Source organism: Macrobrachium nipponense, chromosome 43, assembly GCF_015104395.2.
Source record: "Macrobrachium nipponense isolate FS-2020 chromosome 43, ASM1510439v2, whole genome shotgun sequence".
In the NCBI taxonomy this organism is placed as follows: domain Eukaryota; kingdom Metazoa; phylum Arthropoda; class Malacostraca; order Decapoda; family Palaemonidae; genus Macrobrachium; species Macrobrachium nipponense.
Window position 1 is genome coordinate 11,394,740 of NC_061104.1, and position 72,089 is coordinate 11,466,828.

Sequence of the window (72,089 nt, forward strand, 5' to 3'; positions counted from 1 at the left end):
GTAATTACGGCTAGCCCAAACTCTCTCTTGACTTGGAACCGTCTGTATAAATCTTATACGCACCATCATGAGTTACATCATGTTCTAAGAATAAACTCTTTGCCATTTTATCAGAAAGGTTCTTCTTGACCATAGTTTTGTTACAAACTTTTGCTTTAGGGATAAGCCATGGGGGGAATCTAGAGGCAACTAACTGAGAAACATTCTGATTCTTTAGAGTATCATTATTCACTTCTTGATGTAGTCTTATCTGGAAGGGGACAGATGACCTTGGTTTAAATTTCCTGTTGTCAAGTTGGCGAATGACCTTATTGGAAGGATTTCCAGAACTGCTCTTTACGCGCATTATGTAGCGCAGACCAGTTCCTCCCGTCGTAAGTCAAGTGGCAGTTGATGGGTATCTACATACAGACTCTCAACAGGAGATGTTCGGAATGCACCAGAGCAAATTCGTAATCCCATGTTATGGACAATATTGAGGTCGTTAAGTTTGCTTTTGCACGCTGAAGAATAAATCTGACATATATCTAGCTTTGATCTACAAAGTGCATCATAAAGTCTTAATAAACATTTTCTTGTCAGCTCCCCATTCATATCCAGAGACTACTTTCAAAAGATTAAAAGATGCTTTAATTTTACATTTAAGGTTATCAATATGTTTGGTCCAGGTGAGTTTTGTTTGAGTCAAAATAAAGTCATTACCCAATAAAAAATTTGACATCGGCAGCATTTATGGTAAAATAGATCCTCCTTCGAGTTTTAAATTAAGGTATAACCTCTTTACGCCTGCTCCTGAAAAGCGGATAGCAACACTCTTAATGGCTGAAAATTTAAAACCATTTAGCCTGGCCCATTTGGAGACAGAATCTATAGCTTTCTGTAAATATCGGCATGCAGATATAGCATCGTAGGCAGTGCAATAAATGGCCAAATCATCCACAAACAATGAAGCTCGAACTGGGCTTGGAACTTTCATCCAAGATGCTATTTATGGCGACAGCAAAGAGGGTCACACTGAGAAACACTTCCTTGTGGAAACACCTTCCTCTTGTTTAAAGGGACGACAGAAAGTTCCCTACTCTCACTTTTATTACTCTCTCGGATAGGAAGGAATGAATGAACCGAATTAAGTTGCCCTTAATACCCATTTTCTGTAGTTGTTTTAGAATTCCATTACGCCAAGTAGTGTCATAAGCTTTCTCTAAATCAAAGAAGACCCCTATTGTCTACACTGATTGACAAAACCCTGCTGAATTTGGTTGGAGAGTCTCTAAGTGGGTCGAGGGTAGATCTATTTTTACGAAACCCAAATTGGAAAGGAGAGAGAAGCTTATTTGATTCTAAGTGCCATACCAAGCGATAATTTATCATTTTTTCCATTAACTTGCAAACACAGCTTGTTAGTGCTATAGGTCTATAACTTGAACTTTGTTGGGGATCTTTATTTGGTTTTTGAACGGGGATTATGATGGAAATTTTCCAGGATCTCGGCATAACTCCAGTCTCCCAAATCTTATTAATGATCTTAAGAAGGTAGCGTTTGGCCTCTTCAGGTAGCTTCCTAAGCTTATATATAAAATAGTATCTTCACCAGGAGAAGTGTCATCTGTTGAAGAGAGTGCTTCATGTAGTTCTTGAAGCGAGAATCTTGCATTGTATGCCCCTCCCGGTTATCACCAGAAAGATTCAGATTGACCTGAGTGTTCCTGATTCTTTGGAAACTGCACTAGAATAGTTTTTTGGGCTAGAAAATGTTGGAGAAATATTGACCCAATGACTCAGCTATATCTGGAAGGGTTTTGGTAACTAGGTTTATTTTCTACTCTCAAAGAGGGAGTTTTGGGTGGCACAAACTTCCCTGCTAGTTTCGTACCATTTTCCATACAAACATCGATGGTGTTTTAGAGTTAATACCATTTATATAATAAATCCAAGAGTCTTTCTTGGCACGACGGAGTATCGGCGTTGTTTTGCCATGGCTCGCTGATATATTCTTTTAGAAGTGGATGTGCCACTTGATTTGTGTTTCTTGTAGCATCTTCTAGTAATTTTTCTTAAGGTGGCACACTTTTTGTCCCACATGGAACTGTTGGTCTCCTTCGGCTTTCCTGTAGTTTGGGAATAGAGGCTTCTGCACTGGCTAATACAGTGTTTGTCCAATACTCATATGCTTCAATATGGTTGTTAAAGGATTCATATGGTTTATCGAGATGGATATCCTTTTTATACTTCTCCCAATCAGCTTCCAATGGCTTCCATTTCTGTGGCATTTCTGTAGGGACATTTCTGGTAAAACTTTAAAAGAATGGGATAGTGATCACTGCCATTTAAAAATCATTTACTGACCAAATAAAATCTAAAGCTATTGCAGAGGAACATATACTCAGATCAATAGCAGAGTAAGAATTAAAAATATATATGATATAAGTCATAGTACCATCATTTAAAAGCACAATATCATTATTATTAATAATGTCTTCTATAATTTTTACCTTCATTATCTGAAGTATGCCCTCCCCATAACGGATTATGGGCATTAAAATCACCAAGAATAAAAAAATGGCTGTGGCAGTTGATCAATTAATGATTGGATATCAGCATTTGTGAAGTTTGATCTAGGAGGCAGGTAGATGGAACACACAGTAATCTGTTTGTCTATGTGATCTTAAGAGCAACAGCCTGTAAATTGTACTGAGGGCTACAGGCAAGCATTCCAGTGATTTGCTCACGATAATAGCTGCTCCTCCTGTGCTCTATCACCCACTGGAGGGTGGATGTGAAGATCTCATAATTAAGTCCAGGATTGAACTTCTCTGGACCTAATTGAGTTTCCTGCAGGCAAATTACTCCAGGATTAGTTTCTCTTATGAGGACCTTTAGATTTTCAGCACGAGAACGCAATCCATTGTAGGATGTTGAATGAAGCCATTACAAATCCAATTTGGAAGCCTTTCTTTTTTCCTCTTTAGGTGGTCTGGAAATAGACGGTTTTTATGACTAACCCTGTGATCTTTATTTCTCCTAGTTTGATTTTCTTTAGGAGGAGGGGTGAACATCTACCGTTGTAATCTGTGCAACCTCTTTAACTTGGTGGTTGTGTTCCATGCAATACTTGCCTCACTTGAGGAAAAGCACACTGTAGCTGTTAAATATCGAAGCATGCTTATTTGGAGTATAAGGGGGAGAACCTGAAGGAGTCCTTCCTCTCTTGGGGTTCCTTAACTGTTTTGATTCCATTAGATCAGGCAGAGATTCTGCCTGTGATAGATTTACTACATTAAAAGTAGGAGATGGAGAGCCTCTTCATCTGGAGGAGACTCTTTTTCAACCACAGGCAGCTTGCCTGCTTTGGTGGTGTGTACTCTTGCTTCCAGTGACTGAGCACCCAAACCCAGATACCGGGCCTCTACCACAGGAGTTGATGCACCTACTGCAGGAGAAGGTGCTCCTACAGGACCCCATTGTTGGTAGTAAGGGGTAGTGGGTTTAGAGCTCTTGCATAGCTCTTTGATTGGCCCAATTGTTGTTTGGCATATCCTATGCTAATGTGTTCAGCATTAGCCTTATTTATTGCTGATAGTTCATCTTTGTATGCTTCACAGTTTTATCATTAGCCTTATTGGTGGTTCAGCTGACAATTACAACAATTTGGTGTTTCAGAACAAATACCATGGTCAGGGCAGAGCAATTTATGCAAACTTTTGCGTTCCTACATACTTTTGATGAATGACCAAACTTGAAACAGTTGAAACATTGAATTGGTTTCGGGAGGAAGGGTCTTATTCGCCCCACTCTTTCATTTTCAATGATTACATGTGATGGAACGTTAGGGTCTTCAAATGTCAAAATTATCATATTAGCAATGGGTGTCTTTTTTTACTTTCCACACATGTTAATGGGCTCATTTCAAGGATCTCACTTTCTGTGAACTCATACAAATCTTTGTCAAAAAATTACACCCTGGCCATAACTAAAATTCAGGTGGGGTCTGATTTCTTTTATCATATCATGACCCCAGAAGGGGATTCATTGCAGATAGCATTTGTGCTTGCGTTTTTGATTTAGCATGTATTAGCACTGTACGTTTTCCGCAAATCTAGATATCTCTCCACTATTTATTCCTCCCACCAGTTTTCACCTTTTTCGGGAGATACCCTGCCAGAACTTATAATAATTGTAATTTAGTTTCCCATCCTTCGCTGGTTTTGCAACTAGCCACATAGGAGGTTTGGGAGTTCTGGATGGATTATTAACCTCTGTTTTTCTCTGATGTATATCTTGAACCCATTCAGATGGTACATAGCTATCTAAATTTTTTGGGTACTTTATCGGTCAAAGCTCCCTCTATAATACACTGAGTTATTTGTACTGTATTTATATTACTACTAGCCTTAAAAGGCATCTTCATATTTATCAAAAAGTAATCCATGCTTCCAACTTTGATGTGACTTCAAGGAAATTCATCCTTATTTCAATTATAGTTCCAAAGGAACGGAAGGTTGTCAAAATAATGTCATAGTCGCACTGCAGTGGTATGCCCACGACATGTAGCACTCGCAAGGTTTTTCACATTAGATAGTTTTCCAACACAATGTTTTGTAGAGCTACCATCGTGCTCTGATTAATTGAAATTTCCTGGGGGTGGTCCAAGTCCTGTCCATAGTCGTCATCTGCGCCAAAGCATCAAAAGGTCCAGGGGTACTCGAATCCTTATATTTATTTGTCATAAAGATTAGAGGGGGTATAAAAAAAAAAAAAAAAAATTTAAATTTAAACTTGAAAACCTTAAAAAAATATCATCAGCCTTTCTTGGAGTTTATTCCGCCACCAATGGCACAAGTGAGAACCGAATCCCAAATGTCCGCATCCCATACCATCCCCATTGGGATGGCATAACATGATTAGAGTGGCTCAAGTGTAGGCAAACCCGCTTGATAGGACAGAGTATTACAAGAATACAATCATCCCCACCCCAATCATGTTATGGGCAAACCGGATAGAATGCCGAGAGTCCTAACCCAGAACCAGACCCCCCTGGAATCCGTGGTCCAGCTCTAAAGAATAGTTCCGCCTGATCTCTCAGGTCCGAACATTATCGGGCAGTTGATGATCCTACCACAGTTCCCACTATTTAGTTTTTGGATATAAACCCAGTCCCAGCTATGATATCTTTTCCTATTTTCATTTGTCTAATAAACTTTTACAAAGGTGGAAAAATCCACAACAATTAATCCAAATTATACGATGATCTATGGGACTTATAGGGGGAGGAAGCAGAAGGATGAAAAAGTTTAGTAAAGGAAAAGAGCTGGACTTATTTAGTTGGATCAACAGCTGGGCACCAAGGCCGAGCGAGAAAGTAGTTCCCACCAGTCATCAGGGCCCAGCTGCTGAACCCTAAGCCCCCCATCCTCGGCAAGGCTTCAGCATCTGGGGGGGGTGTTGGACAATGCCCCTCCCCACCCTCCTGGCCTTGAGGAAGATATCCTAGCGGAGTATTCCTTCATCAAGAATCTTTATCTTCCGCCTAACACCACCCCTCTCCTCCAGCCCATGGACCAGCAAGTGATATCGAACTTTAAGAAGCTGTACACGAAACATCTTTTCAAGAGATGTTTCGACATCACCAATACCACAAACCTCACCTTGCGTGAATTTTGGAAGGAGCATTTCGACATCGTCATATGCATCCAACTCATCAACCAAGCTGGCAGGAGGTTTGTTTCGAGGCGAACCTTGAATTCCTCGAAGAGGAAACTCTGGCCTGATGCCGTATCCACCGAGACTTCAAGGGATTCGACGTGGGCGAAGTGGTGCTGCAGATTCAGAAACAGTTGACGATCCTAAAACTGTTTTGCAACCAGATCTTGACGAGATCGTTGCACTCGGCAAGTCCATGGGGCTGGTCGTCGACGAGGACGACATCAATGACCTTCTCAGGAGCACCAAGAGGAGCTTACGACGGATGACCTGAAGGAGTTGGAGGCCATGCAACATAACGTCGTTCCAGAGGAGTTCTCTAGCAGCGGCGAGGAGGAGGAGGGTGACCCTATAACAACGGCAGAAATTAAGGATGTTCTAGCCGCTTTTCATAAAGTGCAATCGTTTATAGAAAAAAAGACACCCCGAAAAGGCTCACACAGGTCGTATGCTTGCGCAGTTCGATTGACGTTTGCTGAGTCGTTTCAGGAACATTGTGAAAAGTAGGCAGAAGCAATCTTCCTTGGATAGTTATTTTTTAGAGGCCTTTAGCATTAACAGGAGTAAGCAAAAAGGAAGAACCAAGTGATAAAAAACAGAAAGTTGAAAGTGTAAAATGGTGATGAAGTTGAAATTTGTAAAAAAAAAAAAAAAAAAAAATAAAAAAAAAAAATAAAAAAAAAATAAAAAACCTACGTAAAGTATAAAAAAGTAAAAAAAAAAATTTAAAAAAATTTTAAAAATAAAAAAAAAAGAACAAAAATTTTTTTTTTAATTTTAGTTTTTTGTAAAGTTAAGTGTTACAGTTTTGTTAATGTGTTTCGTAAATTTTAGTTTAGTTTTCCTTACATTTTTTTATGTGTTTCGTAAAGTTAAGTGTATGTAAGTACGTACGTATCTACCGTTTGTCCTCCTCCTCTGCCGCCACTTTCGGAGATAGCCTCACTCAAAAGGTAAGCTTCCACATTTTACTACATACGTACAGTATTTCTTGTATACCATGTACACTAATACACTTTATTTACAGGTAATTAGCATTACGTTATTAAGTTAGGTATTGAATGGTCCAATTTGTTGTAGTATTTCATTGTTTATAAGTCAATTTAGCTTTTTGGTTATGAAATGAAACTAGGGTGTTTTTGGAAGGCTTGGAACGGATTAGCCATTTTACATGTAAAATATGACAATTTGTCGAAAATTGCATTTTTCCTAACTATACAAACCTGAGGATCCTTTAACAATAGGAAGGTAACTAGCGGCAGCTGGGACGGTCGTAAGCTTCGAACAAGGGGAGAACGGTTGTTAACTGCTTGTCCGACCGTGCGCGCGCCGCGCGCCCAGGGCGGTGAAGAATCACTTTTGCTTTAGGCCCATGCAAAAAGTTGCAGAGTGAGGGGTGGTATGAGGTGGGACTATATGTAAAGGACCTCAGGTTTGTATAGTCGGTTTAGGTGCAATTTTCGACAAATTGTCATTTGTTCCGATACGTAATACAAACCCTCGGTCCTTTAACAATAGGAAGACTCACTTCTTGGTGGGTGGAATCTGAGTCTTTTTGGTGAACAGACTGGTGTTCGTCCAACCTTGGAATGCCTCCCTGGTCGTAAGAGCAACAAAGGGAGGGTATCCAAACCTCTGTCCGATTGATCGGGGTGTGCACCGCAGGATCAATGGTCAGACCTCTGAGCCAAGTACTAAGAGAGAGGCAAGCGTATCTCGTTGTACAGCAAGTAAGAACTTGCTCCATTACAAGAGCCAACATAAAGTTATGGGTTTGTCTCAAGTAGGCATCCACTCATTCCCCTTGTTGTGGAGGGAGTGGAGGATATTTGCTTCTATCCCTAACAAAGGGATAGATTGGGGCTCGGTCGATGTAGCTTACCTGCATCGAATTCCTTCAAGCATGGTGACGACCGTGACCCTCTGCCCACAGGTAGAGAGAGAGAAAGATGGAGAAGAGAAGCCAGTCGCACTCTCATTCAACCATTCATTCCTTACAGTCACACCAGGAATCGATGCTGTTCTGCCTGCTCGGGTGCTGGGTAAGCTTACACAACGTGTTGAGCAGCCACCACAGGTCCCAAGGAAAAAGTATCCAAGGACTTGTGGGCAATATCCCGAAGGTAGAAGGACGTGAAGGTAGTCTGGTTGGCCCAGACACCTGCCTTCAGGACCTGCGCCACGGAGAAGTTCTTACGGAACGCCAAAGAGGGTCCAATACCTCTGACTTCGTGGGCTCTCGGTCGGAGCGTACGGATGTCGTCACTACCATCAGGCCTCGTACGCTCTCCTGATCACCTCACGCAGCCAGAAAGAAAGCGTGTTCTTGGATCTTCTTTCTTGGTAACCCCAGTGCTAACGAAGAGGCGTCGACACTCAGGCCTGAGGTGTCGAGTTTTTCTTCAGATAGCGCCGTAGCGCCCTCACAGGACAAAGCAGCATCTCATCCGTATCGTTGTCAGTGAAGTCCATTAGGGAGGGGATCGTGAAAGACTCGAACCTGTCGTCAGGGATCGACGGATTCTGAGTCTTAGCTACGAAATTCGGGACGAAATCGAGCGTCACAGATCCCCAGCCCCTGGGAATGTTTAACATTGAAGGACAGACCATGAAGTTCCCCTACTCTCTTCGCCGATGCCAGGGCCAGCAAGAAGAGGGTCTTGAGGGTCAGATCCCTGTCTGACGACTCTCGGAGTGGCTCGAATGGTCTTCGAGTCAAACTCCTAAGGACGAGAGTCACATCCCACTCAGGGGGCCTGAGTTCCCTGGGTGGGCAAGACCTTCGAAGCTCCTCATTAGCAAGGAGATCTCGAACGAGTTCGAGATGTCCAGTCCCCTCAGTTTTAGGACGAGCGCCAGTGCTTGCTCTATATCCTTTAACTGTGGGTACTGAGAGGAGCTTCTCCTCGGCGAAGAAACACGAGGAAATCCTCTACCTGCTGAGAGTGCTGGGCTGAGAGGAGATAGACCCCGTCTACGACACCAACCACAGAAGACGGCCCACTTCCCCTGGTACACAGCTGCAGAGGACTGTCGGACATGTCCAGCCATCTCTGTTGCTGCGCTGCGAGAAAAGCCTCTCGTTCGCAAGAGATGGTGGATAACAGCCAGCCGTGAAGTTGTAGGGACTGGACTGCCCGGTGGTACCGCTCTACGTGTGGCTGGGCTAGAAGGTTGTGCCAGTGGGGCATCTCTCTCGGTTCTTCCGCAAGAAGAGCCAGCAGGTCCGGAGATACCAAACGGCTGAGGACGTTTGGGAGCCACCAGGATCATCCTGAGATTGGGAGTGACCAGCGCTCGGCTGATCACTTTCCGCATCAGACAAAAGGGAGGAAAGGCGTAGACGAAGAGGTTGTCCCAGGGGTGTTGAAGAGCGTCCTCTGCAGCTGCCCATGGGTCCGGCACGGCTGAGCAAAAAACTTGAAGTTTTTTTGTTTGTGCCGGGTGGCGAACAGGTCTATGACCGGACGCCCCCACAGGTTGAAGAGCCTTTCCGCCACTTCTGGGTGTAGGGACCACTCGGTCCCTATTACCTGATCCCGCCCGGCTGAGCTTGTCTGCTACTACATTCCTCTTGCCTGGAATGTAGCGTGCTGACGCTCTAGTTGAGTGAGCCGTGGCCCACTCGTGCACCTGCACAGTCAACTGTGTAGCGGGAGAGACACTAGGCCCCCCTGCTTGTTGACGTATGCCACTACTGTGGTGTTGTCGCACATCAACACACCGAGTGTCCCATCAAGCGGTTCTTGGAACTCTTGGGAGAGCGTAAAACGCCGCCTTGAGTTCTAGGACATTGATGTGAAGGTGCTTGTCGTGATGGTCACACACACCTGCAGCCAGCAACTCCTCCAGGTGTGCGCCCCATCCCTCGGTCGATGCGTCTGAGAACAGCAGCATCTCCGGGGGGGGAGTGCGTAGAGGCACCCCTCTTAAAGAGGTTCCTGTCGTCGAGCCACCAGGCTAGGTCCTGCCTCACCTTCTCCGTGATGGACACGGGGAAGTAAGGTGGATCCTTACCTGTGACCCAACTCTCCCTTAGTCTCCACTGGAGAAACCGCAAGGTGAAGACGTTCCGTGAGGAACTAAACTTCTCCGAGTGACGACAGGTGGCCGATCACGACTTGCCATTGCTGAGCTGCCTGTTCCTGCCGAGACAGGAACCGGCCGGCTGCCTCCCTGAATTTGCTGATCCTCAAGTCTGCGGTCGACTTGAGCTTCTACCGTATCGATCAGCATACCCAGGTACTTCATCTTTCTGCTTGGGTTCGAGATCGGACTTCTCGTAGTTTATCACGATCCCCAGATCGCGACAAAACTTTAGAAGTCGATCCTGTCCTGCAGCAACTGCGAGCGGGAGCTCGCCAGGACCAGCCAATCGTCGAGATACCTCAGAAGACGTTATCCCGTGCGAATGGGCCCAAGGCAGACACCAGCGTGAACACTCTCGTGAACACCTGTGGGCGGTTGAGAGACCGAAGCAAAGTGCCCTGAATTGGTACACCGTCCCGTCGAAGATAAAGCGGAGGTACTTTCTGGAGGACTGATGGATGGGTATTTGAAAATACGCATCCTTCAGGTCCACTGAAAGCATGAAGTCGTTCTCCCTGATGGAGTCCAGCACGGAACGTGCCGTCTCCATCTTGAACCGAGTCTGGCGAACAAATCGGTTCAGGGGAGAGAGATCTATCACCGGGCGCCAGCCCCCCGATGCCTTTTCCACTAAGAAAAGGCGGCTGTAAAAGCCCGGTGACCGATCTACTACAACTTCTACAGCTCGTTTGGTCAGCATGGTCTTGATCTCCTGCCGAAGAGCGTCGTCCTTTGAGGATCCTAGGAACATATGTCTGAAGATGGACCGGGTTGGAGGTGAGGGGTGGCCGAGATTCGAAGGGTAGTAGATATCCCTCCCGAAGGACGTCTACTATCCAGGTCTCGGCACCGTAGCGCTGCCAAGTTGCCCAATGGCTCGCTAGGCACCCCCCCACTTCCGGCAGCTGGTGAGGGGGAACGCCAGTCCCTAGCGTTTCCCACCTCGCTTTGACTTCTTCCCAGCACCTCCTCGGGGAAAGGAGGGCTGGGAGGAGGGCTGGTTACGGCCTCCTTTACCAGAAGTGAAGCAGGAAGAGTCTTTCCTCGGGGCGGCTTCGATGGAGCAGCCGTCTTAGCAGCCGAGGAAGCGCTAGCTAAACTCTTAGGCTTAGCCGCAGTTGTACGAGGTTGCCCAGAAACCTTCGTAACTGCCTGGTGAACCAGACGGTCACTGTCATCAGTGCGCCGTCTTTCCACCGCAGCGTCCACCATCTCTCCGGGAAAGAGAGCGGAGGAACTCTTCATTGGTCCGTTACGGAGTCCATTTACCGCCTCAGCCCGCCCGGCCCCCTTGGCTACTCGTGTAAGGACAGCGTCCCTACGACGGAGAACCAAGTTGGCCCACAGGTTTGCCGTCTGATGGGCGAGGTAGGAGATGGCCCTACCTCCAGACTGGCACAGTCTCCTGAAGTCGGGGTCGTCTTCGAGGGCAGCGCGGAGTCGGCCGCGACCTTGGATACTGTGAGGGACCACAGATCCAACCAAGAGACTGCCTGGAAAGCCGCCATAGCGGTAGCTTCCAGGCCCAGTGCCTCCTGCTGCGAGAACCACAAGTTCTCCGACAGGAGCTGCTGCAGGGACACACTGGAGTTAGCCTAGCTAGCTCCGGGTTAACCTGTTTGGGCGGTATTGGATCCACTGATGGCACGTAGAACTTCCGCTGTCGCTGCAGAGGAGGAGGAAGGTAGCTTGGTTAAGACCGTCCTGACTTAAGTGAGTCCTCTCGTCCTGAGACGAAATTCTCCACCTGGTCAAGGACTGAGTCTGCAAGCTCTGATCGCGGCAGTCCCACCGTCAATTTGGGTTCCCTCTTCGGGCCCCAAAATGACTCGAGCCAGGACGTGGGCTCAGATGGTGGTAGCGGCGATCCTTCCCCCAAGGTCGTTGTGCTGACGAATCAGCGCAATAACCTGGGCAAAGTTCCTCTGGATCTCGGGAGTCACAGCGTCCTGAGGAGTAGGACCGTCCAGTCCCTCCAACAGGAGCAGCTCTCGAGACCCTCCTCCTTCAGAAGGAGGAACAGCAACAGACCCCTGACTGGTCGCCTCCAGTCACTTGCGCGTACGATCTGGCTGGTCCTAAGACCATGCCTGGTGCGTGCGGCATCGTGACGGGATCGTGAGCGGCGCACCTCTCACGATCACTCCTAGCTACCTCGCTCTTCCCGGTGTAGCCCGAGGAAGTTGAAGGTATAGGAGAGACAGACCTGACGCTCCCCCCCGCCCCCGCTCGCTGGCAGGACCAGCGTACGTGGGGGGCTGCAGCCGATCACCAACCCGCAGTGGGGATCGATCTGCAGGCCTGGGCCGTGCCGCTCACCTGTGGCGAGCGGCTCGACTGAGCACGTCGACCCCGGTCCCGTGCGTCAGACGAGCTGCTGCTGGCCACCGTCTCCGTCCGGTCCCTGTGGGAGCGGCGGTCAGGTGATCTACAGAGCTCGCTTTCGCGGTGAGACCGGTGAGCGTCCTCACGGCACGTCAAACCGCTGGTACCAGCCGAAGCTGGTGCCGTTGGTCGAGGGGACCTCTTCCCAGCCTCAACCCGTGGCCGGTCAGAGGACCGTCATGTCAACCCGAGGTACCGGCTGGTCGCTACGAGAGCGGCCGCTGGCCTGGCGAGAGTCACTTGCGTGACTTTCGACAGTCTTCTGCTCCGTGCCTCGGTCATGACGGTGAGCAAGCTCAGGCGTCTTGACTTTGGCTGCACGGTCGCCCGAAGGAGACCGTACACTCGGAACTTCTCGCGAACGAGAAGTCGAGCCGGTACCTGGCTTAGCAGCAGTGCTACCAAGACCAGGCGCGGATGTACCAGCAGTAGCCAGCACATCCTTGGTCCCCGTCTTCTTCTTCTTCTCAGAAGAGGAGACGGGCCCTGTTCCCGAGGGAACAGGAGGACCAGCAGAAGCACCCCCCCGTCACACCAGAGCGAGACGGGCCCTTCGAAGGTCCCGCAGGAGCCTCTTAGGGGGGGGGAGGAGGCAGCCTTATTCTTCTTGGCGGCTTGGAAGCCTTAGAAGTCGAAGGGGGAGAGGCGGCAACAGACGACGAAGAAGACGATGAAGACGACGACGACACCTTCCTCTTCTTCTTCCTCTTCTTCGTCAGCTCTCTCAGGACGGACGTCAGGTCTTCCATCCACGGAAAAGTCGGGCCAATTGCCGAAGCAACACGCCCCGACTGATCCTGTCCGGAAAGACCTGAGACCGGGGCAGCACCTCCATGACGAGACGCGACGTGGGCAGGGGCAGGCACGGCAGGAACATCAACAGCAGGACCAGCACCATCAGACCAGCACCAGCAGGACCAGCACAACAGGACCAGCAGCAGCAGGAACCAGCAGCAGCCAGGACCAGCACCAGCAGGACCAGCACCAGCAGCATCAGCATGAGCGTCACGCACCGCGCGCTTCGTAGGAGCGGTGCGAGCGGCTGGGCCAGCAACACTAGCTGCAGGTACGGCAGGTACGGCAGCATAGTCCGGTGTCACAGGCATCTCCAATTCAGCCAAGTTTATCATCGGGACGGGCGGCAGATCCAGGGGCGAACTTTTCGGACAGCGAAAGTCGGGAGTCGGCAGCACATAGAATCCAGGTGGCGGCGGCACGCCCCTCTTAGGTACGGCAGCAATCGGCTTTTGGATTGATGCCGTGGGAGTCACCGACGCAATGTGTTGCGTGTAAACCACATGAGGAGGGGCGGCGTACGCTGGTGTGGACACTGTATTCGTAGTCGTTGTGACTACACCATGAGTTACAACTGCCGACCCCGCCAGTCGTTGAATTAAGCCCTGGATACTGGGAGCGCCCTGCAGTCCCAATGACGCCCACACCTGTCCAAGGTCGTCACTCACAGAAGGCACACCTGAGGGAGGAACAGTCGGGTCAGTTAGAGGGGCACCTTCACGCCTGGGGGAGGACGAACCCCACCCAGAGCGGACGGAAGACCCCGAATACAATTGGACATCCGGGTATCGGGCGCCCTCCTCCAACACTCGACGGATCGAGTGAGGAGAAGACGCCTCTTCCTACCCTCGTACAGCACCCACTGCGCCTCGGACCAATTCACACAAACATTACATGGTTCGGTTCGGGAACTCTCTCGCCCCCGACACCGATAACATAATTCATGTGGATCAATGTCAGGATAGAGCGGAATCCGCCGCCATTTACGCCCTCCAGCCCGGGACACAACTCTACGGGCAGCTGGTGGGCGCGGCGAAAGGCTCTTCAAGATCCATAATTAAATTCACTTCACTCAATGAAAAATGAAAAAAAAGAGAGTACTTACAATTTCATTCAAGACCACAAAACAAACCATCAGAAGAAATTGTAAACATCCAAAGCACACGACGAAATAGCGGGCAGAGCGATGACGAGCACGTCCTGTCACACCACGGCCGAAAGCAAAAGTGATTCTTCACCGCCCGGGCGCGCGGCGCGCGCACGATCGGACAAGCAGTTAACTACCGTTCTCCCCTTGTTCGAAGCTTACGACCGTCCCAGCTGCCGCTAGTTACCTTCCTATTGTTAAAGGACCGAGGGTTTGTATTACGTATCGGAACAAATGGTCCAATATACGAAAACCTCATGATACGAAGGGCGCCTCATAACGGATTAATTTCGTATCTCGAGGTACCACTGTACTTACGAGCAGACGACGTGAGGAAAAATGACTCCTCGTTGCTAATCAAGTGGAGCGTCACACAAACGCCGATGCATTTACAAACTCTTTCTATGAATTCTAGTTGTCATAGTAATGCAGTAATGATAAAATTGCTGTAATATGTATATATAGGTATACTACAAATAGATACACTAATTTCACTTATTTCCCCGATTTTGTGTAAATCTTATACCTAGTTTGGAGGGTAAACACATACCAATTGACAACACTGATAAACAATTGAAGAGCGCAAAACAGCGCAAAGAATAAGTGCTGGTAAGAGGTCGGGGTTACAATTGCTGTGATGAAAGTGCCCCAGCGTCTATGGGTACAAGTGGTGTGCGGATTTAGCACAGGAAATGGGAAGTTTGTTGACACAGGCAACTCCACAAACATTGAGATGGCATCAATCTTCTAAACTTTTTTACTAATTTCAAGTAAAAATTTCAAAAGCGTTTTGGGGTTGTGGGCACTGTGCTGGCCACCCTTTTCATTACCCTCTGTTTAAATCTTAAAATATGGCCTTAATTTCTAACTTTGGAGAAAATACTTATTTCGAAAGGAGTGTAGAGGTCTTGAGCTCCTCCTCTCACCACCAGCAACTCGTGATTACCTAATGACCATCTCCGGTGTCAGGACGTGTCCAAAATACTTTTTCGGAGGGTGGCCTAGCCGTGGTAGTCGGTGAGTTGGCCAGTTCATGCGGTTGTTAACCCTACCATTATTTTCGGGGGGCCCACTGTAATTAACCCCCAGAGGCCAGTATTCAACACGGCAAAATAATTTGACGCCCCAATCCCTAGTGGCTGTAGTAGTATTCGTGAGAATGTTCCTTGCAGTTCGTGTGGAGTTATCACCTACAATTACCGAAGCCGTTATGGTGCAGATACTGGTTAGCCTAATCTAAGGTTGCAGGTAACCATAGGGCTAATGCCTATGAGGTGCACTGAAGGCACTAGTAGCTAGCCTAGTAGTATACCTAAGTACCTACCTAGTAATAGGTAATCAGTCCAGGGTACACAGATACCTAACCTAGTAGGTATAGGTAGCTATCGTGTACCAAAGCAAGGACTACTTAGAGCTACCGTCATTAAGCCTGGATAGGCTATCCTTCAAGAGGAGTATTTAGGTAGCTGAGACCTAAGGTACTGGTCTGGCCTAAGCTAAACCTGACAGTCGGGTCATGACTTGGGCTACCTAGTACGTAGTACCTACTTAGCCTAGGTAGTACCTAACATGTTGACGGCATTCGGAGTAACGAAATTAGCCTACTACTACTAGCTACTACCTACTACCTAGTCTTAGGTACCTACCTACTATTTCATTATCATTACGTTGGGTGAACATGTCTACTATTCACGGGACAAGTACTTACAATTCATTCAAAAATTATAACGAAGTATCAGCGATATACCTAAGCTTCAACACTATATAGAGGCACTTCAGTTCAATGTAAGCCAGTCAAACAGCACGGGAAGGAAGGAAAGAAGAAGAAGACCTAACGGGCGTCTGTAAACAATGAAGGGCGCTGGTGCTTTTATTTTAAAGTCCATGCAATATAGTTACGTTAATTTCAGTCAAAAAATGCATAATTTTCAAGGCAATATTTATAAGAACTCGGTCTATTTGCTTGTCTCTTTATTGAGATCAACAATGGACTCAGTCTGGAAGTACACAAATGAGAGGTATTGAAATAAGTGCTATTTTAAGTAATAGTACCTACTGAATAAATAATAAATATAGTCTGATAACACATAAAAGTTTCTATGTCAATATCAGTTTCTTACAATAATAATATGCTTTAAACAATTTTTAGGTTACAAATGGAAGTTTCTTATTTAGGGAACTATAACTCCACAACACTAGATGGCAGTAACCATTCAAGTCCATAATCATATAATATTTATCAGCACATTTACTGGATATGGACGATTCCACCAATTTTCAATTCAGTGCTAAAGCTGTATTGTTTCATCATTCGATTTCCCTATGGATCAGATTTTACACAAAAACATTTTAGAGGGGCCAATAAAGTTCCAGTCCTTAAGGTATATTGTTTAATTTCTCATACATAGATACATACACACTCATATGTATTGCATAATATGTATTGCTAATATATATATATATATATATATATATATATAGATATATAATTATATATATGATATATATATGATACGTATATATATATATATATATATATATATATATATATATATATGTGTGTGTGTGTGTGTGTGTGTGGTGTGTGTTGTGTGTGTGTGTGTGTGTGTGTGTGGTGTAGTGTAAAGAGCCTTAAATTCTCTTAACTTGTGGTCAGGTCTCGCTCCCAGCCATAATTTCATATTTCTTGCACTTAGATCTTAAGACTTAGTATTGACAAGCGTATAAAAAAAAAACTCGAAGACTTCGACAAGTAAGATGACATTGTAGATTACTCTCTGGTAAAATTACCAGAAGATTCTACATAGGTAAATAGGAATATATATATATATATATATATATATATATAGATATATAAATATTTATATATATAATATATATATATATATATATTTATATATTATATATATATATAATATATATATGATATTCATTCTCAATGTATTACATATTTGATTCGCTTACTTAAATGCCCTTATCTACGTATATTCTTTTCTTTATATTCTACATATTCTATAGTTTCGATTTCTGGATATTCTATGTTCTTCCTCCTATTCTTTATATAGTAATTTATTCATTGATAACCAATGTTGGCTCACCACTGTATATATGCTAGTTAATTCTAAATAAGCCGATGTAACTTTGTGTTCATTTTGTGCTTTTCTTCTATATCTGTTGTACCTACATATAGGTATATAGGTACTACGTTTCAGAATTCTAGAAGATGCCTTTGAAATAAGGCCTTCTTTCTATATAACAGACATTCTCCGCCCACTCGTGGTCTACTTGCTGAAACCATTATATAGTTTATTATTGAAGTAATTTTTTATGATTTATCAGTTTCCTTCTAAACCTAAATTTTGTTACGACAGACTTGTTTGCAACGCGGCAAAGCCCACTTTAAAATATCCTTTGTGTTTCCGTATAGAACAAACTATGAAAATGAAAATAAAATTAATGTGCTCTTCAAAGGTGGAACTAATAATATATAAAGGGTAAGATATGTGGAAAAAGGATTACAGAAGAAAATGATGATTCTGTTATGCAATATTATGCATACGATAAAGCAAGAAGAAGAAAGTGTCCCGTGCTTCGTCTGCAGTGTTTTCATTGGCCGTTCTTCGTGCAGTTAACGACATATATTTTAACAAAATGTTCCAGTTAATGCCATCAGCACCCCAGTCGCGAAGGCCAGAACGTGGCGGGATTAAGGGAGCTGTATTAAGTGTGTACTATGATCCTTTTAAATGGTGAGTTGTGTAGATTAGCGCTTTTATTGGTAACCAACCGCACGCCTGAGTGGCTGCTACCAGTAGATTTGCCGTCACCTCCCTACTTAGACTGCTACAAGCACATGTAAAACTCGGTACCTAGCTATAAAACATACCTTGCAAGTTAAGCATGATGTGCATAGGGGGAAACACCACAGTGAATCCATCGTCATCGCGTGCATCAGCCTTTATTCACTCGATATTTAATTGGTGAAACAAGAATAGCCTACAATTACAACTCTAAGCATAGTTACTACTAGGTACCTAGTATAGTACTACCATTCAAAAGATTGAAGTTTCGTCAACATAGGTAATGTGATATATGAAAGCCCCATACGAACTAAAGTAAGCATGTGACGCTCTTCGTAAAATATGTTTTCAAGGCAGTTTTGAAATCCAATATGCCGTCCACCGACTGAGGTGCCGTTTGTACCCGCAAAGGATCCAACATCTTTCCCAACCTTCTCAGCATTCATGTGAACAATGTTAGCATCCAAGTATAGGGTAAACAACCGCGTGGACTGGCCAACTCACCGACTACCACGGCTAGGCCACCCTCCGAAAAAGTACTTTGGGTAAAACACCGCATGTTACAGGGGTGGACCACGTACGATCAGTGTGTACCGCCCCAAAAAAAGTACATTATAACGCGTCCTGACACCGGTCATGGTTTGAACTGAAATTCCACAGTGCTTATTTGATTGTAATTATACATGTCTTGGTCCTAATTCACTCCAAATTGCACTTGAACTACGTTGCGGTTCCTGGTTCCTAAGCGCTCACGCCACAAACACAGTTGCGGGCAGCACACAACTACACAGTTTATGAGGTGCAAAGATTTATTCCCTTAATTGTTTACTTTACTCATTATTTAGTTTAACTTTACTCTCTTATTTCAAAATGTTTATTTAATTCATGTCTGTTATCCCTTTTTTGCAACCAAATTAACCCCCCAAAATTACAGATATTTCTAAAGCAGATACGAGCAGACAACGGCAAAATGACATCATCGTTGCCAATTTAGTGGAGCTTCACACATGCGCTGATGCATTTACAAACTGTTTCCATGAATTCTATTTGTCATAGTAATGCAATTCATGACCTTATACTGACATTTAACTATTTATTTAAATAATTATTTAGTGCACGCTTCTCCTTTTTCTTCTACCAAAACATCGTAGTTTTCTTGGATAAGTCGCGGATGGTGTCATTGTTGACGATTGTTGTGAAGAAAGTGCCCCAGCATCTATGGGTACAAGTAGTGTGTGGATTTAACACATGGAATGAAAGTTAAACTAAATAATGAGTAAAGTTCCTGGTTCCTAAGCACTCATTCCGCAAACAGTTACGAGCAGCAGACGACAACACTGATTATGAGATGCAAAGCTTTATTCCCTTAAATCGAAATGGTGTCTAATCTCCTAAATTGTTGGTGTTATAAGTAAAAATTTCGAAAGCGTCATGGAGGTATGTTTGCACTGCACATGGCTAGACTTTCATTAACCTCTGTTTAATCTTAGAATATGACCTTAATTTCTAACTTTGGAGAAAATACTTACTTCGAAAGGATAGTAGAGGTCTCAAGCTCAGTGTTGAATGACCTCATAGGTCATAGTGCTTGGCCTTTGGCTTAAATTTTTTATTACAATTCCTTAGGAAATTATCAGAATTGGGCTAGGTAGGCTGTCCTTATACTTGATCTGTTGTGTGATGAGTGCATGATAGGCTAGGCGACCTAACAAGACTTACCTTGGGTCCTTAACCCAAGAAAACCTTAACCCTATGCCAGCATTGCCATTTTTTCTTCTCGACATTGGCTTATAGCAGTGTTACCATACGCAATTCTTCTGATTTTCAAAGAAATCATAGTTTATAGTAGACTAGTTTACTCTGAATTGCTTTCATTTTGACATTGTCATTTCAAAGAAAACGTTGTTTATGGTAAACTAATGTGCTATTTCAAATTAGACCCTACAGTTCTATTTCTTTTTAAGCCAACAGGTACCCAAAAATGGATTATATAAAATAGTTTCATACTTTCACAATATATTTAGAAGGCAAAGTGAAGAATTTTACTCCTCAGTGCTGTGGCTGTGGTCAGAATATCCACGGAGGGTTACCAGATGTCTCTAGAAAGTCACACTAGAAGACAAAATTCCTCAAAACGGCAACACTGCCCTGTGCCTTGACCTCACTAGGGGTACGGATTCCTCAAATAAGTCTCTCTTGCCACACGCTATGCAGAGGAAGGGGACAGGGCTACATTAGGCCTTACTCATAACCTGAAGTTGAAAATATGGTTTTCCCTTGATTTGAATGTTTCATTAGCATCTCTAGTATGTTTGAAACTGATTGTCATGTCTTAAAAGTGTGGTAAACCACAGAGGACACAGGGTGGGTGAAATTCAGGAATATATCTATTCCAGCCTAGCCCAACCTAGCCTGATCAAGAGTATCTGACCCCCACCAGGTCAAGGAGGTTTGTACCTCCTTGGGCCCCCACTTAACCTGACTGGAGGTCTGTAAATTTAAATCGATAGCATTGCAACTTAACTCATCCATACCTAACCTGACCTGAGACACTTGATTATTAACTGGTCAATGGGAGCTTCTTCCCCATTGTCCCCCTCCCCCATCTATTATAACCTAGGTCACCAGGTTCTTACACTTAACAATCCTCCTCAGTTAATAACGTTTTTGCTAATTGCACTAATTAGGTAAATCAGTGTAAAAACTAAAGCAGTGCAGTATCCCACTGAGTACAGCTCTTTTTAGTAACTGACAAAATGTTTCTTATGAATTATGTTAACGAGACAACGAAGTCATATGTCTCTAGATGGGCCTAAAAAAGATGTTGCTAAGGACCTTTAATATCATCTACACCATACATCATAATACACACTATTTAAGAGTTAGCCTACCTCCTCACAGGGATGACAGATGACAATAGAATAACCTGTGAATGACAGATATACATATACTCTATACCTTGAGCAAGAATACAAGATTAATCACTGTAAGGAATCTTTCTGTTGTACTTATCAGTAATGTAACGAAAGTAAAATGATAGAGTTTGGTATTAAATGGAAAACATTAATGATAAGGAAAGATATATAGGCAAAGCTGTATCTGAATAATTACTGTAACAGTATTTAATGAAGAGTGAACTATTTCATTAGTCAGACAAACCTATGAAATTCAGAACTGCTGTAACAACAACAGGCTGGGCTTTGGATTTGATCATTTGTGTCATGTAGAAATTTAATAAAACCTGTTGGAGGTCCTTTGCAAATTTGTAGCCCATTTAAAACAGGACTTAAATAAATTCATATATGTTGCCATTGATATGATGAAGACATTGCTTAAGAGAAATGGTATAGCAAAGATTACTACGGTTCAAGTGAACCTTTTGATATTTGTTAATTTTGCTTTATATTTGCAGGTCAGTCGTGAAAAGTGTTTTATTCTTTATTGTCGGAGTAAAAACTGCAAATGATTTTGTGGGATTCGATGTGTTAAACCCAAATCCACAGTAGGATGAAGGTAAGCAGAAATTATAAAAAATGTGAGTCGTAAATGTGAAATACTAGTGGTATTAATATTGATGGAAACAGTAGCTCTGTAAAGAAAGGTATTAGCTGTATCATTCACCTTGTCAAAATCAAATAACCTTTACAGTAAAGGTTTTGAAAGTAGCAAGGATTATCTTCTTGGTTTTCATGAGTATGTTGCCATCTTCCCATTGTTCAAACAACATAGGGAGATTTCTTTGTGCAGTACTATACAGTTCATTCCATTAGATTATGTTTTTTTTTTTTTCAGAAATTCAGTCTTATTTCAGCGCATGGTTGATTTGCCATTATTTTTCTTAACTCTTTTGTGAGATGATATGAGATTCAGAGAAACAGTAGCACAATAAAAAGAGCTGAAATATGACAAAGTTCTGAAATGTTGATTTATTATTTGATGCATAGTTTGAAAACAACGATTCTTCATTTTTTCATGCTAGATAACATGTAGATTTTCATTGTGAGATATGACGAAAACTAGTAATTGCTATATATTAATTTCAATCTTTGCAGTTTCAGGTAGGCTGAGTCAGTACAACACTATGTTCATGGAAGGTCATTCAGCATTAAGCACAAGGAATTGTAAAAAATTACCCTAGATAATTGTTATAGTAATTGGCAATATTGTCGTCAAAGCCAATGAAAGGAAGACCGGTCTTCATAACCTCAGTTATGTCATAAAAAAAAAATATGTGAGAATTTTAGATTAAAATTTTTTATATATATCTGAAGTAGTTTTTCATCATGTTTAAAACATCCAGACAACTCTAGCAAACAAGCCCAAATAGTTTGTTCTCAAATTGATGTGAGAAATGGATCAAGAAAAAGAACAGCCAGAACTGCTGTCTTCTGTGTTTGTGACCAAAGTTCTGAGCCTTGGACAAGTGGAAGTGATTCTCAGTTAGACCCGAAATGCCAACACAAAACTTGTATCTCTTGGGAGTATGAAAACTAATGCCTTTGGAGAGGATTTATTTTGTGATTACAATATAACTTGAGTACTTACCATTCTTAAACACACTAAAATTAAGTTTTGCAAATTACAACCACAACATAACAAGAACTGTAGTCCCAAAATGATCTGTACTAAATACATAAAACCAAAAATTACGATATTTCTTGGAAGCTCCTGACACTCAAAAGAGGGCTAAGTTTGTTTCATGTATTAACATGTGATCGTTTTTGTTTTTACTCATAGTATTTCACAATAAAGTATCTGTAACACCATTTAATACTAGTCTCCAGAAGTCAGCATTACCATAGCATTTTTATTCTAAGATTATTAAGGAAGTTAGGTTTGAACTGGGTATAATGGCAATACAGATATAATAAGATATTAAAAGAAAAATTTACTATTTGTAAACCAGATAACATTACTGCTAGTTACTATCTGCTTCCAGTGATGATGGATTTCAGAGGATTATAAACAATACTGACTATTTAAAGGAAAATAAATCTTGTAAGTAATCTAAAACTGTACCATGGGCGTCTCTCTTTGTGACCAGTACCCTATCAAGTGTCAATTTAGAAGCAGTGAAGTGATGGCATTTTCTTTCTCAGTTTAGTTCTTGTTGAATTCACACAGCCATCCTGTGTGATGGAAGTTAAAGTAGCGTCATAATGAACTATGTACTGTGCTGTGTCTGAACATAAGAGGTACTTCTTTGCTGTTATTCTGGAACTCAGAATTTTTTTGTTTAAACTGGAATTTCTGATGCTGTGTAATCCAGATGACTTAACAAAATAGTATTTAAAACAGTTGCATGTAATGTTAACTACTGAAATGAACCATGACATAGTAAAAAAAAACACTTATATATCATAAGAATTCACAGAGGCTGACGTAAATGAAGAAGAGTGCATTTTCATACATTGTCTAAAATTTTCTAAGTGAATGTTGATTGCCAACGTCGCCAATGCGAGGAGGGGCTTAATAATAACCTGAAGGAGGTCTTCTGTCATCTTGGTAGCCTCTTGAGGGTTGCCTGAAATATTGGAATCTTGGTGTTAGTGTCGTCACTTTATTGCCACTCATGAATAGAAGGATATTTCAGTTCTAACAAAGAATGCATAGACAAAATAACAAGGTTTTGCCTGTTATGAATATAGATGCTTCTGAATTTTAGTATTTCAAAAGTCTTTAAAATAATATGAACTGAATTTGAGCAAGAAATACTTTGTGAACATAGTACGTACATTGAAAGATAAATTTGTTATTGGGGGCTTGGCCAGGTCATGAGAGATGACCCATCAGTGTCCCTTTATACTCCAGGTCTGAAGAAGGAAGAGGTAAAATGGTGCAATATAGCAGAGGAGGGAAGTGCAAACCAGTATTAAAACTGACCAGGTTGTAGGAAACAGACAGATCTTGAAGGGATTTAGTTGGAGGCATAGTGGGTCATAGTGAGACCTGAAGTAGTAACTTTGGAAGAATAAGTAGAAGTGAACAGCAAGGACCTGACAGCAGTTGCTAGATTTTCTAAGAAAATGTAGTAAGCTACTGTGTTTTTATGATGTCTTTGTAACAGTGAAGCCCGATAATGAGCACTTTTCAGCCGAGAGGTTGCAGGAAAAAGAGGCGCTTCGATCTGTGTACAACTAACAGGGAACCGTTTGAAATCATATAAAGTTTACAGGGCTGAACTGGCTAAAATCGTGCACAAGAGGAGAGGTACATTTTAGGAAACCAGGAAACTACGATGACAAGCGAAGATGGAAGGACAGAGCACAAAGGAAATTAAAGTATTAAAAGAGGAAAAACAACTATGACTAAATTTGTGCAGGGAGGAATCAAGACACGATCTCTTGAGTGAAAATTCCACATGAAGGTAGTCCATACTTACAGTCCATGAGGTCTGCTGTTGCGGTAATCTTCGTAGTAAGGGTTCATCCTGTGCAATGAAAAAAAGCAGGAACGGACAGATTAAAGGACAACTACACAGGCTTCTGCTTTGGAAAATTCACCCCTAAGAGGTTTACCATCCCAAAATAAGGTGCAGAAGACTTCAAGCATGCTTTCCCCCATTCCTTCCGCTAAAACATACCAACAGATAATTGCCAAGCATGATACCTTGCCCTTTGCTTGTAAAAGTATACCCAATACAACTCTGCTTTAAAATGGCACACATTTCATCAGCTAACACTTCTACAAGATCTGTTATGGTACTTTATCCTATTAGAGACAAACTGCAAAGATGAACGAAAATAAAGCCAAAAAAAAGTAATTGCCTTTAAACTTAACAACATATAACAATGTTTATATTATGCATTCAGTGACGTAGTACAACTAATAAACTATTTACCATTTATGAATGTTTGTCACATCAATGAGAATATATGTTTACACTTTCAGCTCCTGAGTTGCAAGATGTAACGTATAATTAAAGCAACGAATACACAGAGTTTTGCAACTTGTCCACCAAGAACTAAGGACTGTGACATAATGTCATATAAAAGAAGGGATTAAGTTTGACTGTGAACCCAACATTAAATTCCCAGTATAACACCTGACATTCTATTAAGGCAGTAACAGTTTGCATGAAAATAAAGCTACAAAACACAAGCTGAAAGCTACATCAAACGTTTTTTAGTGATGAAACTTACTGATGCAAAAATCAGAATCATTTCCTTGGATGCTCTCTTGTACAAAACACTTCACTTTTTACCACTTCCTACAAAAAGGACAAAATTTCGCTGTCTACGTATGATTGTCATTAGTAAATGATATTTGTCGTTGTGACACAAGATAATTGATCCACCTCGGTGGTCGCGAGTTCGATTCTCGGCCATTCCATTGAGGAGTGAAAAATGTGTATTTCTGGTGATAGAAGGTCACTCTCAACATGGTTCGGAAGTCACGTAAAGCCGTCTGTCCCGTTGCTGAATAACCACTGGTTCCATGCAACGTAAAAACACCATACAAACAAAGAAGATAATTAATTTACCATTAAGTCAGTCAGTCATTATTCATCATGAACTGAGTCTAGCCTTGTTTACAATGAAGATAACAGTTGAGAGTCTCACATTACAGATCTTGTCCACGTGTCTTTGACAGAACTTACGAAATTTCTAGTCAAGTTTACAGTCAACCATGCGCGTGTGTATGTATGTATATATATATATATATATATATATATTATATATATATATATATATTATATATATATATATATATATATATATGTGTGTGTGTGTGTGTGTGTGTGTGTGTTCGGTTTTCTGTCTAAGTTTTTAGTCCATGTAGCTGTTCCGAGATTGTAGTGGTATGGTAGTAGTGAATATCGGAAAAAAAATATTTCCCATTGAAATACTTTTTGCTTACCTGGATATTATTGTGTCCGCCGTGATCTGACTTTCTTAGCAAGCTATATTATGCAACAATACGTAACACGAAACATACCCCAAACTATGCAATCATTCCTCTGACGAGGCTACGTGCAACTAAGTTATATGTGCACCGAACTCTTGATTGTTTCCTTACCTCTCCATCCTGTAGCCCCTGGAGTCTTGTCTTCGGTAGGGGTCGTCTCTTGAGTAAGGATCTCTGAAAGTTGAAGGATTTCTGTTAGGAAATGGAAGTTTGACGTTTTGTAAGGGATGATTTTGAGATTTGACGCACAGTTAATTGAATTTTCATTATTGCTCAAGTGAGTTGTCCGTTTTCATGCATAAATTGTCGACTTTCATGTATTGTTTTTATTTTCTTGTGAAGTTGTCTGAAAGTGTGTAGGGATATTTGTTATTCAGAAACTATTATTAGTCTTTATAAAAACCGAAAACATTCTGCTCTGAACACCTGAGAAATAAGAAGTTACACGTCCTTGTTAGAAGCTCAGACAGAAAAATAACTAAATAGCTAAATTTTTGTCGAGTGCTGATGCGTACGTTTAAATATAATTGACTTTAAATGTTTTATAGTATAAGACGATGTTTGTGCACATGTGGTGGTAAATAATAAGAAAAGATTCAGAATCATCAAAGCAATGCGAAAGTAAGCGAAACAATACTTGGTTTAAATTGTAGTTACTATTATTCAGAAGACGAACCCTATTCACAAGGAAAAATCCCACAGGGCCATAGACTTGTAATTCAAACATCCAAAGAATGTGGTGATAATTCGAAAGAGGAAACAGGTCATGAGAAATACAGAAATAGGAGATCAGTTATTAGGAACATAAAATAACATAGTACGTAGGAACCTGTTAAACAAACACTAATAACAGTAACAGCTGTAAGTTAAGAGCATTTAGGTGGAGCTGGGTGACAAGATATCACATTCTGTCCGGGAACACGTATCTGACTGCGTTTCTTATGTTTTTTTTTTTTTTTTTTTTTTTTTTTTTTTTTTTTTTTGTGGTGGTTATCTGAATCTAATCTATACACTCAAGAACAAGCAAGCACAAGAAGCAGTTCTTCAGCAGTACCAACCTGGATTACAGTTTACGAAAGCATATCACAGTATATTTTTTGCTTGTTTGAATAAGATCTATCACGCATGCGTGATTTTGGGAAACATGAATTAACCAAGCTTTGTATCTTAAGTTATACTCACCGTAGATTTTGTTGAAATGAAGTTCAGCTCTTGTATGTTTAGTTATACCAAGATACTTACCGAAGATTTTGCTTGCGTAAAGCAAATAATCTCATCCACAGAAAGCAAAAGCGATAAAAGCGTGAAAATAAATATTGATTTAGTTGTACAGTCGCTCTTACGTGCAGTGTTCACCTACAAGAACTGTGTATAGTTTACGCTGTAACCTTGTAAATACTCTCTCTCTCTCTCTCTCACACATACACAAACCCTTGGTACAAAGGCTATCTCTACCAATCATCAATGTCACCTTGGTCATATCTTTGTTGGTATTTTGTCTTGGGGGAAATTCTTGGAATCACATATATCCCTATTCTCAACTTTCAAGATAGCTTGTTTTTAGTCATTTACGGCTTAATGGGTCTGGTAATCATTTATTCTCTCTCTCTCCCTTTCCCTTGTTACATCTACTGTATCTCGTATGAGAAATTACCTTGCAGCCTAATTCATTCAAATCTCTTTAAAAAAACAATTTTTATCGGCAATGGTACCTACATATCTCTATAAGACATTCTACTCACAAGCAGCATTAAATCTAACGCTTAATGTTGTGTGCAAATGCAGTATCCTTAATTTACGTTTGAAAGCTCCAGTTCTCTCTTCTTTACAAATGGATTCTCCGCCATTATGGGAGTATTTCGTAATCTCTCTCTCTCTCTCTCTCTCTCTCTCATCATCACCATCATCATCATCATCATCTTTCCCATCGTAGGAAACAGGAAACACAAATATATTTGTAAAAGTTCCAAAGGCGATAAAATCTCTCCTCCATTTCTTTTCTTCCCTCCTTCTCTCTCTCTCTCTCTCTCTCTCTCTCTCTCTCTCTCTCTCTCTCTCTCTCTCTCTCTCTCCTCTCTCTCTTCTCTCACAAGCACCCATATTCAAATCAAGTCTTTTTAATTGTGGAAACATACCTATCTCCTGATGTGTGAGGGGCCTCGTGGTCTGGGAATTTTCTGCATAAAGTTGTTAGTATTACAGTCTGGTATTTACAGAAAACATCATGCTGTAACTTCCTTGTTATCTAAAGAATCAAAATGCACATTTAGAAATTGAATCTCAAAACCGTATTTTTTAGCTAGAGAAAATCAATGAGAAATCAGGCATAGTAACTTGAAATTATTAGATACAAGAGTGTTCTGTCTTTTTCTCCTTCGTTAGTCCGAAGTCAATGACAAATTATATGAAGTAGGAAGGGAAGAGTGGTTTAATATTGCTTCTACTGCCAACATGACTGGATGCACTTTTTTTCGCTCTTTAAATATGGCCCAAGAATAAGCCAGATCTAGCAAAAAAAAAAAAAAAAAAAAAAAAATGTAGATTAAGCCTGGTGTGAAGACACCCGCCTCTCAAGGAGAGAAAGTTGTTTGATTTAAGAAGCAGTTGCGGACTGAGAAAATTGCACGTTACCGAATCTTGCATTATGTTAGCCCAGTGGGATAGAATATTTTGTATCTTATATCGTTATCTGGTATATCACAATATTTAAACATGAAAGGGTCATCGTATGCATAGACCCATGGCAATTTAATCATTTGACGTGTAAGATACATTTTTTTTATATATTAAAGATGTTTGTATTTAGTTCTGTATTATTATTTTAATGGTTAAACACAGCAACATTGCGATTAATCTACTCCGGACTAGCGCAGGGTTGTTAAAAACAGCTTTATTGGAAAACTAATCTACCCAGCAACTACACGAGTAAAATAAAAATGAACAAGCACTACACGTAATCGTCATTAAAAGAAAACCTTTCGACAACAAATCCGAAAGAACTCGGGGAGTCGTTACAAAGTGTGATCCCTCCATCTATTACTACTACAACTAAACTAAAAAGAAAAAAAAAAAAACTTAAATTCAACGCTGAAAGCTTACTTCGGCGTCCTGGGAGAATTCTCGACGACGTTGGACACTGCTTTCACTGTGGCTGCCCCTGCCGCTTGCAGTACAGCTATCTTCGACTGGAGGCTGTTGGAAGAGCGTACAAGTTGAAACATCCGATTAAAAGCGTTTAATTCCATAATTAGAGGTTACCTATTTTGAAGCAAACCTAGCTTTAAGCCCAGTTCACACATTCACCTAGTTGGAAACCTCTTACGACAGTACTACGAAAATATCCCGAAATATGTATTTTGTTCGTGAGCATTCGGGGCGGAGTCGGTAGGTCGCTACAAACCATCCCAGCATGCGTGGGGGAGCCGCGTATGCTTCGACCTGTTCAAAAGATACGTTCCTGCTCACGCCATCTGTCATTTTGCGTGGCGTGGTCGGCATTCCTTCGGGGTAACGACGTGTGGTCCTCGGCTTCGGTTCCGATTCCACGGTCCACCAAGCAGAGCGTGGGTCCCCACGTGGTTCGGGAATATACGGAGCAATAGCGCTGCTCCAGCAGGCTAGCAGCTCCACTGAGACCCATTTACGTCTTTTACGATGACTCCGCTGAGTCGGGTGTATGAAACGCCAAGCGGTAGGTACTATGCGGCGTCAGTTCCTCTACCAGACAGGCAGCAGCACCGTCAGAATAGCACAAATAAGACATATGCAAACAACTATATAGTTGAAAGTAACTTTTATTCAAGAAAAATTAATAAAAAATGAATATGCAAAATAACATAATTAAACAATAACAGTTATTCAATTAACTCAAACAAACATCAGTACCAAAATGTACAGACAATAATGACAAAATAAGACATATGCAAAATAAGATATAATTTCTTCGGTTTTAAGTCTGAAATGAAGTTGTTCTTTGAATCTGAATAAAAGATTACGTTATTACCTTCAGTGTTTGCTTTGTTTGTCGTTTAGTGAGTGACTGGGATCTCTGTCGTACAGGGTTTCTCTATCTGTTTATCTATCTTTCCGTCTGTCTAAGTTTTTTTAATGCCCCTTTATCAAGACATAGGGCGTATGTTAAGTTTGGTACGAATTGACCAGAATTTATTTGGTGCATTTTTGCACACGGGGTCGTTACCACTGAAAGGTATTATTATAGCTGATATAAAAGGCAATGGGGTTGTTTAACTAATTATTGAAAATGTGTTTGTAGTAATTATTCTATTTCGCGAATTATTTGTGACGATCTTAATGGGTCTGACAACAAGAAATAAAATAATTATGTTGATAATCAAACAAATGCGTAAATAAATTAATATATTTAATAAATATACTTCCTGTAGGTGGTGAATGGAACTGAAATCACACGTGTGCAGCACGACCCTTTTGTACCTAACGTATACCGCCGACGTACGTTGGATTAACTTGAGGACGTCGTGTGAGGTCGTTACGCACACCGTATACGTACGTGGGTGTTACTTGCTCGGCCACGCACTACTTGTCGAGGTGTAGCCTATGTCGTGGCAATTAACGAAAGCGTCCCGTCAATCTTGCGCGGTGCGGAGGCTTTTTACGCATTACTTTGTACATACGGTGTGGCATCGTTATGTTGACTTACGGCCATCGACCTGTGACACGAATCCAATTGGTCGCGCCGACAAACCACCCGTTTAGCCACGTTTCACATGTGTGAACTTAGCTTTACCGAGGAGGAAATCACTTCGTCAGTGAGTGTTAAATGTTTGATCCAGATCTTTAGTCTTTTACATTAACACGTTACGTTTATTGTTATCATTGCACGGAATTTCAACACTAATGCTCCTTTCGTGGAAGATGTAAGTCTTAATGTTCGTGTTTGGAATATTATTTTCTTTCTGATATTCTTTCACTTGCCATTAAGTTATTTGTGACATTATACGTAATCGTTAAGTCGTCATAAAGCAAGATACATTGAAATGACATGAAAAAAAAAGGAAATCCACTTACCCGATGATGGTGACTGAATTGTAGATGGAGGCTATGGTAAGGAGCAAGCACGCACCTCCTAATATTCCAGCCACGATATACAGCTGTGTTTGCGTGTCAATATCACCAGTTGCTGCCTAGAATGAAAACCAACTTGTATTAGGTAGGTACCAGTTATTTTCTCTCTGACATCATCAGCAAATGTCAAGAAAAAAAAACTGCAAAAAAATCTGTTTTACAAACCCAACATAGGAAAATTAGCAGTTTTGAAATACTTCATTAGGGTAAATGACCAAACGGCGACATAACCGCCACTATAATCCCGGAATGCTGTCACCTTCCCGAAAAGTACTTGAAGTCGCTACCATGAGCATCAGTCAAGAGTTGTGGCACATCCTGGCAGCTCGCCGATACCTCTACGTTCCTCTCGATTTAAGTGTTTTCCCCCAAATTACAAAATAATGGAATAATTCAAAACACTTTTTTCGGGAAGTGGCCGCGTTCCGAGAGAGGTGGCCGCTATGTCGCCGCTCGGCCATTTACCCTATTCAGTATAACTTTCATCTAGTCGATTTTTTTTTAATATTGTGAGTGGATGGCGATCAAGAGTGTAGGGCAATTCTTGGACTGTTCAATATTGTGGGTGGATGACTGGATGGCGATCAAGAGTGTAGGGCAAGTCATAGGTTCGTCTGCCTGTGCTTACTGCCTGTCTTGGACTGTTGGATCTGGTATCACTTTAAAAGCGAGGGAAGTACGGGCAAATCCAAATGCCCGTCGTGTCTTTCCACCCTCGTGTGGAAGGGGCTTTAGGATTGTGTCTGGGCTCATCAGGATGGAGTTTAGAATGTAAAAATGTGCCTTGGTCAACATACAAAAAGGCAAAGTGACAAGCACTGAAGGGATACCAGATGGGAATAGCATCAAACACATAGTGAGACAGGATACAAATACCTGGGAATAATTGAAGAAGAGGATATAAAACACCAAGAGATGAAGGACACGACCAGGAAAAAATATATGCAGAGACTTAGGGCGATACTCAAGTTAAAACTCAACGCTGGAAATATGATGAAAGCCATAAACACATGGGCAGTACCAGTAATCTGATACAGCACATAAGTAGCAGAGTGGACGAAGGCTGAACTCTGCAGCATAGACCGGAAAACTAGGAAACACATGACATTACACAAAGCACTACACCTAAGAGCAAATACAGACAGACTATACATAATACAAAAGGAAGGAGGGAGAAGGCTCCTTAGCATAGAGGACTGTGTCAACATTGAGCACAGAGCACTGGGGCAATATCTTAACACCAGTAGAGACGAGTGGCTAAAAAGTGCATGGGAAGAAGAACTGATAAAAGTAGATGAAGACCCAGAAATAGACAGACAGGAGGATGACAAACAGAACGTAGGAATGGCACAACAAACCAATGCACTGGCAATGGTTACAGAGGCGAGAACTCAAGAAGGAAACAGAAGGAATGCTAACAGCAGCACATTTTCAAGCCCTAAGAACCAAGTATGTCCAAGGAACAATAGATTCAAATAACATCTCACCAATAGGTAGGAAGTGCAATATGAAAAACGGGACCATAAACCACATAGCAAGCGAATGTCCGGCACTTATGCAGAACCAGTACAAAAACAGGCATGATTCAGTAACAAAAGCTCTCCACTGGACCCTGTGTAAGAAACACCAGCTAGCTTGCAGTGATAAGTGGTACGAACACCAACCTGAGGGAGTGATAGGGAACGACTAGACAAAGATCCTCAGGGACTATGGTATTATAACAGATAGGGTGATACGAGCAAATAGACCAGACGTGCGTTGATTGTTCCAATACCATGGAAAACCAGAGTAGATGAGAAAGAAAGAAAAAAATTGAGAAGTACCGAGACCTGAAAATAGAAGTAAGAAGGATATGGGATATGCCAGTGGAAATTGTACCCGTAATCATAGGAATACTAGGCGCGATCCCCAAGATCCCGGAAAAGGAGCCTGGAAAATCTAGATGCCCAACTAGCTCCACGACTCATGCAGAAGAGTGTGCTACAAGAAACAGAGCACATAATGAGAAAAGTGATGGACTCCTAAGGAGGCAGGATGCAAACCGGAACCCCACACTATAAAAACCACCCAGTCGAATAGGATGAATGAGAGAAAAATAATAAAAATAATTATAATGATGGTAATAGTAGTAGAAGTAATAATAATGGATCAGATCAGAGTTCAACAAAGCGTTTTCTTTATCACAGCCGTAACTGAAGAATACAGAGAGCTGTTCGTTGGTGCTCAGTCCTGCTCCAGATAAGATTAGATATGCCGTAAATACCACAAAATGATTCGATTTTTTTTTTAATTCATATGACTCACAATAATGTAATATACGCTGAGAGCTTTTAAGGCAGGTTATTGGGCAGAAACACATATACATATACCCCCACCTACACACAAACAGTTTAAAATTGACATAGCTAATAGTTTTAAGTAAACAGTATTATTCGTTTAAACACATAATGGCTTGGAAATAAAGTCGAAATCGGTCAGGAGCTATACCCCGTCTTATTTTTCACCTGTGGATATGTACGATGAATGAATCACGTGATAAAGTGATTATAATAATTCTAGAATAAAATTGAAAGAGTAATGTGATTAACTACATCTAAGTAGCACAGCTACGTTTTATTTGAGTGCGAATTGTAATGCACTTAAACACATTATATTATAATAAACTTAAAAGAGTACTTTAATTACCTACATCCAAAATGACACAACTACGTTTTATTTAAGTACAAAATAATAAAATGCACTTCAACACATTTTATGATAAAATGAAAAGATAGGTATTACTGAAAATTTTCCTTCATTCAGCTGTCTGCTTTCATGACATACTTGCTAGCTATAAGGCCAAGCCACTAACGAAAGCACTGTTCAGTAATTTCCAGAGATAAGATTATAATCTGTGTTGATTACCAGTCTGTCCTTTCATATCAGTCAAATTTTTTGTCCTATTATTTTATTTTTCGGGTCAGAAATTCTTTTGTGAGTTTGGTTACGTAATTAAGATTTTAATAAAATGATGTCATTCTTATTGATGTCAGCAGACGAAAATGAATTTTTAAAGCCAGTTTTGCGTTCTCATTGATAATTGTGAATCTTAACATTTCTTTCGAAATGTTTACATTCTCTCTCTCTCTCTCTCTCTCTCTCTCTTCTCTATATATATATATATATATATATATATATATATATATATATATATATATATATATATATATATATATATATATATATATATATATATATATATATATATATATGATATATATATATATATATATATATATATATATATATATATATATATATATATATATATATATATATATATATATATATATATATATATATATATATATATATATATATATATATATATATATATATATGGGTGTGTGTATCTTGTATACGTAAATGTAAGGTCCTGATTCACAAAGCATTTTTGCCAATTCTAAACATCAAAGTGTCCATCTTCTTCAGGACCGTAGGAGGTTAGTGCCGTCAGTGCACCTCATTCGGGGCAATGTAGGCATTACTTCAGGTTCTTTGCAGCGTCCTTTTGGCCCCTAGCTGCAACTACTTTCATTCCTATTACTGCACCTACGTTCATATTATCTTTCTTCCATCTAACTTTCCACCCTCTTTAACAATTATAGTGCAACTGCTTTGAGGTTTTCCTCCTGTAACACCTTTCAAACCTTTTACTGTCAATTTCCGTTTCAGCAATTTATATAAACCGAATAAAAAATCCATCTTCAGCCGCCGCTCACTCTTCGTTGAAGTTCATGATCTCCAACGTTTTTTGGAGGCGCGGTACACTGAAGAAGAAGAAGAAGGAGGAGGGGTAAGAGAAGAAGAATGAGGAATAGGAGAAGAAGAAGAATGAGGAGGAGTAGGAGAAGAAAAAAATGAGGAGGAGTAGGAGAAGAAGAAGAAGAATGAGGAGTAGGAGAAGAAGAATGAGGTGGAGATGAGAAGAAGAATGAGTAGGAATAGAGGAAGAAGAAGAATGAATAGGAGTAGGAGAAGAAGAAGAGGAGGAGGGACAGGAGTAGGAAGAGAAGAATCTTCACGTACATCCTTCTGAAACCGATCGGTTTACCCCCGATCTTATTCCTACTCACAGTTCTTCCTCAGGAACGCGGCCCCTCTCTGTTTTCTCCCTTGCGCTGTCAATATGTCTTCTTCAGATTTTTGTGGGCGGGTTAGAATTTCACCTTGCAGTTTAGTTTTTCTGATTTAGTCTGACGCATTTCGTAATTTGCTCCATTTTTTCGTATTTTGTCTTCCCCAAATTATACCTGCGAAGCGACACATTTTGTGTTTATCCTGAGTCTAAGCCTCTTTCGTTCCTCACCTAAATGGACTCTCTCTCTCTCTCTCTCTCTCTCTCTCTCTCTCTCTCTACGAGAACACACACACACGCGCGCACTCACTAACGCTCATGATTTTTCAATCAGTCACACAGCTGAATACAAAAATTCATGGAAAGATTTGTCCATTGCTTAATTATAGTCCTTTTTATTCTGAGGCGCTGGAAAATACTTGCATCAGACGTCACTGTGGCTCAGTTGTTTGTTTGTTTGTATGGTGTTTTTACGTTGCATGGAACCAGTGGTTATTCAGCAACGGGACCAACGGCTTTACGTGACTTCCGAACCACGTCGAGAGTGAACTTCTATCACCAGAAATACACATCTCTCACTCCTCAATAGAATGGCTGAGAATCGAACCCGCGACCACCGAGGTGAGAAGCAAACACCAAACCAACCACGCCTGTGGCTCAGTTGATCGCCCCGCTACAAATGCATTGGCCAATTAGAAGCACGATAACTGTGGATATATACCGTCAGCTCAAAATTTAACCAGTGCTATAAATTCGTACCGTACATGTTGCGTTTATATATCTGTGGAGTGTCTATTATCACGTACGAGATGAGAATATGACGGAGTCTATACCTAGTCATTTATTGCTTTTCAAAATCCTGTAAAGTATGTGTAGGAACGTAATTATTCTTAAAGAGGGTTGTATAATATTATTGCTGTCTTTTGTCTGTGGCATAGTTCTTTATTCCTGAAATGTGCTCATTTGCAGAGTTGGTCTAATGAACTATGCAACTGAGGATAATCTGCAACATGACGCTCTGCAGATCTATGTTGCCTATTATAAAGATAATTTTTCGCTGGATATTGGTGGAATGAGGTTTAAATTCGGATGTCACTACCATTTGTGTAAATTCCTTAGATGTTATTTATTTACTCGAAAGCGCCTCAGTGGCGTGGTCGGTTTGGTCTTGGCCTGCCACCTCGGTGGTCGCGAGTCCGATTCTCGGGCATTCCATTGAGGGGTCAGAGATATGTATTTTTGTACAGTCCTTTGATGTTATTTATTTAGTCGATGATATTTCTTCCTCAAAAAATACATATCATTCGGTCTTTCAATATTTTCTTATACCAGTGGATGAGGAAAGATAAGGAAAATGATGAAAACCCCATAGGAGTGCAGTGCCGTCAGTGCACCTCACACGGTGCACTGTAGGCATTACTTAAGGATCTTTCCTTTTAGTGTACCTCCCCCATTCATATTCTCTCTCTCTCTCACTCTCAGTGCAATTGCTGGTTCTTCTCCCGTTACACCTTTTCAGCCTTTCTGCTCTCAATTTCCCATTCAACGCTGAATGACCTCATGGGTCCCAGCACTAGCCTTTTGTCCTAAATTTGATATGCCATTCCATTCTGCAATGGGGGTTAGTGCCGTTAGTGCACCTCATGCGATGTACTGTACGCATTACTAAAGGTTCTTGGCAGCGTCCTTTCGACCTATAGCTGCAACCCCTTTCATTCCTTTTACTGTACCTCCTTTCATATTCTCTTCCTTCCATCTTACTTTTCATCTTCTCCTAACAACTGATTCATAGTGCTTCTGCGTTGAGGCTTTCCTCCTGTTACACTTGTCAAACTTTTTACTGTCAATTTCCGTTTCAACGCGAATGACCTTATAGATCCCAGTGCCTGGCCTTTGGTCTAAATTCTATAGTCTGTTCAGTTCAGTTCATTTCACAATGATAAAAGAAATCCATATACCGGTAATTTTATCAGACGATTCAAGGAATGCAAGTTACACAATAGCAGTCGCTTCGTAAGACAGCCATAAACTATATGACTGCTCTTGATAAGGGGAGAAATTCAGAGCGGAGTAACTAAGGGAGTTTGCGTCGTCCCTTCGGCTCCTGGCCCCGCCCACTTTTTAGCCTTTTACTCTCTCTCCATTCCCGTTTCCTTTCTTCAGTCTTGTTCCCCGTAGTGGGTAGTGCCGTCAGTACTGTAATCATTACTTAGTGATTTTGCAGCGTCCCTTCGGCCCCCTTAGCTGCAACCCCTTTCATTCCTTTCACTGTACCTCCGTTCGTGTTCTCTTTCTTCCCTCCGATTTTCAGCCCTCTAACAATTGTTTCATAGTGCAACTGAGAGGTTTTCTTCCTGTTGCACCTTTCAAACCGTCTTACTGTCAATTTCCGTTTCTGCGCTGAATGACCTCATGGGTCCTAGTGCGTGGCCTTTGGCCTACATTCTGTATTCCTTCCTTCCTTCAATCTTGCTGTCCAACTACTTTAACAAACTCCCTCTTTTTCGATGTCCTATGCGCTGAGTAGCCGAAAGCGCCCAGTGCTTTGCTTGACAGCCTAAATTTCATAGCCCCTATCATCGTATGTCAAATTCAGAGCAGAACGGAATCCGTCAAACGTTAATCTACATTTTATTTAACTTTCGACGTCACTCTTTCTCGATATGAGCACGAAACTTCGTGTTATTAACACTGTACATTAAAGAATCAATTTCTTGTCCTGTTAGTTCAGGGAAATCGCGGATACTATGTTTTTGCTTTCCTTACGCAATATGACTTCTGACTAATGCAATATTACGGTTTTGTTTTATGAAATACCAGTAGATCAGTGGGGATTAATATACCTTCTGTATAGCTGTCGGCATTTCACTGACTTTTGTTATGTTTCTGCATTATTAAGACTAAGTAAACTAAATTATATATCACACATAGATATGTATTTATATATTCTATATATAATGTGTGTGATTGTCTGACACCGAAGTGACCGAGCCCAGAATTTTTTCTGGAAGCATTAACCTACATTTAAAGGCCAAAATTGCCCTTTATACATTCATAATATTCAAATACGCTAAGGATGTATTTTCCATAGTAAAATAGTTACAACGAAAACCAGGTACTGTGAACAGGCCAATCAACACACATACACAAACAAATAATTAAATCCAGCAGTTGCTCATTCAAGTACAACACAAGAAATGGAAATTTCGACATCTTTGACCATTCTCTCTCTCTCTCTCTCTCAAAGCAGTTTATTGGACATGTAAAACACGAGATTGGGAAATTCCAATCTCTCTCTCTCTCTCTCTCTCAAAGCAGTTTATTGGACATGTAAAACACGAGATTGGGAAATTCCAATCTCTCTCTCTCTTTCTCTCTCTCAGAGCAGTTTCTTAGACACGTAAAAAACTAGATTGAGAGATTCCAATTTCTCTTCTCTCTCTCTCTCTCTCTCTCCTCTCTCTCTCTCTCTCTCTCTCTCAAAGCAGTTTCTTAGACACGTAAAAACGAGATTGGGAATTCCAATCTCTCTCTCTCTCTCTCTCTCTCTCTCTCTCTCTCTCTCTCTCTCTCTTAGCAGTTTTCTTAGACACGTAAAAAAACACAGATTTGAGGGAATTGGGAATTTCCTTCCTTCCTCTCTCTCCTCTCTCTCTCTTCCTCCTCGTTTCTTTCTCTTCCCTCTCTCTCTCTCTCTATCTCTCTCTCTCTCAAAACAGTTTCTTAGACAGTAAAAAAACGAGATTAAAAAAATCTCTCTCTCTCTTTCTCTCTCCAAAAGCGTTATTATTTGTTGTTGACGGATCCTCAAGAGAAGCAGCCCTAGCATGACTCTCGGCTCATTTCTGACATTATTCTCTGCTCATTCCTCCTCACGAACTGCTCCCTGTCTCGCAGTCTCCTTCTGTGGGCATAAGGGTTGGTATACGAGCCCCTCTTTTCATTTCTCTTATCATTTTTGAAAGGAAAGCTTAGAAATCTTGAAACAGGAGCAATGTACTAATTATATATGTATCATTTTTTGTGTCACGAGGCTTATGTATGCTAGTATATGGATGTGTATGCAACGACGAAATATATATAGCCTTTTTCAGTCACTAGGCATATGTAGCCTATACTTGGGTACGTATGTGCATGCGAAATCAATTACTCAGAGCAGTTGCATTGAACATCAATCTTAATTGAGATCACTTCCGAATGATGATCTCGGAGAAGGCCGTTTTTGTCGCTAATTGTTGAAATTTAGAACCGAAATCAAAAGTGTATAATCCAGCAAAAAACTGGCAACTCATTCTTCAGACACTGGGACTTGAGACCTCTGAATACATCGATGGGCTTGCATAAGTACCATATTATAGGCCGCTAATTGACACATGAGACTAGTGAAGCCATTGACAGGCTTACATTTAAGATATAGACTATAATTTGAGTACACATTATCAATACTAAATACTTCTGAATACATCGATGAGCTTCCATGATTATCGTATATGTAGGCCGCAATTGACTGTCACATGAGACTAGTGAAGCCATTGACAAACTTACATTTAAGATATAGAATATAATTTGAAAACTCATTATCAATAAGAAATCTAGAACAAAAACTAGAGCAAACTCCTCCACTGTGTCATGCTACACATGAACAAATGACGTCTAAGACTAGCTTACCAGAGTGCCTCCCGTCAGGCAAGCAAGCAGCAAGAAGAGATATTTGATCATCTTGGCAGAGGTCTAGAGCAGAATCACAAGTGACAGACGATCTCGAAGGACCTCAGAAACTTCAAAATAGTTTCCCCTTCTCTTTTTCCTAAATCTCTCTTCCTCGACCAGCGTCTTTCCCGTTCTTCACAGACCCCACAACTGAAGATGATGATGGCCAGCAGCGCCGCCTCCTTCCGAACTGGCGTTGTCCCGCAATCCAAAATGGCTGCCACCGAATTGAACAATTCTTCCCCCCAGTGATAACAGACAGACGGAATTCCACGATTTCTCTTGGCCGCCGGGCACGCGAGAATGAAACTAATGCCCGGCATAGAATGGGAGCAAAGTTGCACGGACGTTGCGCCACATTTCAGGTCACTTTTTTTCGCCTTATCTCTTATCTGAAGCAGTGATATCAGCCCACGATGATTAGGGCTACGCGGGTATGACAAGCAGCGATACGAGTAACTGCTATACCTCTCATCAGGAGGAGCCGATTCCCGGGATGGCATTATCGAGTTATATTTCTGCGTCACACCTCTTTAGCTAATGGCATGAAAATGCACAGGATATGCGTGATATTTCACGTATTACGAATTACTTAATGATACTTAGGAACTCGCCAGTCACTGCAAGTAAACTTTGGAGAAATACGTGAAAAAAAAATGTATTGATATAAATGGTTTACTAGGTCAAGCAAATATATATATATATTATATGTGTGTGTAAAAAGGGCGGGAATTTTATAGCAAATTAACTGAACGATTAGATTCGGTTAGAGAATCACTGTTGAACGGACGTTCACGGATTTCACAAGGACTCAGAATAAAGAAACATAATTCATGTTTCATTCCTCTTTGGTGAAGCTTCGACCTCTCTCTTTGCTTCCGTTTTCCCAGGCACATATAACCTTCCATCATTCGAGGTTAAGTAACACTCATTTTCCTTTCCCATTTTCAAGAAGTTATTTCAATTTCCCACTTTTTATTTCTCGTGTTTTGCGCTGCCTTCCTGAACTGACGTATTTATTTCCTGGTCCTTTATCGCATTTCGTAATCAAAGGAATGTCTTAAGTTTATATATTCTTAAATAAAACTTGAGGCGGAGAATCGAGTATGTTCTCGAAAGTTCTGGATCGTATATATATTTCTAATATATTTGTACGGTTACAACACGGTGGATTTCTTCATCTTTATAATAAATAATAATAATAATTTTTGCTTTCTATGTCAGTCATCCTATTCGACTGGGAGGTATTTATAGGCTGGGGTTCCGGGTAGCATCCTGCCATCACTTTTCTCACTATGTTCTCTATCTCTAATAGCACGCTCTTCTGCATGAGTCCTGGAGCTACTTTAGCATCTAGTTTTTCCAGGTTGCTTCTCAGGGACCTTGGGATCGTGCTTAGTGTTCCTGTGATTGTGGGTACAATTTCCATTGGCATGTCCTATATCTTCTATTTCTATTTTCAGGTCTTGATACTGTAATAATAATATGGTACAATTTTCCGTGTCGAAAATGATGACAATGGTTGAAGGTCCACAATAATATCACATGTGAGTATAAGAATGGATAACAAAAGCTTTCGAATCTTGTACTAGGTTCATCTTGACTGAAGATGAACCTAGTACAAGGTTCGAAAGTTTTTGTTATCCATTCTTATACTCACATGCGATATTATTGTGGACCTGCAACCACAACAATAATTATTATTATTATAATTATCATATTATCCAGATGAACCCTGTTCATATGGAACGTGCCCATAAGGGAGACAGACTTCAAATCCGAGTTCCCATAGAATCTGGTGTTCATTTGGAAGAAGTTGCTGAAAATAATGGGAAAACAGAAAAAGTAGAGATCAGTTATTGAAAAAAAAGATAAATTAAAACATTAATAAATCAATAAATAAAAGTATAATTAAACAGCTGAGAGTACAAGTAATTCTTTTAGATAACTTTGGCATGTGTCATCGAACGGTGAATGCCGTACCATTATATATTTATCATTATGGTTGATTGGCTCCCAAATTAGCATGATGTGATATCGCAAACACAATTCGCCGATGGAATGAATTACCGAATTCATTTGTTTAAATTAAGGTTTTAGTGTTTTTATCTCGAAGGCACCTGTCCTCGTTCTAGTTATATTGTTTCATATACAGAGGGTGTAATCAGACCTGCGCAAGGCTAGTGTTGATTCAATGGGAAATTATTAACGCAGCTGCGCATGTAATTGAAGATACTCCAGAATTATATATATATATATATATATATATATATATATATATATATATATATATATATATATATAGTTTGTGTAATTTTGAAACTGAATATTTTTATCTTATCACAATGGTCGAATATGCAAAGCAACAAAGATAGTAGGTCAAATTGACGAACTAAATTTAGCTGATAACATATATTCAATATATATATATATATATATATATATATATATATATATATATATATATATGTGTGTGGTGTGTGTGTGTGTGTGTGTGTGTGTGTGTGTGTGTGTGTGTGTAGAGTACTTCGTCAAACTAACGGTAATATGCTTACTGTCAGGTCTGGAGTAATTACACTTGAAGAAATAAATTACAATTACTTTCAAAAAATGTAAATTATAACCATATCTGGTAATAGCAGTTACATTACAATAACTTAACGACCAATTCAATGACAATTACAGTTGCAATGACACAGGATTTTGGTGCAAGAGTAAATGTTAATCTTTGGCACAGGAAACACTGTATTGAGGTGAGCAAATCGAGCTAATGGGGTTTCATAATTTATTTCCAGAAGTGTAAGTGACAAAGGAGCAGAGGTTATATTAAAACAGTATTTATTAGCACCAGCACATTTAAGTCTTATAAGCAACCCATCACTCCTAATGGAGCCCGACCCATAGCACTTCAATCTTATAATTACAATTGAATTGCAAATTACATTATTTTGTAATCAAATGAATTACAATTACATATAATTTATTTTCAATTGCTATTACGATTATAATTACACGAAATTTTGTAATCAATAACGTTTCAATTAAATTACAATTGCTCCAACTGCTTACTGTGTGTGTAACTGCTGACATAGATATCAGTAAACTGATACGTATAAATACAGATTGTAGCGTAATCAAACATCACATATGGTATTTCTGATTAATTTCAAATGTAAAATAAAACATATGCGTCATTCGGTAACCAGACTTCATGTATATTTAATTTTATAGCATAACTTGGTTTTATCGTCAGTTTCCAAGTCTCTGACAAAATTCGAGCGTAATCGGCTAATGGAAGTCCCCATGAAGACTCATATACTGCAACTTCACGGAAGGATTTGCTTACTTGATATATTATGACAGCTGATCTCCAGTTCTGTTTAAATGTCTCTTATTGAATAAGTTCTTTGGTATTTTTTTTTTATCCCAGAGCAAAGGAAATGATCACCGTATTAGTAACAGAGATTATTTTGCTTTGAGACAAATAACTTGCATATCCGCTACGTAAATAGTTTTAGTGAGGTTTCGTGAATCGTCGATAGATAGTGTTAGGCTAATGATAAGTCTTTTTGTATATTAAAATGCCCATATAATCCTGCTGCATGTGAACCTGTTGCAATTGTGTTTACATAGTTATTGGCATGGCTTCTTTAGATAGAGTTATATAACTTTATTTTTCTTTTTCAACTTCCCTCACCTGTTATCGGTATGCCTCGTATTGCGTATTGTCTAATACAGTGATTGTATTTTATATGTTGTATTTTTAGCTTATATATATATATATATATATATATATATATATATATATATATATATATATATATATATATGCTTAAAAATCACAGTAGATACACGTGACTTCATTAATAAGCGAATACCACAGGAACATGATAGGCAGAAATCCAAGCGCTTTCGTCTTTACCAAGACAGTGTCATAGTCAAGACGAAAGCACTTGGATTTCTGCCTATCATTTTCCTGTGGTATTCGTTAATATATATATATATATATATATATATATATATATATATATATATATATATTATATTATATACAATACCAATTCCTGGGACTGTGGAACAACCTCCCAGAGTAAGTCGTGCAATTGAAACTTCAGAAGTTCAAGAGAAAATGCAATGCATTGCCACCCTAATACTATTCTTCTTGCATTTTAATACATTTTATCTATTTATTAATTTATTGGATCTCTTCTTTCTGCATTTCACTTTACTTCCTCTTCATTCTTCCTAATGAACACCAAATTCTTAAGAATCTTGAATTTCAAGCCGTTGGCCCACGTGGGGTTGTTCCACAAGAATAGGTTTCATCTACTGAATAATAAAAACAATGATTTAATTATGGCTGCCGTAAGCAACCTTGCTTTGCGTTATCGAGGATAATTACATTTCATTTGTTTAACGTCACTGTTATTATTTTAGAGTTATCGGCTCAGATAGTACTAGTTTTAATCTTAAGGAGGAAAATTTACAGCCCAGCCTTTATCTGGAAGATAACGAAAAGAGTTTATTCATTTTCACAATATTTGTTGTTGATTTTATGGTTGAAATATTATTCATCAAGGAAATTTTCTTTTTAATATTTCAGGTTTCAGCGATTCATACCACTTATACAGATATTCCTAACTGACATATACTAAGTTGCAACTATGCTATGTTTCTTCCTTTCTTTTCGTGTTTTCTTTGTCTTACATATGACCATAATAATAATAATAATAATAATAATAATAATAATAATAATAATAATAATACCTTGCACTCGAGTATTAAAAAAAAACATCGTGATTAAAAGCAGCTCAAGGAAGCATGATATGATATCGTTTGAAACTCGAGACCTTGCATCGGAGAAGAAGAAGAAGAAAGAAAAAAAAAAAGCCTGTTGCACGTCGTCTTTTGTGCGTGCGCGTGTGTGTTTGGATTTCATTTGACAATATCAAACAGATATTCGTTCGATACGCTGCTAGGGCACGATTGCCTAACAAAACTCAAGGTCTAAGATCTTTAGATTTTGAGTTAACCAAAGCGACGTTCAATATGGCCGGTACTTGACGTGGTGACCACGTATGAACGTCAGGCATTGCTAGGTGCCTTGACTTTGAGAGTTTTGTTTGAACGGCAATGAGAAGCCAAATGAGGAACGGGAGAGCAACTGGTTAAATAAACAGATTACTATAGAGTTAAATAAACCAGCGATAGAGCGTCTGTCAGAGGAAAAAATAAAAAATTGAGCAATAAAACAAAAGAAATTGAGACTATAATTCCTATTCATAACTATTTGCATTGGAGACATCATTGCCAATTGCAGAGCTTTCAACGTAGGCCGGTAGCTTTACCATGAACTGCTTCCATGAATTTTAGCTGTCATAGTAATGCAATAATGATACAATTGCTCTAATATTTATGAATTTTTGCAAATAGATACGCTAAAATCACTTATCTCCAAGGTTTTGCGTAAGTTTTGTTCCGAGGTTTGGCGGGTAAATACAGACCAGTTGGCAACAGTGATTGGAGAGTATGAGAAATTAGGAAAGGAAATGTGATTCGTCACTTTTTTATGAATGAATGCCAAAATGCAACAGAGATCAGAGAAGAGTGAAGAAATGTCAGGCAGAGAAGTGCAGTAGAATAGGCTACGTGATAAATAAGGCAGTGAAGCTAAGTTCTGGAAAGCAGGTAAGGTTAATGAGACGCCTAAGAATCGGGTAGAGAGAACATTAAACCTGAAGAGAAGATGAATTTCCATCTGAAACGGTACCTATAACTGGAAAGTAAAGAATGAAAAAATAAAGCTGAAAGGGAAATTAAATCCATATAGCGAGCCAGATCTATAGACTCATATGTAACCATGCAAATCACACACACACACACATATATATATACATATATTTTTTTCAGACTTACACCAGGATCGAACCCTGGTCTTTCTACTGGCAGCGGTATCGTCTTTCAATTGAAGACCTGTGTTCGATCCTGTGTGAGTCAGAAATTTATTTCTGTTCCACACGTGATTGTGTGTTGATTATCTCTCTCTCTCTCTCTCTCTCTCTTTTGCTTTTCATTTTTTCCTTCATGGCAAAAACCTTTATTTATACATAGCATCACGTTTTATATACTTCGTGATCAAGTTATTCATATATATATATATATATATATGTGTGTGTGTGAATATTTACACATCACACCGTGATTCATATAAATCAGTTCGAGCTACAAATGTCCTTTAATATCATATTCGCTCTACCTCGGATTGATATATTTTCATATATGTACGATGGGGGAATTTTTTAGTTGATAATAATTTCGTACCCCCATGGGATCGAACCACCGTCCAGTAGGACGGGGAACGAAATCAGATCGGACAAGTGACACTACCGAAACGGCTATCAAGAGAGCTTAGGTTTAGGTATATCGATTCTGACCATTTCAAATCAACGTCGATCTCGTTGTATTTGTAATTAGAATCGATATGGAACCCCCTCCACCATGGTAGCCGATTCGAGCGTTTGAACCCACGCAGCCTTATTATGAATATTTATCACATCACCGTGATTCATATAAATCATTCGAGCTACAAATGTCCTTTAATATCATATTCGCTCTACCTCGGAATTGATATATTTTTCATATATGTACCGAGGGGGAATTTTTTAGTTGATAATAATTTCGTACCCCCATGGGATCGAACCAACCGTCCAGTAGGACGGGGAACGAAATCATGATCGGACAGTGACACTACCGAACGGCTATCAAGAGAGGCTAAAGGTTTATATCGATTCTGACCATTTCAAATCAAACCGTCGATCTCGTTGTATTTGTAATTAGAATCGATATGGAACCCCTCCACCATGGTAGCCCCCCCCCGATTCGAGCGTTTGACCCACGCAGCCTATTATGAATATTTATCACATCACCGTGATTCATATAAATCATTCGAGCTACAAATGTCCTTTAATATCATAATTCGCTCTACCTCTGAATTTGATATATTTTCATATATGTACCGAGGGGAATTTTTTAGTTGATATAATTTCGTACCCCCATGGATCGACCACCGTCCATAGGACGGGGAACGAAATCAGGATCGGACAGTGAACACTACCGAAAGACGGCTATCAAGAGAGGCTAAAGGTTTTTATACCTCGAGTTTCGACCATTCTTTCAAATCACGTCGATCTCTCCGTTGTATTTGTATTAGAATCGATATGGAATAATTTCCCCCTCCCCCCATGGTAGCCGATTCGGAGCGTTTTTGACACGAAACGGAGCCCTTAAATTTATGAATATTTATTTTCAAACACGTCACCAGTGATTCATATAAATCATTCGAGCTACAACTGTCCTTTAATATCATATCGCTCTACCTCGGATTGGAATGATATATTTTCATATATGTATCCGAGGGGGAGGGGGAATTTTTTTAGTGATATAATTATTTCCGTACCCCCATGGGATCGAACCACCGTCCATAGGACGGGAACGAAATCATGATCGGACAGTGACACTACCGAAACGGCTATCAAGAGAGGCTAAGTTTATATCGATTCTGACCATTTCAATCAACGTCGATCTCGTTGTATTTTGTAATTAGAATCGATATGAACCCCCCCTCCACCATGGTAGCCGATTCGAGCGTTTGAACCCACGCAGCCTATTATGAAATATTTTATCACATCACCGTGATTCATAAATCATTCGAGCTACAAAAATGTCCTTTAATATCATATTCGCTCTAACCTCGAATTGATATATTTTCATATAGTACCGAGGGGAATTTTTTAGTTGATAATAATTTCGTACCCCCTATGGGATCGAACCACCGTCCAGTAGGACGGGACGAAATCAGGATCGGACAGGTGACACTACCGAAACGGCGGTATCAAGAGAGGCTAAAGGTTTATATCGATTCTGACCATTTCAATCACGTCGATCTCGTTGTATTTGTAATTAGAATCGATATGAACCCCCTCCACCATGGTAGCCGATCGAGCGTTTGACCCACGCAGCCTTATTATGAATATTTACACATCACCGTGATTCATATAAATCCATTCGAGCTACAAATTGTCCTTTAATATCATATTTCGCTCTACCTCGATTGATATATTTTCATATAGTACCGAGGGGGTGGAATTTTTTAGTTGATAATAATTTCGTACCCCCATGGGATCGAACCGCCGTCCAGTAGGAACGGGGAACGAAATCAGATCGGACAGTGACACTACCGAAACGGCTATCAAGAGAGGCTAAAGGTTTATATCGATTCTGACATTTTCAAATCAACGTCGATCTCGTTTTGTATTTTTAATCTAAAGAATCGATATGGAACCCCCTCCACCATGGTAGCCGATTCGAGCGTTTGACCCACGCAGCCTTATTATGATATTTATCACATCACCGTGATTCATATAATCATTCGAGCTACAAAATGTCCTTTAATATCATATTCGCTCTACCTCGGAATTGTATATTTTCATATATGTACCGAGGGGGAATTTTTTAGTTTGATAATAATTTCGTACCCCATGGGATCGAACCACCGTCCCGAGTAGGACGGGGAAGCGAAATCAGGATCGGACAGTGACACTACCGAAACGGCTATCAAGAGAGGCTAAAGGTTTATATCATTCTGACCATTTCAAATCAACGTCGATCTCGTTGTATTTGTATTAGAATCGGTGGAACCCCCTCCACCATGGCAGCCGATTTCGAGCGTTTGACCCTCGCAGCCCTTATTATAATATTTATCACATCACCGTGATTCATATAAATCTTCGACTACAAATGTCCTTTATATATTTCGCTCTACCTCGGAATTGATAATTTTTCCCCATATTGTCCGAGGGGGAATTTTTTAGTTGATAATAATTTTTCGTACCCCCATGGATCGAACCACCTCCAGTAGGACGGGGGACGAAATCAGGATCACAGTGACACTACCGAAACGGCTACAAGAGAGGCTAAAGGTTTTGTATCGTTCTGACCATTTCAAATCACGTCCGATCTCGTTGGTATTTGTAATTAGAACGCTATGGAACCCCCCCACCATGTACCCATTCGAGCGTTTGACCCACGCAGCCTTATTATAATATTTAATAACATAACCTATTCATATAAATCATTTCGAGCTACAAATGTCCTTTAATATCATATTCGCTCTACCTCGGAATTGATATATTTTCATATATGTACCGAGGGGGAATTTTTTAGTTGATAATAATTTCGTACCCCCATGGGATCGAACCACCGTCCAGTAGGACGGGGAACGAAATCAATTCCGAGGTATAGCGAATAGATCTTAAAGGAACTTTGTATCTCGAATGGATTTTAATATGGAATCACGTTTGATGTGATAAATATTCATTAATAAGGCTTGCGTGGGTCAAACGCTCGAATCGCTTACCATGGTGGGGGGGGTTCCATATCGATGCTATTACAAATACAACGGAGATCGGACGTTGATTTGAAATGGTCAAAGAATCGATTATAAACGCTTTAGCCTCTCTTGAATAGGCCGTTTCGGTAGTGTCACTGTCCGGATGCCTGAAATTTCCCCGTTCCCCGCTAACTGGACGGTGGTTCGATCCCATGGGGGGGACCGAAATTATTATCAACTAAACAATTCCCCCTCGGTACATATATGGAACATAGGGGGATTCAATTCCGAGTAGAGCAATATGATTATTAAAGGACACTTGTACTTCGAATGATTTTATGAATCAACGGTGAATGTGATAAATATTCCAATAATAAGGCCGTCGTGGGTCTAACTCTCGGAAAAATCGTCTACCATGGTTGGAGGGGTTTCCATATCGTTCTAAATTACAAATCAGGCGAGATCGACGTGAATCTTGAAATGATCAATAATCGATTTCTAAACCTTTAGCCTTCTCTTGATACCGTTTCCGTTTAGTGTCACTGTCCCTCCTGATTCGTTCCCCGTCCTACTGGACGGTGGTTGCCGATCCCATGGGTGTACGAAAATTATTATCACTAAAAATGCCCCCTCGGTACTATAGGAAATGTATATCAATTCGAGGTGAGGCGAAATGATATTAAAGGACATTTTGTAGCTCGAATGATTTATATGTTCACGGTTGATGTGATAAATATTCATAATAATGCCTGCGTGGGTTCCAACGCTCGAAATCGGCTACCATGGTGGAGGGGTTCCATATCGATTCTAATTACAAATACAACGAGATCGACGTTGATTTGAAATGGTCAGAATCGTAAAACCTTTTAGCCTCTTCTTGAATATCCGTTTCGGTGTGTCCTTTCCGTCCTGATTTCGTTCCCCTCCGCCCTTCCCTCTCTCTCCTACCTGGAACGTGGTTCGAATCCCATGGGGGTACGAAATTATTATTTGTCAACTAAAAAATTTCCCCCTCGGTACATATATGAAAATATATCAATTCCGATGGTAGAGCGAATATGATATTAAAGGACATTTGTAGCTCGAATGATTTATATGAATCACGGTGATGTGATAAATATTCAATAATAAGGCTTGCGTGGGTCAAAACGCTCGAATCGGCTACCATGGGTGAGGGGGTTCCATATCGATTCTAATTACAAAATACAACGAGGATCGAACGTTGATTTGAAAATGGTCAGAATCGATTATGAAACCTTTAGCCATCTCTTTGATAGGCCGTTTCGGTAGGTGTCACTTGTCCGATCCCTGATTTCGTTCCCCGTCCTACTGGACGGTGGTTCGATCCCAATGGGGGTACGAAAATTATTATCAACTAAAAAACATTCCCCCACTCGGTACATATATGAAAAATAATATCAACTTCCGAGGTAGAGCTGAATATGATATTAAAGGACATTTGTAGCCTCGAATGATGTTATATTGAATCACGGTTGATGTGATGATAAATATTCATAAATAAGGCTGGCGTGGGTCAAACGCCTCGAATCGGCTACCCATGGTGGAGGGGGTTCCCATATCGATTCTAATTACAAAATACAACGAGATCGACGTTGATTTCGAAATGGTCAGAATCGAATTAATAAACCTTTAGCCTCTCTTTGATAGCCGTTTCGGTAGATTGTCCACTGTCCGATCCTGATTTCGTTCCCCGTGCCTACTGGACGGTTGGATTCGATCCCATGGGGGTACGAAATTATTATCAACTAAAAAAATTTCCCCCTCGGTTACCATATATGAAAATATATCAATTCCGAGGTAGAGTCGAAGATGACATGATATTAAAGGACATTTGTAGCTCGAATGATTTATATGAATCACGGTGATGTGGATAAAATATTCATAAAATAAGGCTGCGTGGGTCAAACGCCTCGAATCGGCTACCATGGTGGAGGGGGTTCCATGTACGATTCTAATTACAAAATACAACGAGATCGACTGGTTGATTTTGAAATGGATCAGAATCGATATAAAACCTTTAGGCCTCGATGGTCTTGATAAGACCCGTTTCGGTAGTGTCACTGTCCGATCCTGATTTCGTTCCCCTGTCCCATAACTGGACGGTGGTTCGCTCCATGGGGGTACGGAAAACTTATTATCAACTAAAAAATTCCCCCTCGCGTTATAATATATGAAAAATATTATCAATTCCGATGGTAGAGCGAATATGATATTTAAAGGACATTTTGTAGCTCGAATGATTTCTATATGAATCACGGTTGATGTGATAAATATTCATAATAAGCTGGCGTGGGAGTCAAAACGTCGTCGAATATTCGGTACCATGGTGGGGGGGGAGGGGAGTTCCATTTATCGATTTCTAATTACAAAATACAACGAGATCGACGTTGATTTGAAATGGTCCAGAATCGATAATAAAACCTTTAGCCTCTCTTGAATAGTCCGTTTCGGTAGTGTCACTGTCCGATCCTGATTTTCGTTTCCCCGTCCTACTGGACGGTGGTTGGTTCGATCCCATGGGGGTACGGGGTAAACGAAATTATTATCAAACTAAAAAATTCCCCCTCCGGTAACATAATATGAAAATATATCAATTCCCGAGGTAGAGCGGAATATGTGAGTTAAAAGGACATTTGGTTGTAGGCTTCGAATGCATTTTATATGAATCACGGTGATGTGACATAAAAATATTCATAATAAGGCTGCGTGGGGTCAAACGCTCGAATCGGGCTACCATGGGTGGAGGGGGTTCCATATCGATTCTAATTACAAATACAACTAGATCGAACGTGATTTTGAAATGGGTCAGAAATCCCCCTATATTAAAACCTTTAGCCTCATCTTGCTAGCCGTTTTTTCGGTCGGTGTCACTGTCCGATCCTGATTTCGTTCCCCGTTCCTACTGGTACGGTGGTTCGATCCCATGGGGGTACGAACAAATTATTATCAAACTAAAAAATTCCCCCTCGGGTAACATATATGAAAATATTATCAATTCCGATGGTAAGAGCTGAATATGATATTAAAGGACATTTTTGTAGCTCGAATTGTTTATTTATGAATCACGGTGATGTGATAAATATTCATAATAAGGCCTGCGTTGGGGCAGTCAAACGCTTCGAATCGGCTACCATGGGTGGAGGGGGGTTCCATATCGATTGCCTAATTAAATTTACCAAATACAACGGAGATTCGAAACGGTTGAAGTTTGCAAATGGTCAGAATTCGATAAAATAAACCTTTAGCCTCTCTTGATAGCCGTTTCGGAAGTAGTGTCCCACTGTCCGGATCCATGATTTCGTTCCCCCAGTCCTAACTGGAACGGGGGTTGGTTTCGATCCCATGGGGGGTAACGAAATTATTATCAACTAAAAAAATTTCCCCCACCCTCGGTTATCATCTATGAAAATATAATATCTCAATTCCGATGGTAGAAGGCGAAATATGCATATTTAAAAGGACATTTGTCTAGCTTCGAATGATTTATATGGAATCACTGGTGATGTGATAAATTTCATTCAATAATAAGGCTGCGTGGGTCAAACGCTCGAATCGGCTACCATGGTGGAGGGGTTCCATATCGAATTTTCTAAGATTACAATACAACGAATACGACGTTGAGTTTGAAATGGTCCAGAATCGATATAAAACCGTTATGCCTCTCTTGATAGCCGGTTTCGGTAGTGTCCACTGGTCGATCCTGATTTATCGTTCCCCGTCCTAACTGGACGGTGGTTCGATTCCCATGGGGGTAACGAAAATTATTATCAAACTAAAAAATTCCCCCTCGGTAACATATACTGAAAATATATCAACTTACCGAGGGTAGATGCGGAATATTGATTATTAAAGGACATTTGTAGCTCGAATGATATGTGTGTGTGTGTGTGTGTGTGTGTATATATTGTGACGAAGTGCCAAGTATCTGGTTACTACACTTACCATTCATTAATTGATGCCTCACAAAAACCAAATACCTGAACCCTCATCAGGGCCCTTTCACACTATGTCGTACGTAAATGCGACACGATGTCGGACCTACATGCGACTAGCAGTCGACTATTATCTCTATAATGCACCTTTTCACACTATGTCGGTCCGGCATCGCATTACAGCCGACAGGCCCCACTGGCCATGTCCGGTGCTGCACCCAGACGCGATTGCAGTTGGCCATTGCCTTCAATACGTGTCTTCACACTATGCGATTTTTTCCTGCATATACGTGCGACAGCAGTAGACTACCACTGCTTCTGGTGATAGGGTGCATTGGGTATTGAAAACATTTGAGGGATATAAAAAGTGTTATTCCCGTTGCTGAATAACTACTGGTTCCATGCAACGTAAAAACCCATATATAATAATAATAACAATAGTGTCATTCGTAAATAAGAAAGAACTACAGGTATGGATAGCTTAAGTATAAACTACTGAGAAATGATTTACTAAATGATTTGCTGTTTTTTTTTTTATTAAGGTTACATGTACGTTTTGATACTGAAATTATTAGAAGGTTATCGGCAGATTTTTTATATAAAAGAGGACTGAAAGCTTTTGATTTCGATATATATGATTTTTTTAGAAGTTTTTATAGTTAACACTTACGTGTTATTTACATTAATTAATGAAACAGAGAGAGATATGGATTTTTCATATCAAAGTAAAAGATTTTAGTTTTTTATATAGATATATCAGTTTATACTTATGATAAATAGAGATGTTTCAGCTAACACTAGTTGTTTTCATTTCTCCTTTTTAATTTCTATATGGAAAAGCAAATTTAAAAGGAAAGGTCCATATCATTTCCTCTTATTTGATGGTAACTGCCAGTTGTTGTGCTGGCGAAATATCATCTCTGAATGTCGTATTTCTTTCAGCAACTGGTCATGCAGACGTGACAAGAGTTTCTCAAAGGTTGTTTATGACATTCTGGAGTAATAGCAAAGTTTATCATTATCTCTCTTCAGCTCCTCGAAAATTGTGGCAAATGCCCCATACAAGTGCCATTGTGTATTCAAAGGGTGTACCCAGTGAATTCTAGGTTTTCTCTTCTTTTTTCTCAAATGTAATAAATAAAGACAATAATTTTCTCCTCCTGTCCATCTAGTCACCACTACAGGCTGAGAGCAGACTGCAAGCGCTTGTCAATAATTGGATCACTTTGTACGGCAGTCGGACAAATGTACGATTTGCGCAATTTTGTGTCGCATTTAGATCCGGCACTGCAATCGTATCTTGGTCCGACAAGAATCGCATAGTGTGAAAGGGCCCTTACAGGTACTAAACGACTGAATACTCTAAAGGCAACAGTGATCCCTTAACAACTTACCAGTATTGCAGAAAATCAGACTAAGCTCCTCAAAACAGGTGTGAGGTAATCTTGTAAGTAATTAAATTAATCAAAGGGCATCACTCCATCAACAACTTTAAAAGTCTAAGTATTTCCCTGATTTATAATTTATAAGTGAAATTCACAATATCAGGGAAAATTACTGTTACTTGAAAACAAAGTAAAGTTTAATTAATTCTTGAATCAAATTAAGTAAAATTAAATCAAAATTAATTTATCACAAAATTCAAGAAAATTAATTCAATAAAAATTCAAAAGTGTTAGGCAATAATTGAAAATTTGAAATTAATTCACAAGTGCTAAACAATAATAAAACTTGAAAAGAATTCTAAGTAAATGCAAATTAATTCACAAGTGTTAAATTCAATTAAATGTTCAATGATTAAGCATTGAAAATAACTAAGTCAATTAAATTGTGAATGCAAATGAAAATACAGAAAAATGTGGACAATATCAAAATTTGCAAAAAGCATTAATCACACAGAATATAAAATAAAAAGGCACACTTCAATAAGAAAATGAACAAATGCACAAAAATGAAACAAACACAAAAATTTGCAATGTGTAAAAATGTAAATAGTTTCTCTCAAACCACTGTAACCATCAATTATTTAGTTTTTACCAAACCACTGTTCCTATCAGTTATTAGTTGTTATCTAACCACTGTTCCTAACAGTTATTAGTTGTTATCTAACCAATGTTCCTATCAGTTATTAGTAAGAACTAATAAAAATATAACACACTTTACCTTTTTGGTATACCAACTTCTTTCTTTGCTGCAGACTTGTTTCACACTTTCACAAAACCAGGCGCCGTTATAACAACCATGTTTGTTCAGATTCCACAAAAAACACTAAATAATACTAAATAAACTCTAAGAAATATCAAATCTGAAAGTTAGAAAATTACGAGTGACCATTCAAGAAAATTACGAGTGACCATTCAATAAGTTCAATAAGTACGAAATCGTTATGTTACTTTAAAAATCAAAAGTGCTATGCGATGGAGAGAGAGAGAGAGAGAGATGTGATCGCTTTGAGAATCTACGCCCGAATGAAAAACTTCTCCCTTACGGAAGCTGGACAGGGGAGACACAAAACGTTTTGAGCAATAATGCTTCCAGAAGCTTCAAAATCTTACGCAACTTTACATACAAAATGTGCAATCTGCACGTGGCTTTGATCAAAGACATACACGTACAAGACGATTCTGTTAAAAAAAAAAGACGTACTCGACTCGATCGACCGAAGCAGAAGTCCTTTATCTTACTTGATGACAGAATCCCAAAACACAATGAAGGCTCGAGCTCGCTTATCAAACGTGTTTACAGATTAGGAAAAACTACTCTAGCTTTGAACGGACAAAGATATTCTCTCTTTTTCTACATTCTATGTTATATATATATATATATATATATATATATATATATATATATATATATATATATATATATATATTCTTTTACATTATGTTATGCGAAATCTGAACACACATTTAAAACATCCTATCTCTAAGCTATCTAGGAATCTGAAAAAATGTTGCCAAAATTCTACATAACATTTTATACAGTCTAAGAGGGGATATATGCATTTTGAAAGTAGCAATATATAATATATCCCCCAGAAGATTTTTTATCACGGTGTTGAATCCAACGATTCGCAACGAGATAAATAATCAGCAACTACATTGTTTTTGCCACTAATGTGCTGCACTCTTAAGTTATACTGTTGCAGGCACAAAGACCACCTGGTCAGTCTTTGATTATGGTTTTTTCATTCTCTGGATAAATGATAGTGGATTGTGATCATACAACACTAAAATTTCTTCATTCCTAGGTCTATTCACATACACTTCAAATTTTTTCAATGCTGCGATTAAGGCTAAAGTTTCCTTCTCAATTGTCGAGTATACTTTCTGACGTTTTTTCAATTTTGTAGACATGAAGCACACAGGATGGTAGATATTATTTTCATCTTCTTGAAGTAGAACAGCTCCAATGCCACAGTCTGATGCACCAACTTGTATCGCAAATTTCTTGTCGAAGTCTGGAGCTTGAAGTACTGGTCTTGAATTTAAAATGGCTTTTACCTTCTCAAAGGATTCTTGACACTCTGGAGTCCAAACAAACTTAGCTTAGGGACTAGTTAAGTCTGTCAAGGGAGCTACTACTGCTGAGAAATTTGGGCAGAAATGACGATAGAATCCAGCCATGCCTAAAAATCTCTTTAGCTGTTTCCTGGTAGTAGGTGGGGTAGCCTTACGGATACCTTCTACATTAGCATTTACTGGAACAAGAAGCCTTCCCAACTTCAAACCCAAGATACTGTACAGTTGCCTTTCCAAACTCACTCTTCTCTAGGTTGACTGTTAATCCTGCTTCTTGTAGTTTCTTGAAAACTTTCCTCGGAATCTTCAGATGTTCTTCCCACGTTGTAGAGTAAATCACGATGTCATCTAGGTATACACCTACTCCTTCTATCGATCCTAGCAGTTGATCCATCACTCGATGAAATGTTGCGGGTGCATTCATCAGACCAAACGGCAGAACAGTATACTGATACAGTCCATGGAGTAATAAAAGCTGACAGCAACTTTGCATTCTCATCTAAGGGAATTTGATAATATCCTTTCAACAAGTCTATCTTGGAAACAAACTTGGCTTGCCCAATATTATCAAGTAACTGATCTATAAGAGGCAAAGGATAATTATCAGCCACGCTGATAGAATTCAGTTTCCTATAATCAGTACACATCCTAAATGAACCATCTGGTTTCTTCACTAACATACATGGAGAACTGAAGTGACTTGAACTGGATTCTGCTAATCCATGTTGCAGCAAATACTCAAACTCCCTTCTTCAAAGCATCTTGATGATAAGGTGATAAGCGATAGGCTCTTTGCTTGAAATGTCTTCCATCTTCTTGAATCTTGATTTCATGCTTGGTCAGATCAGTACACCTAGGCACATCTGTAAAAATTTCTGGAAAACTTCTAATTACTTTACTTAAGTCTTCACCTTGTTCAACACTCAGATGTTTCAGTTTATCCTCCAAATTTTCCAAAATTGAAGAATTATTCATCTTGCTTGCAGCTCCCAATTCGTAGCCATCATCATCTTCTGTAGATAAAGTTGTTTGGGTTACTGACACAGTTTCAGTTTTAGTTTCTGAGAAATAAGGTTTCAAGAGGTTCACATGTATCTTTTTTGTCTTCTTCTTCTTTCTTGTGTTTCAGTCACATAAGTTCTATCACTTAACTTCTGAATTATCTTGTAAGGACCTTGAAATTTATTAGTGAGGGGAAATCTCTTGACAGGTAAGAACACTAACACTTGTTGACCAACACTAAAACTTCTTAGCTTAGCCTTAGCATCAAATCTCCTTTTCATTTTCTCTTGACTCACCTTCAAGTTTTCTAAAGAGAATTTTCTAATCTCTTTCAACCTTTCCCTTAAGTTCTTCACATACTCTCCTTGGCTTTCCTCTTGATTTTCTTCCAAATTTCTGCAAGAATCTTCAACGGTCCTCTAACTTCTCTTCCAAAAAATCATCTCATTAGGTGAACATCCCATACTTTCTTGATAAGCACTCCTAACTTCAAACAACATTAATGGTAAACCAACATCCCATTCTCTTCCTGACCCACAACATACTTTGTCAGCATACTTTTCAATGTTTGGTGGAACCTTTCCAAGGCACCTTGAGTTTCTGGATGATAGGCATTGGATAACTGTTGTTTCACTCCTAACAAATTCATCACATCCTGGATAACTTTGAAGTAAAGTTTGTTCCTCTGTCACTTTGTACTATTTTCTGGTATACCAAACTTTGAGAAAAACTCCACAAGTTTTTCAGCAACTATCTTGACAGATATGTTTCTGGCAGGGATTGCCTCTGGATATCTTGTCACAAGAGACATTAATGTTAACAAAATGCTCATTTCCCTTCTTTGTCTTCGCCAGCAGTTCAACCATATCTATAATCACTTTGCTAAAGGGTTCTCCTATAACTTCTATAGGTTGTAGGGGGGCTTTCTTGATGGTTTCATTCGGGTTTCAAGCTATCTGGCAGGTATGACACTCACGACAAAACCTGCTAACATCTTTGTGAAGTCCAGGCCAGAAAAAATATTTCATGATCTCCACATTTCTTCCCTGATTCCCATATGTCCAGACTCATGAGCTACTGCAACCACTTGTTTCTCAACGGATATGGAATCAAAATTTGATTATTCGCCCCATACAGAATCTCCTGGTATATCTGTAGTCTATACTTCCTCATCAGCAAACCTTCCTTCAGATAATAACAGGTAGGAGTTTGTTGCATCTCTTCTCGATCAACAACTCTGAAGAACAAATCAGTTAACGATGCATCCTTCTTCTGCAAGTCCATTAGCTTCTCTCTTGTCACTTGACCAACTTCTGGGTTGAACTCTCAAATCTGCTAACTCAGCTACTGTAGTTTCACTACTGTCTTCAGTAACACTTTGACTACTCGGAGTCTCTTCAGGAACATCAGGTTCTTTTCTTCGTCGTCGTCGTTCTTCATCTTCTTGGGAAATCTCTTCTTGGTCAGTACTATGGGAAACTTCACTTCCCTGGAATAATTCTTCTAAGCACAAAGATCCTTCACTTGATCCTTCTTGGGTGTGTGTAAATCCTGTTTCTTCACTTGCAGTCGTAGTCCTCTTCATACTTCTGGTAGTTACACAACTAGGAAACAGGTGGGGGTTTATTCTTCTCCAACTCTACTATAGGACTAATCCTCAATGGTGGTTTGTCTGTCACTACAGGACAAGGAATAATGGCACACACCAACTTCATTCCCCAACAGAACATGTACACCTTCCACAGCCAGTGAGTCCTTTACAGAAAAATCAACATTCCCAGTCACCAATTCACATGACAGGTGTAAGCGGCATATAGGAGCTACTTCCTCTCCTCCTATACCCTTCAAAATAACTGAATCTCCTGTGAGACTCTTCTCCAACTGAGGGTGAGAACCGCGTACTACCACACTATGGTTACTCCATGTATCACGTAATATCTTGACTGGTACCTGCACACTTCCTTCTTGAGTTGACAGCATACCCTCATAGATATATGGCTTAAAAGCCTCCACACTGCTAAGCCACTCACTACTTGAGGTTACATTTCCACTGGTTGCTAAACATTCAGCTTGTTTAGTTTCATTCTTCTCTGGAGTCTGATTCTTTCCCACACTGCTATTCGTAGTTTGTTTCACCTGGTCATCTTTCACTACTTGACCAACTGGCTTTGACTGCTGTTGATTCCGCTAACATTCTTGACTGTAGTGTCCTACTCTTCCACACTTGAAACAGACAACATTAGGTTTCTGTAACTGTCTTGAAAAACTGGATGAGGATTTCACATTAGTTTGCTGAGTTGTATTACCTTGTGTACTCTTGGTAGTATCACTTGTAGGTTTCCTATTAAATTTGTTCCTGTTATTTGGATAAGACTTAAAACCTGGGCATTGTTGACTCTGATACTTGACATTGTAATTACGTTTACTACTAATTATATTGTAATCTTCACTCAGTGTAGCAGCTTTGTCAAGTTTCTTCGCCTCTCTATTTCTCAAATAGGCTCTTACATGTTCAGGAATTCCTTTAAGATACTGTTCAAGAACAAGTAACTCTTCTAACTCATCAAAAGTTTTAACTTTAGCAGCTTCTAACCAACGTTTGAAACACCTTCTCACTTTGTACGCATAATCTAAGAATGTTCCCTTCTCATCTTTTCTTAAATTTCTGAATCTTTCATTGTAGTACTCTGGGGTCATCTGGTAAACTTGTAGCACACTGCATTTAAGTACCTTGTAGTCTTTACACTGATCAGCTGTTAAGGCTAGATAAGCACTTCTCCCTTTACCAATCAAGACACTTTGTAGCAAAACTGACCATTTATCTTCGGGCCATCCCATACCTGAGGCCACTTTCTCAAAGTGATCAAAAAACTCATCTGGAGCTTTTTCAGTAAACTTAGGGATTAACTTCTGTACTCTCACTACATCAAATACAGGGTCTTGATTACCTTGGTTAGGGTTAGACGGTGTTACAGGTAATGTGGATCTAGCTCTTATCAATTCCATCTCCCTTTCATGTCTTGCGATTTCTCTTTCCTCTTTTATCCTTTCTCTTTCCTCTTCTGCTGCTTTTTCTTCTTCTCTTTCTCTTCTTTCTTGTTTTTACCTGTCTATTCTTTCTCTTTCAGCTTGCATTCTCTCTCTTTCAGCATGCATTTTAAGCTTAATCAAATTCTCTTCTGCTTCAGTGCGTCTAAGCTCTAACTCTGCATCACTTTTCTCTTTCTTTTATGCTTGCTTATTTATGAGATCAGCACGTGCTACATTCAACAACTCTTGAGCCAATTCTAACTCATCTTCATCAGTTATTCTACCAGAGTTTATCAATGATTCCATAGCAATACATCTTATTTGTGCCTTTACCATACTAGTAGACACATAACCACCACATGCCACTGCTAAAGCGCTCCACTGTGAGTCAGAGTGGTTTCAGATAAATCTTGGATGGAAGGGGCTGCTAAAAATTCCTGAACCTTGAACTGAGCCATTTTCCTCTAAGTTATCAACTTACAATTCACTACAATACATGCAAGACAAAACCATATGGTCACTCTCCTAACAAAATACATCCCTAACACCACCAGTATATACTAGAGTGATAATGAAATCTGCTTCCCCGGTCTCTGGGCACCATCAATTACTTGGGGGGAAAGTGGCCAAAGTATCTGGTTACTACACTTACCATTCATTAATTGATACCTCACAAAAACCAAACACCTGAACCCTCATCACAGGTACTAAACGACTAAATACTCTAAAGGCAAAAGTGATCCCTTAACAACTTACCAGTATTGCAGAAAATCAGACTAAGTTCATCAAAACAGGTGTGAGGTAATCTTGTAAGTAATTAAATTAATCAAAGGGCATCACTCCATCACAACTTAAAGTCTAAGTATTTCCCTGATTCAGAAGTCTAAGTACTTCCCTGGTTCTAAGTCACTTCAAGTTAATGAAGGAAAACAGATCAATTACCAAACTATGTTTATACCTAACATCAATATAATAAAATGCAAATATACTGGTATAAAAATGAAAACAGTTATAAAAATTTTAAATACAAAAATTTATTATTAAACTCAAAATTTATAAGTGAAATTCACAATATCAGGGAAAATGACTGTTACTTGAAAACAAAGTAAAGTTTAATTAATTCTTGAATTAAATTAAGTAAAATTAAATCAAAATTAATTTATCACAAAATTCAAGAAAATTAAATCAATAAAAATTCAAAAGTGTTAGGCAATAATTGAAAATTTGAAATTAATTCACAAGTGCTAAACAATAATAAAACTTGAAAAGAATTCTAAGTAAATGCAAATTAATTCACAAGTGTTAAATTTAATCAAATGTGCAACGATTAAGCAATGAAAATAACTAAGTCAATTAAATTGTGAATGCAAATGAAAATACAGAAAAATGTGGACAATATCAAAATTTGCAAAAAGCATTAATCACACAGAATATAAAATAAAAAGGCACACTTCAACAAGAAAATGAACAAATGCATAAAAATGAAACAAACACAAAACACAAAAATTTGCAATGTGTAAAAATGTAAATAGTTTCTCTCAAACCACTGTAACCATCAATTATTTAGTTTTTACCAAACCACTGTTCCTATCAGTTATTAGTTGTTTAATTTTAACCAATGTCCTATCAGTTATTAGTTGGAACTAATAAAAATATAACACACTTTTACCTTTTTGGTATACCAACTTCTTTCTTTGCTGCAGACTTGTTTCACACTTTCACAAAACCAGGCACCGTTATAACAACCATGTTTGTTCAGATTCCACAAAAAACACTAAATAATACTAAATAAACTCTAAGAAATATCAAATCTGAAAGTTACAAATTACGAGTGACCATTCAATAAGTTCAATAAGTACGAAATCGTTACGTTACTTTAAAAATCAAAAGTGCTATGCGATGGAGAGAGGGAGAGATGTGATCGCTTTGAGAATCTACGCCCGAATGAAAAACTTCTCCCTTACGGAAGCTGGACAGGGGAGACACAAAACGTTTTGAGCAATAATGCTTCCAGAAGCTTCGAAATCTTACGCAACTTTACATACAAAATGTGTAATCTGCACATGGCTTTGATCAAAGACATACGCGTACAAGACGATTCTGTTAAAAAAAAAAAAAATGTACTCGACTCGATCGACCGAAGCAGAAGTCCCTTATCTTACTTGATGACAGAATCCCAAAACACAATGAAGGCTCGAGCTCGCTTATCAAACGTGTTGACAGATTAGGAAAAACAACTCTAGCTTTGAACGGACAAAGATTTTCTCTCTCTTTCTACATTCTACGTTATATATATATTCTTTTACATTATGTTATGCGAAATCTGGAACACAACATTTAAAACTAATATCTCTAAGCTATCTAGGAAACCTGAAAAATGTTGCCAAAATTCTACATAACATTTTATACAGTCTAAGAGGGGATATATGCATTTTGAAAGTAGCAATATATAATATATATATATATATATATATATATATATATAATATATATAGATATATATATATACATATATATATATACATAGATAGATAATATATAATATAGATATATATATATATAGTATAGATATATATATATATCTATTATATATATATATATATATATATATATATATATTAATATATATATCTATATCTAGATATATATAGATAATATATATCAATATATATATATCTATATATATAGATTATATATTATATATTATATCTATATATATATATATATCTATATATATATAGATATATTATATAGCTATATATGATATAGATATATATATATAGAATATAGTATATAATATATATATATATGATAGATATATATATATATATAGATATTTTTACTATATATATATAGAGTATATGGATATCTATACTATATATATATATATAGATAATATATTATATATCTATATATATAGTATATAGATATATATATATATAGATATATATATATATATATATATATATGTGAAGCGTGGGGTATCTAGAAGGCCGAAGATCCACCTGGTATATATATATATATATATATATATATATATATATTATATATATATATACATCGAGCTACGAATGTCCTTTAATATCTAATTCACTCTACCACGGAATCAATATATTTTCATATATGCTTAACCGAAGGGGAATTTATTAGGCGATAATAGAATTGTCGGCACCCAGGCGCGAACCCAGGACACCATACAAATCCAGAACGTCAGTGAAGCTTTTCCCCACTGACGTTCCTGGATTGTATGGCCTGGGTTTTCGCCTGGGCGCCGACAATTCTATTATCGCTTAATAAAAATTCCCCTTCCGTTAAGCATATATGAAAATATATCAATTCCGAGATATTAAAGGACATTTGTAGCTCGATGTATGTATATGAATCAGCGGTAATGGGATATGACATATATATATATATATATATATATATATATATATATATATATATATATATATATATATATATATGCTTAAAAAATCACAGTAGATGCACGTGACTTCATAAATAAGCGAATACCACGGGAAATGATAGACAGGAATCCAAGCGTTTCGTCTTTATTCAGACATCGTCAAGGAGCTACTAAAGTACAATCGGAGAGGAAGGCCTCAGGTACAAACAAGATCAGGAATACCAGATGGTTAATTATCAAAGGGTAAAAATTAAAAGGGATAATCCAGGATTATCGGATATCACACGGTCACAAACTTAAACAGATTCTGACCCTAACCGAAATTACAAAGTATCTTTACAGTCCAAAACATGTAAAAAACTGAATATTATTAATTTTGTTGCTTATATTTATCTACAACTTTTTTCATTATGAAAGCATCAAGTTTAAATAAACCAAGACTTAAATTTAGAACATTTCTATTATTTGACTTGATAAAACAAGATTCAATGATATTCCTTTTAACTGTGTCATTACATGGACTAAGGCTCTTGCTTGACTCCAGTTAATAGGATGGTCTAAATCTCTCATATGTACAAATAATGCATTCGATATTTGCCCAGTTCTCACAGAATATTGATGTTGCTTAAGACGCTGTGAAAGAGATTTGCCAGTCTGTCCGTAATAGATTTTATCACACTTTTTGCAAGGAATTTCATATATGCAGCCTGGAAGATCTTTAGGAGAAGTTTTTTATTACTAAACTCTTGACATTAATATTACTGAAAACAACATTTATGTTAAAAAGCTTTAAAATTCTAGGAATATCTAAAAACCTTTCATCATAAGGTAATTTTAGAATGTTCATTGTTACTAAATTCAAGTTTGTCATTAGTTGAATAAAAGGTGTTTTTCTAGCTCTTTTCCATGCCACATCTACAAAATCCTTGGGGTATTAAGTTTTCAATTCAATAATCATAAAATAGTTTAATTTCAGCGTCAATAAACTGCGGGCTACAGACACGTAAAGCCCTTAGGAACATCCCAGAAAAACAGAGAATTTAACATTTTGATGGTGATTGGAGTAGTAATGAACAAAAGAGGCAATATTAGTTGATTTTCGAAAGACTGAAAAGGTGAAATTTATATCATTTCTATGGACAGTTACATCAAAGAAATTCAAATTACAATTTCTTTCTTCCTCTACAGTAAATTTTATAGAAGGGACTAAATTATTGAGATTATTAAGGAATTCCTGGAGGTTTTCGTGAACTGGCCAAATACAGAATATATCATCCACGTATCTAAACCAAATAACTTTTTGGGGCAAAATTCTTGGTAAGAGTTTTGTCTCAAAAAAATTCCATGTAAAATATTGCTAAGGACAGGAGATAAGGATTACCCATGGCCATGCCAAACTTTTGTACAAAAAACAAAAATTCCCCATTAAAACAAAATTTACTATCTTTGATACATAACCTTATGAGACTAATGAGATTTCTACACTTAAGGGAATTGTCCATGACGCTCTAATTCCTCTTCCAAATATTCAAGTAAGTCATCTACAGGCACTTTTGTAAATAAAGAGACAACATCAAAACTAATATTAAAATTAAAACATAATTCAAATTTAAACTATTCAATTTGTTTATAAAATCAACATTGTTTTTTAACATTCGTGTTAGAAATATTTCCTACCAAAGGAGTAAGAATTTTTACAAGCCATTTAGATAAATTATACGAAACTGAGCCCACTGAACTAATGATTGGTCTGATAGGGTTATTGATTTTATGTGTCTTGACTCAAAAACATACATGTAAGGTAGGGAGGCGCATTGCGGTGTAAACTGTTTAATTAAATGGTCCAAGCCCTTCAAAATGGATTTAATTTGTTTATTAAAATGGGAGTTAACTGTCTGTGTAGGGTCAGACAAATTAAATCCATTTTGTTGAAGGGCTTGGGACCATTAGTAAGCATAACATTCTAAAAAAAATACCTTATGATGAAAGGTTTTTAGATATTCCTAGAATTTTAAAGCTTTTTAACATAAATGTTGTTTTCATAATATTAATGTCAAGAGTTTTAGTAATAAAAAATCTCCTAAAGATCTTCCAGGCTGCATATATGAAATTCCTTGCAAAAAGTGTGATAAAAATCTATTACGGACAGACTGGCAAATCTCTTTCACAGCGTCTTAAGCAACATCAATATTCTGTGAGAACTGGGCAAATATCGAATGCATTTTTATTTGTACATATGAGAGATTTAGACCATCCTATTAACTGGAGTCAAGCAAGAGCCTTAGTCCCATGTAATGACACAGTTAAAAGGAATATCATTGAATCTTGTTTATCAAGTCAAATAATAGAAATGTTCTAAATTTAAGTCTGGTTTATTTAAACTTGATGCTTTCATAATGAAAAAGTTGTAGATAAATATAAGCAACAAAATTAATATATTCAGTTTTTACATGTTTTGGACTGTAAAGATACTTTGTAATTTCGGTTAGGGTCAGAATCTGTTTAAGTTTGTGACCGTGTGATATCCGATAATCCTGGATTATCCCTTTTAATTTTTACCCTTTTGATAATTAACCATCTGGTATTCCTGATCTTGTTTGTACCTGGGAGGCCTTCCTCTCCGATTGTACTTTAGTAGCTCCTTGACGATGTCTGAATAAAGACGAAAGCGCTTGGATTCTGTCTATCATTTCCCGTGGTATTCGCTTATATACTATATATATATATATATATATATATATATATATATATATATATATATATATATATATATATATACACATTATATTATCAACCGGGTGACTTAGTCAAACGGCTTACCAGTGGATCTCTTGGTATAAATACAGCTTTTTCTGTAACATTTCTAATTCATTACCTACCTGAAGAGAGAGACAGCACGGTCTTTAAAATATAGCACTATTTTCTATATTTTGGCGTTTTTATGGGCTCCTTTTAATATATATATATATATATATATATATATATATATATATATATATATCTTATCGTACATATAACCTGTGTGGGGATAGCTAATGTGAAATATTCATTAATTTAAAATTCAGTATCGGGGAAGCGCTCTAGCAATATCTCAACTCTTTCTACCAACGAAAGAAGAAGACTAACATAACAATTCGGTACCCCTCCCCGGCCTCCCGAGAACCCCCTCCACCCGTGACTGCCTTAGAGACTGAAAGTGCGTAAAGTTTTATTTTATCTGTTTTTGTAAAGTTAACCCCTCTTTGGTGTTTATTGTTCTTTCTCTTTTAGATAGATCTTATTGAAAGCCTAAGAGCTAATGTTTAGAATAATAGCGCTCCTACAGGCTACGCCAATAGAAGTAGACAATGACTCAGGCCAGGCCTTTTATCGTAAGACATCTACCTATAGTACTAGGAGATTTCATAAATATAATACAGCAGTAGTCTTTTAAATTGTGCATAAAGCCATCATAGTTAAGATAGGTAGTATGAAGATTAGGGACAGGGATTTCAGTTTGTTCAGAGGGGCAGAAGTACTAGGTAGTTTCCCGGCCTTGTTAGGGCACGGCGCCCCAAGTTAGGTTAGGAAGGTAATGTCTGGTTAGGTCAGGACATGGCATTCTAGAGGAGATTAGATTTGCCCCATTTTTACCGTTTCTACCGGATTTCTCACACCTATCCCCGTCTTCCTATGCTGCATCCACTCTGATACCATTTTGGCACAGGATATAGGTACGGCAGCCGTAAAATCCCGATCTGGTAGATATTGGTACGGCAGTGAATTGCGCATGCGTCAATTTCAGACTTCCTGCCGTACAAATAATATAGTGCGGTGAGTGTACGGCAGATTCTGTCATTGGTGCCGTATTGCGCTCTTGACTTGCTGTAGATACGGCAGTTAGCTATATCCGTTTACCAGTTTGCTAATCATACTGTATTATGTAAACCAGAGTTCGGCTTTTAGGCGGGACAGTCACGCTTTTTGAACATCTGTCCCCCTTTTTTTAGTTAGCAAAATGTCCCTCCCCCCCCCTTTTTTTTGTTTTGCTTTTGTGAAATTTTGTGCCCGCTTTTTTGTACTAGAAAAACACACTATCCCAATTTTAATGGAATAGTGCTGAAATTTTGTTTAATTTTGCCATTTCACTACCTGGTAAATTCCATCGTCTTCTCAGACAGCTGCAATACCCAATGAAGTGAATTAAAAGAATATTGTAAAGTGTATAACGGCCCTTGCAACTGCCGATGTCGGGCAGAATAAAGGGCCGAGAAAGTCACCAAAGGTACGATGGTAGTGTATATATTTATATATAATCCTCTTTGAATCTCCTCTTCGGAATTCTTTTCAGGCCGATTCGATCGTTCGTTCGTGACCTACGTATATATCATGAATTACCAAATTTTGAAAGTTTGAGTCTTCATAGATGTCTATGGCTTTTTTTCAGCTCTTAAAGCCTGAAAACATCTGTTTTCGGCGAAAACTAATTATTATTCCGCGTTTCATGATGTTCCGTCACCATTTTTCTTGCTGTTACTGATATGCCCAAAGACTGCGTATATACTTCAGTATAGTCTTTGATATGAGTGAGACGGTAAACAAGGGTTCGCGCATGCGCAATTCACTGCCGTACCAATATCTACCGCGATCGGGGTACGGCTGCCGTACCAATATCCAGTTCGTACCATTTTCCCATTGACCGAGCTGCGACATTGTGGCCACCTGTCTTGCAACACGGCCACTTCCCAAAAAAGCGATTGATTTATGCCATTATTTCGCAATTTAGGAGAAAACAGCTTACTTCGAGAGAAGCGTAGAGGTCTCGGTGTGCTGCCTGGATGGGCCACAACTCTTGACTGATGCTGATGGCAGCGAATTCAAGTACTTTTTCGAGAAGGTGGCTGTGTTCTGTTAAAGGGGGCCGCGCTCTGTTAGAGGTGGCCACTATGTCGCCACTCAGTCAGTTACCCCTTACGCTTCGAGTGCTTCTGATGTTCGTGTCTTTCACTATAGGGGAAACAACCAATTGGACTAGTGGATCCAGTTTCCACCGCGTGTTAAGCCACCCTCCGAAAAAGTACTTCAACACGTCCTGACCCCGGAGTTGGGCATCAGTCACGAGTTTTTGGTGGTGAGAGCAGGAGCTCGAGACCTCTACTCACCTTTCGAAGCAAGTATTTTCTCCAAAGTTAGAAATTAAGGTCATATTTTAAGATTAAACAGAGGTTAATGAAAGTCTGGCTCTACGCAGTGATCACACCTCCATGATGCTTTCAAAATTTTTATTTACAACTCTGAATATTTAGAAGATTGACGCCATCTCGATGTTTGCAGAATTGCTTGTGTTAATAAACTTCCCATTCCATGTGCTAAATCCACACACCACCTGTACGCATAGATGCTGTGGCACTTTCTTGACAAAAATCGTAAACAATGACTTCCACCCATGACTTATCTAAGGAAACTACAATTTTTTGGTAGAAGAAGAAGCGTGCACTAGATAATTATTTAGATAAATAGTTAAATGGCAGTATAAGGTCATGAATTGCCTAAATTTTTTTACATATTCATGATTATTAATTTGAAAATATTTTCGTAGTTGAAAAAGTAACTAGATTCCTGACTCAAATATAAAAAGTTTTTCTGTGAACAGTACCTACAACGTTCTTCCCGCTCTTCTATTGTTTATCAGTGTTGCCAATTGGTATGTGTTTACCCTCCAAACTGGGTATAAGACTTACACAAAACCAGGGAAATAAGTGAAATTAGCATATCTATTTGTAGTATGTATACATATTAGAGCAATTTTATCGTTATTGCATTACTATGACAACTAGGATTCATGGAAACAGTTTGTAAATGCATCGGCATATGTGTGAAGCTCCACTAGATTGGCAACGATGAGTCATTTTGCTGTCTGCTCATATCTACTTTAGAAATATCTGTAATTTTTCGGGGTTAATTTGGTTGCAAAAAAGGGATAATAGACATGAACTAAATAAGAAACATTTTGAAGTAACAAAATAAGGTTAAACTAAATAATGAGTAAAGTAAACAATTAAGGGAATAAAGCTTTGCACCTCATAAACCGTGAAGTCGTGTGCTGCTCGCAACTGTGTTTGTGGCATGAGTGCTTAGGAACCAGGAACCGCAACGCAGTTCAAGTGCAATTTGGAGTGAATTAAGACCAAAACATGTATAATTACAATCAAATAAGCACTGTGGAGTTTCAGTTGTGATAGCAGTAAGGATAAAACCACTGATTACAGGGTAAAAATGAATTTCAGTTCAAACCATGACCCCGGGAATAAGAAGTTTCATACTTTCACTAATATAGGCAACAAAATGTTGTTTTATTGTGCTGATTAGAACTGCCATCTTGAGTAAGATCACTAAACGTTAATATATACGCTAACATTGTTCAAATGAGTGCTGAGAAGGCTGAGGAAGATGGTGGCTCCGCTGCGCTTATGAACGGCACTTCACGCGGGTGCCACCATAATGGATTCCAAAACTGCCTAGAAAACATATTTTCATACATTCAACTTACCTGTCGATATATACATAGCTATCGACTCCGTCGTCCCCGACAGAAATTCAAATTTCGCGGCACTCGCTACAGGTAGGTCAGGTGATCTACCGCCCTGCTTCTCGGGTAGCAGGACTAGGAACTATTCCCGTTTTCTAATCAGATTCTCTCTGTCGCCGGTATGTATCAACATTGTTGTTACGTTCCTCCTGACTGGAATTCTTTTTTCACAACGCTTTTGATCATCTTTCGACTGATTGTTGGTGACGTACTTGGATCGTTTGTTTGGCATTCGCTATCGTGGACTGGTTTTGGACTTCGCTTTGGATTTTCGTGAATATGTATGATTCTAGTGTTAGCTTCAGAGTGTGTGTGAATGAAGGCTGTAAGGTGAGGATTCCGAAAGCTTCGGTAGATCCTCACATACATGCAGTGGTTGTAGAAAGGTTGAATGCTCAATTGAGAATACGTGTAACAAGTGTGAGAGATTGAGTGCGCAAGAATGGAAGAATCTGACTTCTTACTTGAAGAAGTTAGAGAAAGATAGAGAGAGGAAGGCGGCTTACAAAAGCCGGAAAATGTCTAGTAGTTCTGTAGCTTCTTCTTCTCTTAATTATGCCCATTCTATTTCAGCCCGTTCACAAGTTTATCCCTCTGATTCCGCCTCAGAAATAGCGAACTCAGAGCTTCCCTTCAAAAAATGCAAGAGAAAATGGAAGCATTGGAAGGTAAGAGAAGTGAATGTGGTTTCTCGAGTGATGTTAGTGTCCCCAGTGTAGTGGAGGGGGCGTCTGGTCGTCCCTGCGACGCTCCCAGGCCTAGACCTCTTCCAAGCTCCCTGGCCCAGAGAGAAGGAAAGTCGAAAGCCTTACGGGGGTCGTGGGGAATCCCCAACGATCAGGCGTCCCTTCGGCAGAATCGTATACATCTCAGACTGCCAGGGACAGCTATAGAAAAAGCGTCCTTCGTGAGTGCTTTTCATCTTCTAGTTCGCCTTCTCCGAGAAGAGGATGGAAGGAATCGAAGCTTTCACGTCCGCTAAAAAGGAACTGGAAAGAACCTGAGCTTAATTCTAGCCCCGAGCGCTTCTCTGAAGAGGAGGCGCCTTCGGTAATCAAGAAAGCTAGAAAGGATTTAGATCCTTGGAAGGGAAAAGACTCTCGAGCGCCTTCCAGATCTCCTTCTCCTGATTCGAATGAGCCTTCGACCAGGAGAATTTTGATGAATGTACAGGAGCAAATAGCGTCTTTGGTAGGAGTACTTTCTAAAGAGCCTACTCGTAAAAAGGATGACAGGCTTCCGATTAAGAGATCCAAATACCGATCTCCTGTCGGGCGCGACGAACCTCCAGGGGAGTTGTCGCACAAGCGGCCATCTCTGGGGGGAGCGGTGCGTTAGGCAGGCGAGATGTGGGAAAGGAAGTAACTCCTACCAAGCGTCAGGCGCCAACTAGGAGCCAGGCGCCAAGTAGGCGCAAAGAGCCTGACTTTACTGTAGGATCGTTCTAGGTACCCCACATTCTTC

At 39.3% G+C, this 72,089-nt stretch overlaps 1 protein-coding gene and 1 long non-coding RNA gene across 6 annotated transcripts; one reads left to right on the forward strand and one right to left on the reverse strand.

The window, feature by feature from the left end:
- Positions 1–17,683: 17,683 nt before the first annotated feature.
- On the forward strand, positions 17,684–22,182 carry LOC135213526 (uncharacterized). The gene is made up of 3 exons (XR_010314157.1): positions 17,684–17,865; positions 21,329–21,429; positions 21,969–22,182. It is a non-coding gene; the product is annotated as an uncharacterized LOC135213526 (long non-coding RNA).
- Positions 22,183–22,413: 231 nt separating this feature from the next.
- Positions 22,414–40,093, reverse strand: LOC135213524 (uncharacterized). Of its 5 annotated transcripts, none has more exons than XR_010314156.1 (7): positions 39,713–40,081; positions 30,871–30,986; positions 28,924–29,016; positions 27,960–28,001; positions 25,936–25,998; positions 23,652–23,729; positions 22,414–23,440 (listed from the first exon to the last, which is right to left on the reverse strand). XR_010314156.1 is itself a non-coding variant. In XM_064247440.1 (7 exons), the coding sequence occupies exons 1-7, from the start codon at positions 39,761–39,763 to the stop codon at positions 23,386–23,388; spliced, it is 468 nt and encodes a 155-aa protein (XP_064103510.1). In that variant the 5' UTR covers positions 39,764–40,093; the 3' UTR covers positions 22,414–23,385. The 5 variants fall into 5 exon arrangements, 4 of the variants coding, with proteins under 4 accessions (XP_064103510.1, XP_064103511.1, XP_064103512.1 ...); XM_064247440.1 differs by lacking the exon at positions 23,652–23,729 and adding an exon at positions 24,299–24,346 and having other exon boundaries at positions 39,713–40,093; XM_064247441.1 differs by lacking the exons at positions 23,652–23,729; positions 27,960–28,001 and adding an exon at positions 24,299–24,346 and having other exon boundaries at positions 39,713–40,088.
- Positions 40,094–72,089: the final 31,996 nt, after the last annotated feature.

Bases quoted from the DNA above. Each gene is read 5' to 3' on its own strand.
- LOC135213524 (XM_064247440.1), bottom strand. From the start codon at position 39,763: ATGATCAAATATCTCTTCTTGCTGCTTGCTTGCCTGACGGGAGGCACT. The intron at 30,987-39,712 runs GTAAGCTAGTCT...TTTTCATTCTAG, and splicing joins GCCTGACGGGAGGCACTCTG to GCAGCAACTGGTGATATTGA. The intron at 23,441-24,298 runs GTAAGTATGGAC...CCAATATTTCAG, and splicing joins AACAGCAGACCTCATGGACT to GCAACCCTCAAGAGGCTACC.